Here is a 71,391-nt window from a genome sequence, read left to right on the forward strand (position 1 = left end):
ATAGGACATAAATTTCGCATCGAAATGGATATGTCTTCTTTTCCGAAGATGTTACAATTCAAGCAGAAGATGGTCCCACATCAACCATTATTGCGCTGGAGCGAATGGTTTCCAAAGTACGACTTCGAATCTTTCTATTTAAAGGGTGCGAAGAACACTCTTGCTGACATGCTCAGTAGAAACCCTCCTAAAGAAGTTCATATGATGACAAACGCCTCAGCTTCCTCGAGTTTGGAAAATCAATACTATGACTTCGACTTAAACATGCCTCTCGACGCTCACCAGCTCGTCGACAAAAGGACTCTGCATGAGCATCTTCAACACAGGATTTTCAAATACCAGTCCATCATCCTGTCCAAATACGGAATCTACGGCCACTTCATTGCACCAATGGGTATTCACCCTGATCACCCGTTCGCACATCTCTATAGAATCGAGAATACAGCAATGCCGGAAGAAGTTCTGTGTTTCCTCTGGTACCTCTGCTCAGTCTACACCATCGGAATCACCTTTGATATCCAATGGCTTTACCAGTACGTCAACGCTGGACAAAACCGAAGAGATTGCTTCTCCACATTCTTGGCATGGTTCGCACCACTGATTGTTTGGAGCGGAAAACTAAGAAAATTGACAAAAGCAACAGGCCTACCATTCAAGAAACTAAAGAGACAAGGAGGTCTCAATCCGTTCTTCAATCCTCACACGATCTACTTCTTCCATCGTCCTGTTCAGATCAACCCCAAATCCAGCAAAATTCATACATTACCCACTCTTATCCATCACAATGACTATCAGAGAGGAGTTCGTCCAGATTTCAACCTCAGCGACGTTGAAGCCTACGAAGACTTTCAAACACATGCATTCCGCCTCAACAATGCCAGACAGACCTTCCCAGTTCCTTTCATTCCAAATTGGTCGTACTATCCGATCGATTACCAGATGAGTCTAGACGAAGACGTTATGTTTTCCATGTCTAAACGAAACATAGAAGACATACCAGTTACTAAGGAGATCAAGAAAGAAAAGGAACCGCTGTCCCAAGACTGTCCACCAGAATATTTCCAGGACGCTCAGCTACCGGATGACGCGATGAATATCGATGAAATTGGAAAAATGTTCAACATTGAAATCAATGAAGAGTCACAGACTGACTACGAAGAGCCTACACCAGGTTATAAGTACCCAGGAGAATAATATGGATGCTGCGACAAACATATCATCGAGTTCGAGATCGACCACTAAAGTACTTATCTTAAAGGTACTTAATTATGTTTAATTATGAGTGTGCTTAAAACCATGTAAAATAAATAATGATGTAAGTGTGATGTAAGCGATGATGTAATCGCAAGGGAATGATGTAAGCGCTTATGTCAGCGCGCACTATCTCCCACCTATAAATATGTGTGCACCCCCTAGTAAAAAATCACCTCAGAATTTCTAATAAAACCTCTCTCTAGAATTCTCTCTCTAGAATGAGTTTCTAAATACTCTCTAGTTTTCCAGACTTCTAGACATCTTCATAAGCCTTGGTTTCTTTCTTTCATTCATGAGTTGCGATCTGCTCCTCTTCTCTAGTTGAGTGTAGTGGTCTGTCAATACGACGGACAAGTCTTGTGGTCTGTCAATACGACGGTCAAAAGACAGTCGTGGGTTGAGAATTCCTAATAGAGGTTGAGCACTCAGAGGCCGGAAGTGCCCGTTAAGCTCCCTTTACTTGGAACTGACCCTCGTCTGTTAAACCGACTTAGTCAATACGACATTCCCCGAGCCTTAGCTTAGTCAATACGACATTCCGCGAACCTCGTCTAGTGTATTATGGTATCAGAGCCTCAACTCATGTTATGATTGAATGAATCATTGTTTATGAATGATTGTTGTGAATGTTCTGGAAAACGATCCCTTACTCATGTCAATTTCAAATCCAGCCATGGATCTCTGTTATTGAGCTCTGAAGGCTAGTTTGCCTTTTGATGTAATTTTCCGTCAGCTGATCAACCTTGTAATTTATTGTTTTGAGGAGTTGATTTTGAGCGATGGCATTCCGCGAGCCTTAGCTTAGTCAATACGACATTCCGCGAACCTCGTCTAGTGTATTATGGTATCAGAGCCTTGACTCATGTTATGATTGAATGAATCATTGTTTATGAATGATTGTTGTGAATGTTCTGGAAAACGATCCCTTACTCATGTCAATTTCAAATCCAAATCCTCCAACCATCAATTCTCCGTTTGCAATTTCCACTTTACCAAAATCAAAAAGCCATTCTTCCTCATCTAGTATTAATTCTCTCTACGAAATAGAATACGTCCCTGGAGATCAGCTACCCGAAACCACACTCCCTCTTGTTAATCCATATGAATACTTTGCCAAAAAGCCTAGTGCTTTCTCGGTTAAAGGTGTTCGAGAACTCATCAAGCCATCTTCCAATCGAAAAGTCATGGAATATGTCCAGTCCAGCAAAGCCCAGCAAAACATCGACTCCAAAACGAGAACCTGATATTCATGAAATCTATTCAATCTCGAAGATCGCACCAGACCTCGATTTCGACAACCACGATCTAGAATCAGTACTATCCTATGATAGTGATGAACAAGATGCCATATGTGGCTACTCGGATTATGACTACTCATCCGACTCCTCCTCCTCAGAAGAAGAAGTCAATAACGACTGCTGTTTTAAAATCATTAGATCTTTTAGCTGGGCTTTGAGACTGGCTGTCTCTGCTTCTTTATGACGGAATTGTGCTGTATTGACCATCATGTTTTGTGCCATAGCTCTCTAGAATTCTCTCTAGAATGAGTTTCTAAATACTCTCTAGTTTTCCAGACTTCTTGACATCTTCATAAGCCTTGGTTTCTTTCTTTCATTCCTGAGTTGCGACTTTATTCCGTAACTTTCGCAAATGACTAGACCACTCCAGAAGATGCTGACAAAGAATTCACCCACGTGGGCTACCAAACAAACCGAAGCAATCAAAAGCCTAAAAAAGGAGATACAGAAGTTACCACCTTTAAAGATTCCCTCTACAGGCCTACGAATACTGCAGAGGGAGCCATTTTATTCGAAGAAATAAATGGTAAACGTCAAATCTGTGGATACAAAAGCGGACGCTTTAAAGATTCCGAGATGCATTATCACTCTACATTCAAAGAAATCCTAGCGGTCAAGAAGGCTATCGAGAAGTTCGAGTTTCATCTGATAGGACATAAATTTCGCATCGAAATGGATATGTCTTCTTTTCCGAAGATGTTACAATTCAAGCAGAAGATGGTCCCACATCAACAATTATTGCGCTGGAGCGAATGGTTTTCGAAGTAAGACTTCGAATCTAGAGCGAATGGTTTTCCAGAACATACATAACAATCATTTAAAAACAATGATTCATTCAATCATAACATGAGTCGAGGCTCTGATACCATAATACACTAGACGAGGTTCGCGGAATGTCGTATTGACTAAGCTAAGGCTCGGGGAATGTCGTATTGACTAAGTCGGTTTAACAGACGAGGGTCAGTTCCAAGTAAAGGGAGCTTAACGGGCACTTCCGGCCTCTGAGTGCTCAACCACTGTTAGGAATTCTCAACCCACGACTGTCTTTTGACCGTCGTATTGACAGACCACAAGAGTTGACCGTCGTATTGACAGACCACTAGACTCAACTAGAGAAGAGGAGCAGATCGCAACTCATGAATGAAAGAAAGAAACCAAGGCTTATGAAGATGTCAAGAAGTCTGGAAAACTAGAGAGTATTTAGAAACTCATTCTAGAGAGAGAATTCTAGAGAGAGGTTTTATTATAAATTCTGAGATAATTTTTTACAAGGGGGTGCACACATATTTATAGGTGGGAGATAGTGCGCGCTGACATAAGCGCTTACATCATTCCCTTGCGATTACATCATCGCTTACATCACACTTATATCATTATTACATCATTGCTTACATCACACTCACATCATTATTTATTTTACATGGTTTTAAGCACACTCATAATTAAACATAATTAAGTACCTTTAAGATAAGTACTTTAGTGGTCGATCTCGAACTCGATGATATGTTTGTCGCAGCATCCATAGTATTCTCCTGGGCACTCATATCATGGTGTAGGCTCTTCGTAGTCAGTCTGTGACTCTTCATTGATTTCAATGTTGAACATTTTTCCAATTTCATCGATATTCATCGCGTCATCTGGTAGCTGAGCGTCCTGGAAATATTCTGGTGGACAGTCTTGGGACAGAGGTTCCTTCTCCTTCTTGATCTCCTTAGTAACTGGTATGTCTTCTATGTTTTGTTTAGACATGGAAAACATAACGTCTTCGTCTAGACTCATCTGGTAATCGATCGGATAGTACGACCAATTTGGAATGAAAGGAATTGGGAAGGTCTGTCTGGCATTGTTGAGACGGAATGCATGTGTTTGAAAGTCTTCGTAGGCTCTAACGTCGCTGAGGTTGAAATCTGGACGAACTCCTCTCTGATAGTCATTGTGATGGATAAGTGTGGGTAATGCATGAATTTTGCTGGATTTGGGGTTGATCTGAACAGGACGATGGAAGAAGTAGATCGTGTGAGGATTGAAGAACGGATTGAGACCTCCTTGTCTCTTTAGTTTCTTGAATGGTAGGCCTGTTGCTTTTGTCGATTTTCTTAGTTTTCCGCTCCAAACAATCAGTGGTGCGAACCATGCCAAGAATGTGGAGAAGCAATCTCTTCGGTTTTGTACAGCGTTGACGTACTGGTAAAGCCATTGGACATCAAAGGTGATTCCGATGGTGTAGACTGAGCAGAGGTACCAGAGGAAACACAGAACTTCTTCCGGCATTGCTGTATTCTCGATTCTATAGAGATGTGCGAACGGGTGATCAGGGTGAATACCCATTGGTGCAATGAAGTGGCCGTAGATTCCGTATTTGGACAGGATGATGGACTGGTATTTGAAAATTCTGTGTTGAAGATGCTCATGCAGAGTCCTTTTGTCGACGAGCTGGTGAGCGTCGAGAGGCATGTTTGCGTCGAAGTCATAGTATTGATTTTCCGAACTCGAGGAAGCTGAGGCGTTTGTCATCATATGAACTTCTTTAGGAGGGTTTCTACTGAGCATGTCAGCAAGAGTGTTCTTCGCACCCTTTAAATAGAAAGATTCGAAGTCGTACTTCGAAAACCATTCGCTCCAGCGCAATAATTGTTGATGTGGGACCATCTTCTGCTTGAATTGTAACATCTTCGGAAAAGAAGACATATCCATTTCGATGCGAAATTTATGTCCTATCAGATGAAACTCGAACTTCCCAATAGCCTTCTTGACCGCTAGGATTTCTTTGAATGTAGAGTGATAATGCATCTCGGAATCTTTAAAGCGTCCGCTTTTGTATCCACAGATTTGACGTTTACCATTTATTTCTTCGAATAAAATGGCTCCCCAATATTTGTCACTTGCGTTAGTCTGCAGTATTCGTAGGCCTGTAGAGGGAATCTTTAAAGGTGGTAGCTTCTGTATCTCTTTTTTTAGGCTTTTGATTGCTTCGGTTTGTTTGGTAGCCCACGTGGGTGGATTCTTTGTCAGCATCTTCTGGAGTGGTCTAGTCCTTTGCGAAATTTGCGGAATAAAGTCGCTGATATAATTAATTACCCCAAGGAATTGTTGGACTTGTCTCCGCGTGAGATTTTCGTCGGGAAAATCGAGGAGTGCTGTAGCTAAATGGGCTTGCGGTGTGAATTTTCCTTCTGTGATTTGCATTCCAAGGAAGTCGATGTTGGGCTGGGCTACTATCATCTTTCGGGCCGAGAGCATGATTCCATATTCTTCAACTATGCCTTGAAATTGTCGGAGAGACCGAATATGATCTTCTTCGCTTGTTGAGAATAACAGAATATCGTCGATGTATATTAAAGCCGTGTGGAGAAGAGGCTTAAATATACGAAGCATCGCTTGCTGAAATAGCGATGGTGCTGTCTTTAATCCGAAAGGTAGAACATTCCATTGGAGATGTCTGTTGGGTAGGCAGAAAGCTGTTTTGTATCTTTCATCAGGATGAACACCAAGTTGCCAGAAACCAGACTTTAAATCAAACTTGAAGAATATGGTGGCTCCTTGTAGGTGTTGAAGGAGTGCCTTCTTGTTAGGTAGAGGAAACTTGACGTCTTGTAGATATTGGTTCAGTGGTTTGTAATCAATTACCAGTCTGAGTTTTCCTCTTGCTTGTTCTGCCCGGTTGTTCACATAGAATGCTTTACATGCCCAAGGTGAATTTGTTGATGAGACAACTCCTTGTTTTACTAGTTGGTCACATTCTTCATTTGCTTGTGTCAATAATGTTGGTGGCATGCCTGCGTGACTTGCTTTTGTCGGAGTGGTATGGACATTCTCCTTGAAAGGTAGAGAGACGAAGAATTCTGAATTCAGCCATAACGATTTGTCACATTTTTGAAGGAAGTCTGTGTGAGAGTCTGGACATGAGACTATTGCGATCTCTTCTTTGATTTTCTCGAAATCTTGAGTTATGACTCCTTCGACCGTGAATAGACGTGGGATTGTTGTGAAAGCTTTGTAGAAAGCCTTCCATCTCATTCCTCGTGTCTCAATAGATATGTCAAAATTCTTCTTGAAGGTGTGATAGGAATCCCATCCTAATATCAAATCTTTTCCTGGTGCTGAGGATCCAAGCACTTCTGTTGTAATTTGACAGCCTGGGAAAAGTTCGATCGTCACCGGTTTGGACTTGAGTTTGACCGTCAATGAACCCGAATTTGCCACTCGAAATTCTTGTTGATGTGGTAGCCACATAGAAGTCGGGAGAATTTTAGGGTTCATTATCGTCGTATATGCTCCTGTGTCGATAAACGCAATTGCATGAACTGGCTTCTCCTTTTGTGATGGATCAAAGATCGTAACTGGCAGATGTGGTGTTTGAATTTCTTCTTTTTGCAGCATACGAGTGATTTTAAAACAGCAGTCGTTATTGACTTCTTCTTCCTCTGAGGAGTCGGATGAGTAGTCATAATCCGAGTAGCCACATATGGCATCTTGTTCATCACTATCATAGGATAGTACTGATTCTAGATCGTGGTTGTCGAAATCGAGGTCTGGTGCGATCTTCGAGATTGAGCTGATTAAGTACTGCTTCTTTTTCTTCGACTTGTTTGGGCAGTTTTTTGCGAAGTGGCCTTCTTTGCGACATAGGAAACACTTCGTTGTTTTCTTGAAGCTTCGTTTCTTTCTGCAAAATCGCTTGCGTCTGAATTTGTTGAAACGCTTGTGAGACGTTTTTCTGAATCTCCATGATTTGCTACGATCTTCACACGAACATGTCTTCTTGGATTTTGAACATTTGATGGATAGGTTTGGTCTTGCACAGATCCTGGATAGTTGCTTTGATTTATCCATGAATTCCATCCAAAACTCTTTTTGCTTGCAGAGTTTGTCTAGTGTTCGGAAGACATATTGCTGTATTGGGCCAATGGAATTATCTTCCACTGTCTGGCCTTGGTCTCTGATGTATAGCTTTGTTTGTTGACTGAGGTAGTCATCAATCGAAGAGAGATGCACTTGCTTAAGGCTTGGATTGTTGAGACCATTAAGAGCGTAATAACGTCGCGTCTGTCGCTCAAAATGCTTAGCTAGGTCTCTTTTCTTCAATGAGCAGCATTTCGCAGTAAAGAATTCTTCTTGAAGCTGTTCTTTCAAATGTGTGGGTGTACCGATAAATTCTCTATGAATTTCTCCGAGAAGTACCGGTATTGTCGTTTGATAGACTTGCTGCTGTCTGTATTCATCAAGTGAATTCCACCATTCTTTGAGTGCTCCAGATAGTCGGGCCGTAAACTGCTGAATCACAAGCTCTAAGGGAGACGTGATTGCTTCAGAATTCATCCATGCATGAAATTCATCGAGACGATCATTCCATTTTTCGAAAGGAATGTCATCAAACGTGAAGACCATGACTTTAGAGGCAAATGGTCTTGTTGGTATTTCTTGCTGCCTGGGAGGCCTGTACTCCATATCTTCATCGCTTGAATAGATTTCATGAATATCAGGTTCTCGTTTTGGAGTCGATGTTTCGCCTCTTTCGTCGCCTATGGCAAATTGGTTTGGGAGAGATTCTTCATCCGAAGGTATTCGGAACTGTTAGAATTAGTCTCCGAATGATGACCGATATTTGCAATTGGAGTTGTAATTTGTTGAGAAGGCTGTGTATGCGGCATCTCCGTGGCTGTTTGAGCAGTAGAAGTCTGTCCAATAGTATCTAACAGACTAGCCATAGAGAATTCAATTATACCAATTTCTTTTCCTTCTCTTTTTGAATCTTCCACTGATTCATGGCTTGACGAAGAAGTAAGTGTTGGTCGTTTGGTAGGATTGACCATAAACTCGGAATCCTTCTGTCGTCTTGGTTTTGATTTTGACACCTTTGGCTTGCTAGCTGAGGTCATGCCATATCTTGACGTAAAGGCTTCGTCAGATGATAGGAATCCGGGGGCCGGTGTTCTTGGTCTTTGATTTGTATAGCCGGAGAGAAATCATGGGGAGTAGGTGCCTTGGTACATAGGCATTCCACCGAAAGGATTGGAATAAGAACTCGTAGGATTCTGATTGTAAATCATACTCTCGAGGCTTCTTTGAAGATCTTTTAGCTGGGCTTTGAGACTGGCTGTCTCTGCTTCTTTATGACGGAATTGTGCTGTATTGACCATCATGTTTTGTGCCATAGCCATCCTTTCGTGATGAAGATTGTTAAGCCGGCCATGGATCTCTGTTATTGAGCTCTGAAGGCTAGTTTGCCTTTTGATGTAATTTTCCGTCAGCTGATCAACCTTGTAATTTATTGTTTTGAGGAGTTGATTTTGAGCGATGGCATTCTCAGTTTGCCAGTTGAGGACTTTTTCTCCTTGGCTTAGTTGATCTGGTCCAGAAGAGTTGATTGCTCGAGTGAGTATCTTTGGGCTATGTGCGATGTTGTCCTTGGTAAAGTTGCTTGAAGGAGGGAAGTCTTCGTTGTTGATCATCATGATTTGATTTTCATCTTTGTTTTCCGAATATTGGACTATAAAGTCGTATCGCCCGTTTCCTTCACCGAGAGGACCGACGGTGGGATCTCCTTCTAGATATCTTTTGTAGAGCGGATCCTTCTTCTTTCTTCTCCTTGTGCGAATCTCGTCATCAGATTCGTACATGGCTTCTTCACATGCTGAGCAGGAACAGATATCGAAATATTGATGTCCATCTTCATCTTTGAAAGGATATAGTACCGATCCGTTTTGTCCAAAAGAGATTGGTTTAGGATTTTGTTCTTTTGCTGGACTATAGAATTCGCGTTCGTCAATTTGAATAGCAAATTGAGTGAACAGTTGTTTGCGGAAGACGATGATCTTGGTTTTTCGAACTTGATTTCGGTTGTACCATCATTTCGTGAGTGAAAGCTGACTTTGGAGGATTGAATCGGTGTTTGAACCGCTTGGTGCAGCTTCTCGTAGCTGGTGATCCATGATTCTGGTAGTCGGCAGAGCAGCTCTTCGCGAGATATTTGACGAGGGATCTGGATGGAGTTTGGTGCTTGAGATGCTGAAGTGACTTCTAGATAAAGTGCTTCATCAGAAGAGGGTAGTACAAGATCTAAGGCATGATCTTGGATTCGATAGACTATCTGATGATGAAGGGTCGCCACGACACTTTTCTCTTGCATAGGAGCTCCGGTGAGCTGAAGTTGGACTTTGAGTGTCTTCAGAAGATTTGGATCTTGTAGCGAGACATTAAAGTTTGGAAACAGTGTCACAAATACTGTTCCGGCGTTTAATGTTGTTTGGACTGTTCCGATGCAAGCTTGTTGGTAGGATTTCAGTCTTGAATCGACCAAGGCGATTCTTGCTACAACAGGTAGACCTTTTCGAGCATGTAGGGTCAAACCGATCCGGACTACACCAAAGTGGAGGTGAGTATACCCTTGTTGTTGCCATAACCTAGGAAGGTTCTCCGGTATGTTGAGCGAGATGAATTGTTCTTCTTCGGTTGCTGGGATTTGACAGGATGAGAATTTGCTGGACTGGACATATTCCATGACTTTTCGATTGGAAGATGGCTTGATGAGTTCTCGAACACCTTTAACCGAGAAAGCACTAGGCTTTTTGGCAAAGTATTCACATGGATTAACAAGAGGGAGTGTGGTTTCGGGTAGCTGATCTTTAGGGACGTATTCAATTTCGTAGAGAGAATTGATACTAGATGAGGAAGAACGGCTTTTTGATTTTGGTAAAGTGGAAATTGAAAACAGAGAATCGATGGTTGAAGATTTGGATTTGAAATTGACATGAGTAAGGGATCGTTTTCCAGAACATTCACAACAATCATTCATAAACAATGATTCATTCAATCATAACATGAGTCGAGGCTCTGATACCATAATACACTAGACGAGGTTCGCGGAATGTCGTATTGACTAAGCTAAGGCTCGGGGAATGTCGTATTGACTAAGTCGGTTTAACAGACGAGGGTCAGTTCCAAGTAAAGGGAGCTTAACGGGCAATTCCGGCCTCTGAGTGCTCAACCACTGTTAGGAATTCTCAACCCACGACTGTCTTTTGACCGTCGTATTGACAGAGCACTAGACTCAACTAGAGAAGAGGAGCAGATCGCAACTCATGAATGAAAGAAAGAAACCAAGGCTTATGAAGATGTCAAGAAGTCTGGAAAACTAGAGAGTATTTAGAAACTCATTCTAGAGAGAATTCTAGAGAGAGGTTTTATTAGAAATTCTGATATAATTTTTTACAAGGGGGTGCACACATATTTATAGGTGAGAGATAGTGCGCGCTGACATAAGCGCTTACATCATTCCCTTGTGATTACATCATCGCTTACATCACACTTACATCATTATTTCTTTTACATGGTTTTAAGCACATTCATAATTAAACATAATTAAGTACCTTTAAGATAAGTACTTTAGTGGTCGATCTCGAACTCGATGATATGTTTGTCGCAGCATCCATAGTATTCTCCTGGGCACTCATAACCTGGTGTAGGCTCTTCGTAGTCAGTCTGTGACTCTTCATTGATTTCAATGTTGAACATTTTTCCAATTTCATCGATATTCATCGCGTCATCCGGTAGCTGAGCGTCCTGGAAATATTCTGGTGGACAGTCTTGGGACAGCGGTTCCTTTTCTTTCTTGATCTCCTTAGTAACTGGTATGTCTTCTATGTTTCGTTTAGACATGGAAAACATAACGTCTTCGTCTAGACTCATCTGGTAATCGATCGGATAGTACGACCAATTTGGAATGAAAGGAACTGGGAAGGTCTGTCTGGCATTGTTGAGGCGGAATGCATGTGTTTGAAAGTCTTCGTAGGCTTTAACGTCGCTGAGGTTGAAATCTGGACGAACTCCTCTCTGATAGTCATTGTGATGGATAAGAGTGGGTAATGTATGAATTTTGCTGGATTTGGGGTTGATCTGAACAGGACGATGGAAGAAGTAGATCGTGTGAGGATTGAAGAACGGATTGAGACCTCCTTGTCTCTTTAGTTTCTTGAATGGTAGGCCTGTTGCTTTTGCCGATTTTCTTAGTTTTCCGCTCCAAACAATCAGTGGTGCGAACCATGCCAAGAATGTGGAGAAACAATCTCTTCGGTTTTGTACAGCGTTGACGTACTGGTAAAGCCATTTGATATCAAAGGTGATTCCGATGGTGTAGACTGAGCAGAGGTACCAGAGGAAACACAGAACTTCTTCCGGCATTGTTGTATTCTCGATTCTATAGAGATGTGCGAACGGGTGATCAGGGTGAATACCCATTGGTGCAATGAAGTGGCCGTAGATTCCGTATTTGGACAGGATGATGGACTGGTATTTGAAAATCATGTGTTGAAGATGCTCATGCAGAGTCCTTTTGTCGACGAGCTGGTGAGCGTCGAGAGGCATGTTGCGTCGAAGTCATAGTATTGATTTTCCGAACTCGAGGAAGCTGAGGCGTTTGTCATCATATGAACTTCTTTAGGAGGGTTTCTACTGAGCATGTCAGCAAGAGTGTTCTTCGCACCCTTTAAATAGAAAGATTCGAAGTCGTACTTCGAAAACCATTCGCTCCAGCGCAATAATTGTTGATGTGGGACCATCTTCTGCTTGAATTGTAACATCTTCGGAAAAGAAGACATATCCATTTCGATGCGAAATTTATGTCCTATCAGATGAAACTCGAACTTCTCGATAGCCTTCTTGACCGCTAGGATTTCTTTGAATGTAGAGTGATAATGCATCTCGGAATCTTTAAATCGTCCGCTTTTGTATCCACAGATTTGACGTTTACCATTTATTTCTTCGAATAAAATGGCTCCCGAATATTTGTCACTTGCGTCAGTCTGCAGTATTCGTAGGCCTGTAGAGGGAATCTTTAAAGGTGGTAGCTTCTGTATCTCCTTTTTTAGGCTTTTGATTGCTTCGGTTTGTTTGGTAGCCCACGTGGGTGGATTCTTTGTCAGCATCTTCTGGAGTGGTTTAGTCATTTGCGAAAGTTGCGGAATAAAGTCGCTGATGTAATTAATTACCCCAAGGAATTGTTGGACTTGTCTCCACGTGAGATTTTCGTCGGGAAAATCGAGGAGTGCTGTAGCTAAATGGGCTTGCGGTGTGAATTTTCCTTCTGTGATTTGCATTCCAAGGAAGTCGATGTTGGGCTGGGCTACTATCATCTTTCGGGCCGAGAGCATGATTCCATATTCTTCAACTATGCCTTGAAATTGTCGAAGAGACCGAATATGATCTTCTTCGCTTGTTGAGAATAACAGAATATCGTCGATGTATATTAAAGCCGTGTGGAGAAGAGGCTTAAATATACGAAGCATCGCTTGCTGAAATAGCGATGGCGCTGTCTTTAATCCGAAAGGTAGAACATTCCATTGGAGATGTCTGTTGGGTAGGCAGAAAGCTGTTTTGTATCTTTCATCAGGATGAACACCAAGTTGCCAGAAACCAGACTTTAAATCAAACTTGGAGAATATGGTGGCTCCTTGTAGGTGTTGAAGGAGTGCCTTCTTGTTTGGTAGAGGAAACTTGACGTCTTGTAGATATTGGTTCAGTGGTTTGTAATCAATTACCAGTCTGAGTTTTCCTCTTGCTTGTTCTGCCCGGTTGTTCACATAGAATGCTTTACATGCCCAAGGTGAATTTGTTGATGAGACAACTCCTTGTTTTACTAGTTGGTGACATTCTTCATTTGCTTGTGTCAATAATGTTGGTGGCATGCCTGCGTGACTTGCTTTTGTCGGAGTGGTATGGACATTCTCCTTGAAAGGTAGAGAGACGAAGAATTCTGAATTCAGCCATAACGGTTTGTCACATTTTTGAAGGAAGTCTGTGTGAGAGTCTGCACATGAGACTATTGCGATCTTTTCTTTGATTTTCTCGAAATCTTGAGATATGACTCCTTCGACCGTGAATAGATGTGGGATTGTTGTGAAAGCTTTGTAGAAAGCCTTCCATCTCATTCCTCGTGTCTCAATAGATATATCAAAATTCTTCTTGAAGGTGTGATAGGAATCCCATCCTAATATCAAATCTTTTCCTGGTGCTGAGGATCCAAGCACTTCTGTTGTAATTTGACAGCCTGGGAAAAGTTCGATCGTCACCGGTTTGGACTTGAGTTTGACCGTCAATGAACCCGAGTTTGCTACTCGAAATTCTTGTTGATGTGGTAGCCACATAGAACTCGGGAGAATTTTAGGGTTCATTATCGTCGTATATGCTCCTGTGTCGATAAACGCAATTGCATGAACTGGCTTCTCCTTTTGTGATGGATCAAAGATCGTAACTGGCAGATGTGGTGTTTGAATTTCTTTTTTTTGCGGCATACGAGTGATTTTAAAACAGCAGTCGTTATTGACTTCTTCTTCTTCTGAGGAGGAGTCGGATGAGTAGTCATAATCCGAGTATCCACATATGGCATCTTGTTCATCACTATCATAGGATAGTACTGATTCTAGATCGTGGTTGTCGAAATCGAGGTCTGGTGCGATCTTCGAGATTGAGCTGATTAAGTACTGCTTCTTTTTCTTCGACTTGTTTGGGCAGTTTTTTGCGAAGTGGCCTTCTTTGCGACATAGGAAACACTTCGTTGTTTTCTTGAAGCTTCGTTTCTTTCTGAAAATTTGTTGAAACGCTTGTGAGACGTTTTTCTGAATCTCCGTGATTTGCTACGATCTTCACACGAACATGTCTTCTTGGATTTTGAACATTTGATGGATAGGTCTGGTCTTGTACAGATCCTGGATAGTTGCTTTGATTTATCCATGAATTCCATCCAAAACACTTTTTGCTTGCAGAGTTTGTCTAGTGCTCGGAAGACATATTGCTGTATTTGGCCAATGGAAATATCTTCCACTGTCTGGCCTTGATCTCTGATGTATAGCTTTGTTTGTTGACTGAGGTAGTCATCAATCGAAGAGAGATGCACTTGCTTAAGGCTTGGATTGTTGAGACCATTAAGAGCGTAATAACGTCGCGTCTATTGCTCAAAATACTTAGCTAGGTCTCTTTTCTTCAATGAGCAGCATTTCGCAGTAAAGAATTCTTCTTGAAGCTGTTCTTTCAAATGTGTGGGTGTACCGATATATTCTCTATGAATTTCTCCGAGAAGTAGCGGTATTGTCATTTGATAGACTTGCTGTTGTCTGTATTCACCAAGTGAATTCCACCATTCTTTGAGTGCTCCAGATAGTCGGGCCGTAAACTGCTGAATCACAAGCTCTAAGGGAGACGTGATTGCTTCAGAATTCATCCATGCATGAAATTCATCGAGACGATCATTTCATTTTTCGAAAGGAATGTCATCAAATGTGAAGACCATGACTTTAGAGGCAAATGGTCTTGTTGGTATTTCTTGCTGCCTGGGAGGTCTGTACTCCATATCTTCATCGCTTGAATAGATTTCATGAATATCAGGTTCTCGTTTTGGAGTCGATGTTTCGCCTCTTTCGTTGCCTATGGCAAATTGGTTTGGGAGAGATTCTTCATCCGAAGCTGATTCGGAACTGTTAGAATTAGTCTCCGAATGATGACCGATATTTGCAATTGGAGTTGCAATTTGTTGAGAAGGCTGTGTATGCGGCATCTCCGTGGCTGTTTGAGCAGTAGAAGTCTGTCCAATAGTATCCAACAGACTAGCCATAGAGAATTCAATTATACCAATTTCTTTTCCTTCTCTTTTTGAATCTTCCACTGATTCATGGCTTGACGAAAAAGTAAGTGTTGGTCGTTTGGTAGGATTGTCCATAAACTCGGAATCCTTCTGTCGTCTTGGTTTTGATTTTGACACCTTTGGCTTGCTAGCTGAGGTCATGCCATATCTTGACGTAAAGGCTTCGTCAGATGATAGGAATCCGGGGGCCGGTGTTCTTGGTCTTTGATTTGTATAGCCGGAGAGAAATCATGGGGAGTAGGTGCCTTGGTACATAGGCATTCCACCGAAAGGATTGGAATAAGAACTCGTAGGATTCTGATTGTAAATCATACTCTCGAGGCTTCTTTGAAGATCTTTTAGCTGGGCTTTGAGACTGGCTGTCTCTGCTTCTTTATGACGGAATTGTGCTGTATTGACCATCATGTTTTGTGCCATAGCCATCCTTTCGTGATGAAGATTGTTAAGCCGGCCATGGATCTCTGTTATTGAGCTCTGAAGGCTAGTTTGCCTTTTGATGTAATTTTCCGTCAGCTGATCAACCTTGTAATTTATTGTTTTGAGGAGTTGATTTTGAGCGATGGCATTCTCAGTTTGCCAGTTGAGGACTTTTTCTCCTTGGCTTAGTTGATCTGGTCCAGAAGAGTTGATTGCTCGAGTGAGTATCTTTGGGCTATGTGCGATGTTGTCCTTGGTAAAGTTGCTTGAAGGAGGGAAGTCTTCGTTGTTGATCATCATGATTTGATTTTCATCTTTCTTTTCTGAATATTGGACTATAAAGTCGTATCGCCCGTTTCCTTCACCGAGAGGACCGACGGTGGGATCTCCTTCTAGATATCTTTTGTAGAGCGGATCCTTCTTCTTTCTTCTCCTTGTGCGAATCTCGTCATCAGATTCGTACATGGCTTCTTCACATGCTGAGCAGGAACAGATATCGAAATATTGATGTCCATCTTCATCTTTGAAGGGATATAGTACCGATCCGTTTTGTCCAAAAGAGATTGGTTTAGGATTTTGTTCTTTTGCTGGACTATAGAATTCGCGTTCGTCAATTTGGATAGCAAATTGAGTGAACAGTTGTTTGCGGAATGACGATGATCTTGGTTTTTCGAACTTGATTTCGGTTGTACCATCATTTCGTGAATGAAAGCTGACTTCGGAGGATTGAATCGGTGTTTGAACCGCTTGGTGCAGCTTCTCGTAGCTGGTGATCCATGATTCTGGTAGTCGGCGGAGCAGCTCTTCGCGAGATATTTGACGAGGGATCTGGATGGAGTTTGGTGCTTGAGATGCTGAAGTGACTTCTAGGTAAAGTGCTTCATCAGAAGAGGGTAGTACAAGATCTAAGGCATGATCTTGGATTCGATAGACTATCTGATGATGAAGGGTCGCCACGACACTTTTCTCTTGCATAGGAGCTCCGGTGAGCTGAAGTTGGACCTTGAGTGTCTTCAGAAGATTTGGATCTTGTAGCGAGACATTAAAGTTTGGAAACAGTGTCACGAATACTGTTCTGGCGTTTAATGTTGTTTGGACTGTTCCGATGCAAGCTTGTTGGTAGGATTTCAGTCTTGAATCGACCAAGGCGATTCTTGCTACAACAGGTAGACCTTTTCGAGCATGTAGGGTCAAACCGATCCGGACTACACCAAAGTGGAGGTGAGTATACCCTTGTTGTTGCCATAACCTAGGAAGGATCTCCGGTATGTTGAGCGAGATGAATTGTTCTTCTTCGGTTGCTAGGATTTGACAGGATGAGAATTTGCTGGACTGGACATATTCCATGACTTTTCGATTGGAGGATGGCCTGATGAGTTCTCGAACACCTTTAACCGAGAAAGCACTGGGCTTTTTGGCAAAGTATTCATATGGATTAACAAGAGGGAGTGTGGTTTCAGGTAGCTGATCTCCAGGGACGTATTCAATTTCGTAGAGAGAATTGATACTAGATGAGGAAGAACAGCTTTTTGATTTTGGTAAAGTGGAAATTGAAAACGGAGAATCGATGGTTGGAGGATTTGGATTTGAAATTGACATGATTAAGGGATCGTTTTCCAGAACATTCACAACAATCATTCATAAACAATGATTCATTCAATCATAACATGAGTCGAGACTTTGATACCATAATACACTAAAGTGCTTGGATCCTCAGCACCAGGAAAAGATTTGATATTAGGATGGGTAAGGGATCGTTTTCCAAAACATTCACAACAATCATTCATAAACAATGATTCATTATTACTCAATAATATATAATGATGAAATCTCCTTCGACCCAAAAAAGAAGACGTTAATTAGTCCAAAACGTAAATGGGCCCCCTATATGGTGGCAACTACGAAGAAGTTTGGATAATGGGAACCATGTAAGGATGTCACCAAACCCATTGACTTTGCCGTCTATCTCAATCATTTGCTTTATCCACCACGAGTTCCCTTATATCAACCATCAAACCAAAGAAAACCAGGAAAATTAGATCAAAAATTATAATTGTATCTAATAACTAGTAGATCATATGAAATTGAGTTACAAAGAACAACCATGATTTAATTGTGCGAAGCCGATGAGAATGAAAACATATAAAACAACATCTGATTCGATTGAAAATTCTGATGTTTCTTTTTTGCTAATTTTATCGTGAGTTTTTCTTGAATAAACAATGTGAAAAAAAAAATTAAAGAAAAGCACACAAAATTTACAAAAAGAGAAACTCTTACATTGTATGATTGTACAACAGAAAATACTGATAGTTTTGCCTATGTTCTAAAATTTCGTAGGTGCTAATCAGGCAGTGGAGAGGGATCTAACACCTAACAAAAAATTAGAAATTAATCAAAGATTAATCGGAAATTTGTTTTAGAATTTTTAAAATAATACAATAAAAATAATAATAAAAATAAAAAATACGCGAAAGCCCTTCGATCCAATAGTCGATCAAAGATTTATTAATATTTATATAGCAGAAGATATGAAAATCGAATCTCTGAGAATACAAATTAAATGAGACCAATTTAGGAGATTTCCAGCATGGTACAAGGAAAGCCATCATCACGCAGGTAGAGTTGTTTGCAAAAACAAATTGTCCAAATAATTGTTCTCGTAATTTATAATAGATATCATTCTAGATGTTTTGGTAAAAAGCTATTATTTGATGGGCTAATGGTTCAACATATTTCATTCTCCTTTCAATTACCAAGTTTGAACTCACTCACATATTGTCATTTTGTCATTTTTTCTCAGTTATTTTAAATGAAGAATAAAATAGTAATTATCTGATTATTTTTTTACTGGGTGCTTCACGAGTTCAGAAACCTTAAAATTGAGGCCACTCATTTTTCAGATAACAAATCTCTGTTTTAATTCTATTTTTTTTCTGGTTTATACATGAATATGATAAATCTAACATGTATTACCTAATTTTAACCTTGAAACACAAAAAAAAAACATCTTATTTTCCCCCAATTTTAATTTGTAACTTATTTTTCCAATTTGCGCTGACGGCCGAGCATTTAATCTGTTGAGGCAACTGCGTTTTGAAACATGAATTTTTGCAATAAACTGTTCCGAGCAGGTGAATATGGTGTCTACATAGAAGTGATCTGTTGTATATATAGGAATTCATGAATTCATGAAGAACAAAAAACGTTATTTTTGTCTGTCTCATTGATTCCACACGCAAAAAAACACAAGGGTAAATAAGTTAGCTTCGAGTACTCATCTTTGTCTTTTTAAACACAAAGACAGAACCCTTCTCACTATTTATGTTGGTGATAAAAACAGAATAAAAAAACACACAGAATCTTACAAGTTTATAATTTGACATGATTCCATAAATTTGGCAGAAAAATACAAATTTATAATATTGACGTTCACACCACAACTCCACGATTTTGACTAGAATAGGATTCAACTATTGTGGTGCCGAAATATGATTTAAGCTTAAAAAATAATTGATTTCAAAACTCCAACGTTAAAACAATGAGTTTTTTTTTATTGGTGATTTAGCGTAAAACCGCGATTCCACAAACTTAGAACTACACAGGATTTTGTAATTTTGGTGGTAAATTGCTATTCTGCATTTCCCAACATAGAAATCATGTGATTCTAAATTCATAATACCCATTCATCAGCAAAATAACGATATTATGATTTTAAAACTACAATATTTTTAAGGAATTAGAAAAAAGAGTAAAAAAATTTGAAATGAAGTCTTTTTTTTTTAAATTATCATTTCGACGTAAAAATATGAATATAAATATGAATTGCACATAATTTCATAATAGATTTTTAGTTTTTTTTTTATGTAATGTTTTCACGGTACAGTAAAAACTCTATAAATTAATAATGTTGGGACTTTGATATTTTATTAATTTATAGAGTTATTAATTTATAGATTTTAAATTAAAATATTCTTTATTAATTTTAAATTCTGAAAAAGATTTTCTTTGAAGTTTATAATATTTAAAAAATTCTTTCAAAAATTAAAAAAGAGTTCTAAGAAGACTTCAATTTAAAATAATTAAAAAAATCACTAAACTCATATTTTGGTAGATTATCTCACTTATATGTTTATATCAAATTTTATTTATGGTAATTATTAATTTATGATAATAATGGGACCATATATTTACATAGAAGTTTTGTTAAAAGTTATTATCTTATTATCTTATTGAATTATGTCATATTTTGATTTGGCCCAACTTGGGACAATGAAAAATTATTAATTTATAGTGTTTATTAATTTATCGAGTATTAATTTATAGAGTTTCTACTGTATTTTGCTGTTTTGTATTCAAACGTAACATCTTAACGCATATAGTACTTCGGCCAAAACAACTTATGATGGAGTTACATTTAAATGTTGCATCCAAACGCAGAACGAATAGCACCAAGTCTATTGGCCTACCATTTGTCTACTAGTCATGGGTGCAGTTGAAGGTACCAAATAGGGATTGAAAATAGTCACTTGAACCAATGATGAAAAAAAAAAAAAACTAAGAGTGTATTAAGCCGGACAGAAAAAAATGATTTCTGAACAACCACCAGCTTAACAACCATATATATGTTAATTTAAACAACTATTGAAATGCTTGACTTCATGCGAGAGTATATTAAAACCTTACAATAAAATAGAATAAACAAGGAAGAAAGTGTTGAGAATGTTATGCAAACATGGCCAGCTCAACGTTTATTTGTTGTAAAAAGTTGTCTTCTTCTCAAACCATTTTCGTATTTATAATAAAGGATGAAACAAAGATTGATCTTTGGTCAGAAACAAAAGTAATTAATTGTTATTGAGAAATGAAAGGAAGGGCCTATGTAATGATCTTCTTCTTCTGGGCTCTTCTCACCATTATCACCCCAATGCTAGTTAGCTGGTCTCAGGCTCTCAAAGGTATACTCTTAACATTAAACTCCATTTATTAGTCAAAGAAAGTGAGCGCTTTTTGTTTCTTGTGTTTCCAAAGAGAAAATATTGAAAATTGCATTTTCATATTCAATAATTCTATATGGATTTTCAGAACATAAAACCAAGGACTCTGGTCCAAGACGAATGATGGGATATTCAGCAGAAATGTACTCGACAATAGAGTTTGTTGACCGGTTAGAAGAAGAAGAGATGACGATGGAGCCGTCGATGGCGCCTACGCCTGAAGATAGCCGTGTTTTGCCTTCGACAAATCAAACTTTAAAGCTGATAAAACAACAACAAGGATCAAAACATAAACATCCTATGAGTTTGCGATAAATTTTCTTTTGTTTGTTTCTGCGATTATCTACAGTAACCTGTTCATAAGCACTTGGTTTGTTTTTGGATACACGAAAGCTAATGCTGGCGAGAGCAGTTCTTGTACATACGTTAAATTTGCATCCCTTTGGCAAAAGCCAATGGTAAGAACATCTTTTATTCTTATTTCTATGTTTTTGGTAAGAAGGATAGAGAAAATAGTTATTGTGTAATTAGTTTGATATTAACAAAACAATCAAGAATTGGTGATGAAAGACAAAAAATGTCAGTAGATGAAGTCTACCAAACGTTAAGGATGTCTTTATGGTATCCGATGTACATTCAACTTTTTTGATCTCATTGTCAGGAATATAAATAGGTGGATTCAATTAGATAAGGCAAGTCCTTGACTTGATGAGGTTAACTAGGTTTATATATGGGTGCTGAAATATGGTCTAATACAAATTCAGGAAGCTCTGTGAAGACTTAGCCATTGAGCTGTTCAAATTGACTGACCGGTTTAGTCCAATTTCAGTGCTTTCATGCTGGCTGGTTAAGTCTGATTCTTGTAAAACCCTTCAATATAAAATAGGTATTAAAGAGAATTTGTTAGAACATTGTAACAAACACTTTGTGCGCATCTTCTTCCACAAGTATCTCGGTTTGTGAGAACTCGTCTCTTTGTTCTAGTGGACCTTGCTGGACTAAGATCTAGCCCAGAGACGTAGCCATCCCAGATCAGAGGTGAACTTTAGGTGAACAATTTTTTGAGTGTTGTTCTTTGTTTCCTTTTGTAACTCTGTTGTTTGTTCTTTCGTTCAAACAAGTCAACTGAGAGAGATAGAGAGATCAAGAGTCATTTAGAGAACCATCGTGAGTCGTGATCAAATACAAGTTGAAATTGATCTTTCGATCAAAGAAGTGGTATCAAAATGAAGGTTGGTGTCGATTTCAATGATGACAATGGTGAATCGAGCCGAGTTGGAGCGATTAGACGGAACTGGCGATTTTTCGCTATGGACGATTTGGAGGATGGCTCACTTAGGTGTTTCAGGATTACATGAGGTGGTTCTAAACTATAACTTCGAGAATGAGGTTCCCGTAACCAAAAAGGAGGGAAAAAAGCAGTCGACAAAGAAGACGAACCAAAGCGAACCAAGGTAATTATTGATTACGTAAAGCTAGGAAAGGATGAACGAGTCATGGATTTGATCATTGTGAAGATTGGAGACCATGTCACTAGAAAAATCAAACGTTGTACCTGTATATGTCTAAGTCTCTTTCAAATAGGATTTTTGTTCAATCAAAGTTCTACACATTCAAATGTGATGATACTATAAGAGTTCTATGAGATGATCTACATTACTAAGAAGAAACAAACTAAGCTGGCACAGAGAAGGTGATGTGGGTGCACTGGGCAACTACAAATTTTATCTTGAACAAGCTGTAAATGCATAGCAAACATATATAATAGTATTTAGGAATTGAATCTACATGGATTTGTGTGTTGAAGACTTGTAATTGATACTAAAGACGATTGTAGACTTAATAGATTAAAAAGAAGTTTTGTTTGTCACTAATTCTAATAAATTAAGCAAGAAAATAAAACTTTGAAAGAAATAGGTTGAAAAACATTGAAAATGGTGCTGGATTTAGGTTTTATCTCTAGGGTTCATGATCTATAATATAAGAAATCTAGATAAGGATTTTCTATGAATCTGGAACTAGAATAGACACTTATAAGATTAGCTAACTCTCATTACCCTAATCATCTAATCACTTTAACTCGACAAGTAGCTTTCGTCTCTTGCCACGAAAGAGATCATGCAATCTTGATTGGAATTCATTTCGGCTCACGCCCCCTCCGTAGGTAGCTTTCATCTCCTACGACGGTTACATCCATAAGATCCAGTTCAGGCAATCTGATACATCACTCTCATGGCTCTGATTAAACTTTAGATCGAACACTGAGTGATCAATCCAACATACAACATTAATAACAAGATGAATGAGAGAGTTATGTAAAATAAGAAATCTTGAGTCTAAAAAAACCTAGATGTTATTGATCATGGGGTCCCTTTCGAGGGCCCCTTTAACCAACAAGGTAATTACTCAGACGTAGCTGAGCTTCACTTCATCATTGGTTTTGAAATAAAAAACAGTAAAGTAATAAAGAGATAAAAGATGAAGAAAAGCTTCTCTTATTGAAAACAAGTTTGGTAAGAAAGCCTTCTACAAAAACATAAAAGTAAAACCTAAAACTAAAATGAAGACAATGTACATAAAAGAAGCTTAGTTACAAAAGACCTAAAGACAATGTATTTATAGTCTTCCATCTCTTCTAGGCGTCTAGGTTGTAGAATAATTGCAGTTTATGACTTGGGCCTTGGTTGGGCTTTTGAGGTTCGGAATTGAGTCCACCACGGGTGAGAGAGGCTGGGCTGCAGTGCAAGGTGCTTTGGTTACAAAAGACCTAAAGACAATGTATTTATAGTCTCCCATCTCTTCTAGGCGTCTAGGTTGTAGAATAATTGCAGTTTATGAATTAGGCCTTGGTTAGGCTTTTGAGGTTCGGAACTGAGTCCACCGCGGGTGAGAGAGGCTGGGCTGCAGTGCAAGGTGCTTTGGCCGAGGGTGAGAGCTACTTTGTCTTTCTGGATTGTGTTGATCTGCCTTAAGTGCATTGATGGTATATGGAGATCTAACAGTTAGATTGCATTGATTCTAAGTTCATTGGAAAGCTAGGTGTCTCCTCTACAATGTCTCCAAATTTGGGAATGTTTAGACGGTTAGAAAGTCTTCATTGGTTGCCAAACTTCTGACAGTCTAAAGTTATCCAAAAATGTACTTTTGCTCTAAAATACACTCCAAAATGCCAAGTTTCTGAGAAATTTTTTAAAATTCTGAAACATAGAAATAACTTATAAAACATTGAAAACTGAGTGAAAACACCTGCATAAGGCATTAAAAGTGATCCATAAAAATGGTAAATATCCGATGTTATCAACTCCCTTAGACTTAAACTTTTGTTTGTCCTCAAACAAAACAAAGATCTAGCTAGTCCTAGAAAAGATGTTTGAAAATCGCAGGATCTAACAAAATCGTAGTGACCATACTTCAAGACTAAAATCAATCATCATTCTCCAATCGGGTATAACCTAGAAAATTCTCACCAAAATACAAGCATAACTAGTCTGTTGACTCGTCATGCAAAAATCTATACAGTTAGACTTAACTTCCAGTTAACTAGCTCTTAACATTCATTAAAAGTTCCAGTGGTTCTTATCAAAAGAATAATAAACAAGGCATTCAAGGCTAGGTATTCAAAGGGCTGTTAAAGGGTGAGGTTTTATGTGTTTAGGGTTACATTGATCTCTGAAGAAGCAATATATTATGCAAAACAGCAAGAAAGAATGAAGCTATTGATATCCACAGTTTCCAGTCACATTCTTCTTACCATAAGATATTTGATCTTCCTTTTCAAATTTCTCCTCATAATTCCCCCATACTTAGATTTTTTTCTAGGTTGTAAAACCATAACTCCATAGATGAATACTTGTCGCTTTTACTCCAAATAATTTCGGCAATCGAAGACTCTTTAGGCTTTTGTGTCATTTCCTTTCATTTTTTTTTATCTTTTTCTCTTTTTTTTTTTCTTGTTGAAAGGGAAAACATCTTTAGATATTTACCATTAAGAATGAGCTTTCTGAAGCACCATTAAGCTTGATAAGATAGCTGATACTCTTCCTTCCCAATTCCATTCAATCTTTCTCTTAAGTGACTGAAAACTGTGTTGTTCCTCCCTATCTGGCGTTTTTGCACATATCTGCCGATAAAAACTAAAGAGAAAATGCATGAGGGTCGAACAAAAACGGTTTGGGTTAAGGGTATGATACCAGCTAAAGATGAACTAGCCATCTAGGACAACAAAGAGTAGTGAAAATGATGGAAATATGTCCTAGATGTATATCTTGATACCTGCCTAAAATCAATAATGAGAAAATTAAATGTCAATATTAAGTTCAAGTAAAAAATGAGCTAGTATATCCTGTTAGAAAAAATCTCCATGAATAGAAGTCATCTGGTGGGAGTTTGTAGTGCAAGTACTCTAGCTACTGCCTAGTCTAGTACTAATCATAAAAGAGCTATCATGTATAACCTAGAAGCATATATGTCAAAATCATCATAGTTTTGTGTCAAACATTCCTGAAAAATACTAAGGGTCTGATTGGCAAATTAACTTTAAAAGCTTTTAGGGCTTTGAAACAAAAATAAAAGAACTCAGATGTGCTAGTGCAGAATTTGTAAGCGAATCCAATGGGGTCAATCTGCGTTCGGGATATGGTTCTGTCTCTGGAGAACTGTGTGAGCCAAAACTCGCACAACCAAATCTTGTAAAAAAATTCAGAGGGATCTGAATTCTCTAGGGTTTTATCGCAAGAACACAAAGATCAAAAGAGGTTTTTATTGCTGTGAAATTGTTTGAGTCTTATTGCTATTGGGTTGCAAAAAGTTACATAATGAATTCTCTACATCAACTATTTATACGAGTCCTACAAACCCCCCTAGCCGAGAATCTCGAAAAGATTCTCGGAAAGTTTTCTTATCCTTTTATGTGGCCGCCGCCTCAGACTTTCACCTAGGGTTAAATGATGTGCTATCTTTAATGGGCTTCACAGTGTCACGGCCTGACCTACTCAACCTTCGGCTCAGTCACAAAATTTCATTGGACCTGGGCTTTGACTCGGTCCAAAGTAGCATGGCTCGGTCCAAATCTTTTCTTGTTGCGGCTCAGTCCAATCATCCAGTTGTACGGCTTGATTCTTTTCTTGCCTGACATAGCTCATCCCGATCTCCTGCTCTACATGGCTCGGCCCATTTCTCGCCTGACATGGCTTAGCCCAATCTCCTGCTCGACATGACTCGGTTTACTAAGATGAACTCGGTGAAGCCCATGCTGATACTTAGTCGATTTTTTGGGAGCTAAGCTCAAAGGAGTAAAATCCAACCCCAACAGGTAGCCTCCCAGCTCGTCAGTTCCAATGGTGGAAATGTTGAGGTGAGGGTCTCGAATCTAAGGTTAACTGTCGAGTTGAAATCAGACTTAGGAAAATATCTGTCGTGACGACCGAGGCGAGGCGTGACGGGACTGAGATATGTCTTTGTCGAGCCGTGTTAGGCTAGGTTAATCTGGAATCCGCCGAGGTGAAGCGTGGTGGAGCCTAGGTGAGTTATTGCCGAGACCATCATAGTTTAAAATGTTACCGAGGCGTAGCGTTCGAAGTTTCCAAATTTTTTGCTTAATGCCGAGGCGTTCCCGACAGTATTATACCAAGGCGTGAAAGAAGGTTAACGCTTAATGTTTGTTAAACTAATTAACGCCGAAGCCTTCTTTCGAGAGTCATATCGCCGCGGTGTGCTTCTGAGATAACTGATGCCAAGGCACACATATTTTTAAGAGACAATGCCGAGGTGTGTATGAGACGAGTAGCGCCGAAGAGTTTCTCACAAGAGATAACGTCGTGGTGTGTTTAAGGTGAATAACGTCAAAGCGTGTGCAAGATGGATTACGCCGAAGCATTTTTGCATAAAAAATAAAGCCGAGGCGTGCTTAAGATAAATTACGCCGAGGCGTGTGTGGGATGAATGACGCCGAAGCGTTTTCCATAGGAGGTAACACCGAGGCGTGTGCAAGAAGACTCCAAAACGTGTGCACGAAGACTCCGAAGCGTGTATAAGACAATAAATGCTGAAATGTTCCGTTCTCATTCGAGAAAGCGTTAAGGCTGAGGAGCGTGGCTTAGACGAAACTCATCATTGGTTCTCTCTGGTCAAATAGCTGTTACAGACCTTACGCGTTGTAATTAAGATTTTTGCTATTTCCCGAGGTTACTGCAGACCCCACATGCCTCGAAATCTCTATATAAGGGGCGCTTACCCTCTGATTCTCCTCATAACTTCAGATTTCCAAATTCACAAAAGGTAGCTCTCCCTTCTCTTTTCTTTCTCTCTCTAGTTCAGTTATTTTTGGGCTAGGATTTATCGTCGTCGACACCGCGTCTCCGCTGCGCCGTTGTATGCTGCCGATCCTCCTTCCGAGGAACTCTGATCTAAGAGTTTCCTGTACCAGCGTGTAGTGTTATGACGAGTCGTTCGAGCAATTCATTGAATAGTTTATTTAATTACGAAGCGCGCCCTCTCAATGACGAGGGATCAAGACGAGCCCCTAAACTAGTTCTGTTAACAGCGAGGCATCGGCTTCGACGAGCCCTTCTGTCGACGACGAGGCATCTGCTTTGACGAGCTTCTCTCGGGGTCCTCTTCTCATCCAGACGAGGTCGTAGATTACAGGAAACTTTCCTGTTTGATCTAGTCGAGGCGAGAATTGAACTGGAATGTCTGATGGCGAGCCGAAGTGCTTCCACATCAGGACAGAAAACGGAATACAGAGGAAAAAGACAAAAGCCCGATCGGCCCGGCTCGACTCTTTCGTCCCGGAATCCCTCGAGGCGTTACGATCCCGCATTGGAATTTCTGAGGCGGTGGAGTTTGTTCTGCCTATTAAAGCTGACCGAGCCGACAAACCTCCTATAAATCATTTTACCGTGTATGAGCCTTTCTTCGAGTTATGCTTTCAATGGTTTCCAATCCCCAAGGTGATCCTTCAATATCTATGAAAACACGAGATTTTGATTGGACAGATTATTCCAATGGGATTGCGGCATATGATAGGCATCCTGGTTTGGAGCTTTGAATGCCGAGTTGACGTCAAGCTCAATCATCTGATGATTTTTTTGGAGATCCGGAAGGCTCCGGGAGGGCAGAGGTTCTATATCTCTAATAAAGCGAAGCGTCAGATTATTGGTGGCTTCCCGAGCAAGGATAGTTTCTGGACCGAACGCTTCTTCTATATTATGGTGAACGAGGAGAATTCAAGCAATGATTTCGTTCATATGACCAAGTCCGAGTGGGGACCATTTTGTAGCCGACCTGATATAAGATTGGAGTCACACCAAATCTTATAATTCACAAGGTTGTCAAAGACAACAAGTTTTATGCGGAAGTGGACGATGATAGAGATGAAGGATGGTGGTTTTGATTGACTCCCTCAATCGGTGGTGATTGACTCTCTGAATCTGTGAACAAAATAGATTGTTTGAATCTCACAAACAAGCTAAGTCGCAGCCTCTTAAGAGTTAAGTGAATCTCACACTTAAATCTAAAGAACAACAATAACCTTTGCAAAGAACAAATTTGAAAGAAAACAAAATACTCTGTATCAATTTGATTGAAAGGTAATTTTTTACAATGGACTATAAGGAACTTATATAATGCTCTTACACGTTCTAAAAATCTAAAGACAAAGAAACAAATCAAAGCTAATCAAAAACTAGCCGTTAGGCTCTAAATGAGAGAATCTCGGCCAAATATGAAAATGTGATGACACCTTTGTATCTGGAGGGTTTTAGGGGATAAGTGAGCTTCTCTGGAACATTCTGATCTTCATACAACACGTCCAAGTCGTAGCATACAAAGGAAAAGAACCGTTGGTGATTAATGGCACCAAGTGTGAATGCGACCACATAAGGAAAGTAAGCTTGCAAGAGGATCCGCTTGATCCTGTGGGTGCTGGTGCATGGGAAGGTGTTTCTAAGCTTCTTTAGTTTTCTTAGAGTCTCTCCTGGGCGCCAAACTCTTGTAGATAGCAAATTAAACCAATCAGAGCTCGGACCTGCCATAAATGGAACCAAGTCAACCCGTTTTGGGAAATTGGGTGTAACTTGAGGATCTAATGGGCAATTCTTCGGATCTTGAGCTTGTTGGATCCAGGAAAGAGCTAACAATATTATCCAAGTACTTTTGGGCTGAGAACATGGATGAGTTGGGCTGTAGAGTACGATCTTCAGCCTAGGTGTGCAATTGGGTCTGAAACAAATCTTCCAACTTGTAAAGTGAATAACTTCCCAACCATAACCGGTATTGGTTTGATTCTAATTGTCTCTGAATCTATGATGAATCAAAATCGGGAACAAGTCGGTTCACAGCTTAAATCCTCTTGGTTCAGTCGGAAACCTCCAAATAAGGCACGTATGTCCAAATCATAGAAGTTGTGCATTACCTGATTTGTAAACTGAATAACTCCTTTCCAATAGCTCCAATTGGACTGATTTCACTTTGAGGAGTTCACTGGGTGAGATAGAAATGTAATACAAGTGTTAGCCGAGCTATACCAGTTTATCTCGGACTTCCTCAGTGCTGAATAAGGTGTATGGGTATTCTTGGGTGGCTTGAACATGCTTTGGCCAAGAGTTTGAGTTGATTCTTGGGTAACTTCACTTCTGGATCGACCCAAAAGTGTTTTGGCTAGATCATATCCTGATGACATTTGGTTGGTGAAACTCCAAGTTTTCACCTCTGCTTCTGTTGGGCTCGCCTTTATGCTCCATTGTTTTCTTGGTTCAACTTCTATAAGGCATTTCTCTGCTTCGGATGGGCCGTCTGGTTCGTCTAAGGTCACTGGGGTCTCTTTGTGATGGTTTGCTGGGTCGATGACCACATCATACCATCCCCTTGGAAAATTTTCGTCCTTTAAACTCCTTGACCTGCACCAAGAGAGAGCAAGTTAGTATCATGCTTTTCCTGAGGGTTTAGAGAGTTACCTTGGGTCATGGTTTTCTTGTGGCTTGGGTTTGGTTTATGTTGGGTTTCTGGTGGTTCTTCTTTGATCAGTAAAGAAGCAATGACGACTCTCTTATGTCTGTTGCTGACTTCTTTGGGCAGCAAGTTGTTTGTCTTTGTAAAATACTCATTTTCACAAATGGCATTTATACGGATTTCTTGCTGTAGGATTTCTTGTGGCTCCTCGTCAATTCCTGCAAGTACCATTTCTTTTTGGGCAAAATAAGTGTGTTATAGCGATCAAAAGATTTTTACGAGCAATGGAACATGTTTGTTTTTGGAACACTTGTTCTAATCTCTTTTTCATGTCTGGTTCCATATATGAAATGCATTCTACCAAGACTTCTTTTAATTCAATTTCTTCTGGATTTAATGAGTGTAGTAGCACAGAACTCAAAGTGTTGGAATTAAATGGTGCTAAGGAACTACTTACCTGATCAGAACTGTCGTTAAGTTCTGTTTCCTTCGTTGCCATGGATTTTGAGTTCAGCTTGTAATCTGGTGGCTCTTCTTGGATAGTAATGAAGCTGGTGGCAACTTCATCTTTCTTATTCAATGCCTTGTGGTCTACTGCCTTCACAGTGAGCTCCAATTCATGTTCTAGACCTGAAATATCAACCTTTGGCAAATGCAAGTGCTTTATACTAGAATTGGAAATTTCAGAATACAATTCAACTACTTCTCTAGTTTCTTCTATATCTGGTTCAGTTGGTGAAGTTGTTTCTGAGTTTCTAGCTGGGCAAGTCTTAGCAAAACGTCCTCTTTGATGACATCTATAACAGATTGTTTTAGAGAGTTTAGATGGCTTACATTGTTCTGTGTTGACTTGTGGCTGACACTTTGGTTTTGTGCCCTGCGTTTGAGCTGCATCAGGTTTTTTGGTGTCTGGTTTAATTTCTGTTTCCCCCACTGGAATCTTAACCTCTGTCTTCTTTTCTAAAGTTCCTTGAGACACTTTCTTTGGCTCAGAAAAGCAGGATTTCTTTGACTTAGGAACAGGCTGCGGTTTTGGTGTAGACATGCACCTCTTTGTAGCTGTCTGGAACATTAGCCTCTTGGGAATGTAGCTGCGGTTGTGGGACTTCTGTGCAAACTCTCTGTACTTACGCTGCTTGAGATTATCCCAAGTGATGGTAGAATTATTATAATTGGCAACAACTTCTTCTTGTTCCCACCATGTAGTAGCTTCTCCAACAAGTGAGTCAAGTGCATATGAAAGTCTCTGATTCTTAGGAATGTTTTGTGACCTCATCCTGTACTCCGCTCTCCCACTGTAGGTAAGCTTCTGGACCTTGTTCATGACGTGAAAAGTAGATGTGGCGTGGCTCATCATCTATCGCATCATCTGTTGTTACATCATCTGGCTGGTCTTGTTCGATGTAGTTGATGTTGGCTTCGTTTGGCTCTTAATCCTCCTCTTCAAGATCTGGTTCATCAACCATACTATCTTCTGGCTCTATTTCGTCTACCTCATGCTCTGCCTCATCTCCAATGTCAGTTTCAGATTCGATCTTGTTGTACCAAGGCTCACCTTCATATGAATCAGTTTCTCCTAAACTGATTTGAGGGTCGGTTTCTTCACACCATGGTTTTTGGTGTTTTATCATGAACTGGTCCTGGTTAGAGTCTGGTGGTTCTGGTTCAGGGTTGTCTTCATCAGAATCTTCTCCATAGTAAGAGCTTAAGTTATCATCTCCTGGCCATGGGGGAGACTCATAATCAGCCTCCTCATCAGACAAGGCTAAACTCTCTTCTTCTTGACTCCATTGGTCTCCATCAAATTGGTACTGATCTTCTTCTTTTGATTCAGCCATGGCTGCTCTTTTTAGGGTTGGTACCTCGCAAAAAAACAGAGAAAATATTAATCAAATTCGTTTTTACACAAGAAAGGAAAGAATACAAAACAGAAAAAAGGGTAAAATGATTTCTTTTCTTTGTTCTTTTTTAATTTATTTTTTTAACTAAACAATTTCGAAAATTCAAATAACAAAATGGAAATTTTTATTTTGCTTTTCTTGTGTAATAAGAAAAAGAATTCAACAAACGATATTTTTTTAATGGTTTTTAAAAAAAAATAAAAAATAAAAAATAAAAAATAAAATTCAAATAACAATGAGTAAACCAAAACAATTGAAAAGTCGCTGAATTAAAAAAAAAAACTTTTTATAGGGTTTTCTGAGATTGAAATAAACAAAGAACTTTTTATGGCTTTTAAGATTTATCAACACAGAAGCAAAACAAAACGAACTTTTTTTTTAATAATGAAGCAAAATAATGGAAACAGAATTGAAAACAGAATTGAGAACAAAAACAATTTTTGTGGATTTTCAATTTATGGTAAAACAAAGACTGAAATGAAATAACAGAAAGCAAAAGACAAAGAACAAAAGCACCTTATAGGAACTTGTGCTCTGATACCAAATGATATAAGATTGGAGTCACACCAAATCTTATAATTCAAAAGGTTGTTAAAACCAACAAGTTTTATGCGGAAGTGGGCGATGATAGAAATGAAGGATGGTGGTTTTGATTGACTCTCTCAATCGGTGGTGATTGAATCTCTCAATCTGTGAACGAAATAAATTTTTTGAATCTCACAAACAAGCTAAGTCGCAGCCTCTTAAGAGTTAAGTGAATCTCACACTTAAATCTAGAAAACAAGAATAATCTTTGCAAAGAACAACTTTGAAAGACAAAAAACTACTCTGTATTAATTTGATTGAAAGGTGAGTTTTTACAATGGACTATGAGGAACTTATATAATGCTCTTACACGTTCTAAAATCCTAAAGACAAAGAAACAAATCAAAGCTGATCAAAAACTAGCTGTTAGGCTCTAAATGAGAGAATCTCGGCCAAATATGAAAATGTGATGATGCCTTTGTATCTGGAGGGTTTTAGGGGATAAGTGAGCTCAGGGCCGGCCCAATAGGTTTGGACGCCTAAAGCCCAAAAAAAAAATTTAGCCTATAAAAAAAAACTTCACAAAATGCTGCCTTAGGGCTTGAACCCTGTATCAGTAGCCGCATGATTAGAGTATTAACCACTGCACTACAACACATTTTCAATTATTTAGGCCCTTAACAAATATATATATTTTTGGCGCCTGAATCAAAAGCTTTACCAGCTTTAACCCAGGACCGGCCCTGAGTGAGCTTCTCTGGAACATTCTGATCTTCATACAACACGTCCAAGTCGTAGCATTCAAAGGAAAAGAGTTGTTGGTGATTAATGGCACCAAGTGTGAATAAGGCGACATAAGGAAAGTAAGCTTGCAAGAGGATCCGCCTGATCCTGTGGGTGCTGGTGCATGGGAAGGTATTTCTAAGCTTCCTTAGTTGCCTTAGAGTCTCTCCTGGTTGTCAAACTCTTGTAGATAGCTAACTAAACCAATCAGAGCTCGGACCTGCCATAAATGGAACCAAGTCAACCCGTTTTGGGAAATTGGGTGTAATTTGAGGATCCAATGGGCAATTCTTCGGATCTTGAGCTTGTTGGATCCAGAAAAGAGCTAAAATTATTCTCCAAGTAATTTTGGGCTGATAACATGGATGAGTTGGGCTGTAGAGTACGATCTTTAGCCTAGGTGCGCAATTGGATCTGAAACAGATCTTCCAACTTGTAAAGTGAATAACTTCCCAACCATAACCGGTATTGGTTTGATTCCAATTGTCTCTGAATCTATGATGAATCACGAATCGGGAACAAGTCGGTTTACAACTTAAATCCTCTTGGTTCAGTTGGAAACCTCCAAATAAGGCACGTATGTCTAAATCGTAGATGTTGTGCATCACCTGATTTGTAAACTGAATAAGTCCTTTCCCTGAGCTCCAATTGGACTGATTCCACTTCGAGGAGTTCACTGGGTGAGATATAAATGTAAAACAAGTGTTGGTCGAGCTAGACCAGTTGATCTCGGACTTCATCAGTGCTGAATAAGGTGTATGGGTCTTCTTGGGTGGCTTGAACATGCTTTGGCCAAGAGTTTGAGTTGATTCTTGGATAACTTCATTTCTGGATCGACCCAAAAGTGTTTTGGCTAGATCATATCCTCCATTGATGACCTTTGGTTGGTGAAACTCCAAGTTTTCACCTCTGCTTATATTGGGCTCGCCTTTATGCTCCATTGTTTTCTCCGGTTCAGCTTCTATAAGGCATCTCTCTGCTCCGGATGGGCCGTCTGGTTTGTCTAAGGTCACTGGGGTCTCTTTGTGATGGTTTTCTGGGTCGATGACCACATCATTTTTTGGTGAACGAGGTGAATTTGGGCAATGATTTCGTCCATATGACCAAGACCGAGTAGGGACCATTTTGTAGCCTACCCGATGCCTTGCCTCGACTCAGAATCTACATATGGTTCGTTGTGGTTTTTTTACTTATGTTTTTGTTTCTTCTTTTGCAGTTTGGAATATTCTCCCTCCAGTTCCTGACGATCTGTTTGCTGTTCGAGATACTTTAGCCTCTAGATTGATTAATTGGAAACGTCACTTTTCACTTGAGAGGCTAGAAGGCCCGATCCATACTAGTCGGGGTTCCACCTAGCTTAGGATCGTCCAATTCTTCAGGAGATACTCGGGACAAAATGGTTATTGTGACTCTCAGAGACATGAAGAGGCGGGAGGCCGAGGAGGCTGCCAGACGAGCTGCTGAGGCCGCCAAGCAAGGCGAAGAAGCAACTGTTCAGGAGGATTCGCCAAACCTTGAAAAGACAAATGACAAGATCCCAGATATTTGTACGAGCAGTGCCGAGGAAAAAACTGCAGAGGAGAAAGCTGCTGAGGAGAAAGCTGCCAAGGTGGAGCAAGGAGAAATTCTTCCCGAGGCGTCAAAGGAAAATAGCAAAACGTATGACCTTCCTACGCCGACCGCCTCGGCGATTCTTGCACTCCCTCAATCGACGAGACCTCCTGCTTCTACTCTGATGAAGGACAAGTCCAGCCGCAAGCGTCCCACCGTGGATAAAGGAAAAGGGATCAGCACCCGGAAAGACGAGCCATCGAAGAAAAGATGCAAGGGGCCAGTGGACGAGTCAGCTCCGCAAAAGCCGTTGGTTGACGATGCGACCACTTATGCGATGTTCTTTTCGAGAGTCAAATACGCTAACGTCTGATTCCCGTCTCCTAAGAAGTTGAGGAGAGCAAAGTCCTATGCTGCAATGGCACAATGTGGCACTAAGGTAAAACCTTGCTATTTTCTTTTGCGCTTGTTTTTAGCTAAGTATTAACTCGAGCTTTAATACTTTCCTTATAGTTTGTTGCGGTTATCAACGAGCTGATGGTCGGTTATGAGTCGGATGTATGCAAGGATGAGCACCGTTTTGACGAAGGAAAAAGGCGTCTATGGCTAAGGCTAAGCTTTACGAGGCGATGTCTTGGATCAACACGCTGGAAGAGGAGAAGAGGGTTCTCCAAGTTAACTTTGAAAAGGCCGCGACTACGGCTGCTCGTCTCGAGGAGGTTCAGAGAAAGAGGGGGTGCTGAAATTGCTTCACTGAAGATGCGCATCTAGGCTAAGGATGCCTTGCTTGAGGCTCAAGTGAGATGAGCTCGTAAAGAGGCGAGGCATGAAGCAATTTTTAAGTACGATAAACGCTTCTCCATGGTGGAAAAGGCTATCGAAGAACTCTAGAAGGCCAAGAACGACGAGAATGAGAGCGGCCAGATCAAGAGTAACCTTGCCATGATCGATGAACTCCAAAAGCCCGATGCTCCGACTCTTGATGCTGAGGAGGAAAAGTTGAAAGGCTTGGAAGCCGATTATGCTGGAGCTGATGTGGCTTACGAACGCATCGCAACTGAGCTCAGGGGCAAATTGGTTTTTACCCCAGTTTTGCCGGAGTCCGTGGACTCCTGCTTCGGAAATGAGTCGCTTAAGGATGCCGTGGCTAACGTCGGGGTCTCAGATCCCACCGGATCGAATGTCGGCACTCCGGGTATCACGAACCTCCTCGCCGAGAAAGAGCCACGGACCAAAAATTGATCCTCGCTTGATCCCTCGGTTTTATCCGTTTTACTCTTGTCTTTTGAACCTTTGTGTGCCTGGATGGCTTTAACCAAATCTGTTTTCGAATGATGATTTTGTTGACTTTAAAGAAATTTTTTGCCTTAGTCGTTATTTGCATGTATTCGTACGACGCGTTTTTATGAAATGGAGTCTTACTACGACAAACCGTTTTAGATTTGAATTCTTGAACGACGAGATGAGGATAAAACAGATATTTTCTGAGTTGTAATGTGTTAAAGACCAGCTTTTCTGAGCTGGTAGATATGTTTCTGAGTTACCTTGACAGTTAACCATGACGAGGCTGGAAATGTGTTTTTAGCTAGGTTTCTAGAATTCAATTCGGTCTTCAGGGAATGCGATGTAGTCTCAACTTATGTTCCCATATACAGTAGTGAATCGGTGTGACCGATGTGCTTGGTCTAGGATTTATATAGCGCTCTTCATTCTTATCCGTAGAGGATATCTCTTGCACCCTCGTCCTAGGAAAGGTGGTAAAAAATCGATTTAAAGGATTTTGTTTATGTAGTATCATTGTGGCCAGCAATGAGATGATGTGTTTAATCTGTAAGTGTTTAGACGTCGAAGAGTAAGATACAAGTGTTTTTTGTCGAAGCAAAGTTTTTGCTCGAAGCATGGAAATTTTAGCTGAAGCGAAACAGTAGTGAGATTTTGTCGAACAAGTGAAAAGTTTGCCGAAGCAAAACGATAACGAAATTTTGGTTAAAGTAAAATGATGGATAAGCTAGTAATGGCTAGGTACGAGCCGAAATCTAACAAAAAGATGTAAGTATATGTATACGTACCCACTCCCCACTCCCTCTTTTTAGGAGGGGGGACAGGTGAACCCATCCCGAGGATGGACTGCCTACATATCCTTAGTGATAATACTTTTTCAAGTGCATTGATATGTTCATAATTTGCATCATTTAGGTTGTCTAATTCATTCCAAATCATGTTTTATTTCATGCATTTTAGGCCTTAAGGTGTTGTTTTAGGGCTTAGGGGTTGCATTAGGTCTCAATGAGTCTTTGCATGGTTTGGAGTGTTTATCAGGTGTATTTGGAGCTAAAAAGGTGAAACCAGGAAAAGAAATGGTGATCAGAGCTTTAAAAATGGTGAAAACAACCTTTCGGAGGTTCTCGGCGATAGCCTGTACCGCAGGAAGCTTTTTCTCGGCGATTTTCATGTACCGCAGGTGGATTTCTTGGCCAAAACGCGTACCGGCTGTTCAAGGTTCTCGACCAAAATTCCCGGGTGCGGATACATCTTCGAAATCACGTTACCGGAAGTTCTTGCCGGCCGATTCAGCCTCCAAAGTCTTCAGAAAAGATAAATATAATTGAGTCTAGATCTCAGAACAGTTGGAATCGATGAGTTTGGAGAAGCGAGCTGAAAGATACGGCCACCGGAAGACAGACCTCTCTCGAGTCCATTCCGGAGCAATCCGATACATCTGGAAAGTTTGCCTGTCCGGGGAGTTTTAACGTCCGATTCAGATCACAGGGTCTTCAGCAAAGTTGGAGATACACAGAGCACGGATCCATAACAGGTAAAATCATTGGATTTGGAATCGTGAGCTGAGAGTTAAGCTCACCGGAAGACACAGCTATCTCGCGACAGTTTCAAGACCGATCCGATGAGTCATAAAGATGGCGTGGGACGATGCCTTTCCAGTCTGATTCAGCTTCCGGAGCCTTCATAAATATTCAAGGTATTTGCGTTCTCTTTCCATAACGTCTTATATCATCCATTTTGGAGCTGTGTGCGGAAAGATACCGTCTCCGGAGTGAACACTGGTTCAAGAGCTTCTTTTCGATCGTTTCAATGCGCTTCAGAGATGAACCGTCCCGGGAACCTTCCACTTCCCAAACTCTGAAGGTTTCTTCATCAAAGTTTTAGATATTTGAGTGCTCTTTCCACTGAAGTTTTAATCATGCCATTTGGATCTATATCCTGGAAGTTACGCTCCCCTGATTGCGAAGTGATCCGAGTGCGACTTAGGCATGCGAGTTGGCCGAGCAGAGAACTGAACCGCAGAAAGACTCGCGGTTAACACCGACTTGAGCCTGCGACTTGGGACTAAATATGACCAACTCTCACACATATTCTCTCCAGAATGCGTCCTGGTTGTGCGAGTTGAAGAGAAGAAAGCCTGAACAGCACAAATACTCGCGGTTTACACCTAGATAGGCATGCGGTTGAGGCTGAGGGATTTATGGTGCACAAGGCTGTTTCTATGGCTGTGCGACTTGGGCCTGCGACTTGGGACTAAAGATGACCAGCTCACACACATATTCTCTCCAGAATGCGTCTTTTTTGTGCGAGTTGAAGAGAAGAAAGCCTGAACAGCAGAAATACTCGCGGTTTACACCTAGATGGGCATGCGGCTGAGGCTGAGAGATTTATGGCGCACAAGGCTGTTTCTATGGCTGTGCGACTTGGGCCTGCGACTTGGGAAGCACCTGACCATGTCGCACACTTGAGACATGACCCATTTGAAGCCAGGTCAGTACCCAGTTTGTCATGGGTTGACCCGGTCCGCAAGAGACACTATATATGCTTTCTAGGGTTTTTTCCAAGACTTAAGCTTTATTCTCTCTTGTTTTCTTTGCCTCTTTAGTGTAAAAACGAGTATCATGATCAACATCACCTATTGCAAAGGAAATGGTGTGTTAAGCATGATTAGTGAGTAGTCTTCTTTTAAGCTTTTAGGTGTGTAGATTAGGGTGCTTAGATGTTTGATTTATGATGCTTAGGTTCTAGATTCTCATTTCCTTTCCTTAGTTAGCTGATCCTAATGCTAGATCTCTCATTATAAGCTTGATCTAGAACTTAGGCATTTCTCCACCCACAAGGTGTTTGATGAAATGCATGAATGAGCTAACTTAAGGGTTTATGCCTTTTTCATCATGGGAATGATTGTTAAATGCATGAATGACATATTATAACTGTTTCTTAATGCTCATTGATTCATATTTCAAAAATGATGATTTGGTTTGAAAATGGATTAGTGTAGAGGTTAATGCCTTCATGAGAGGATTAATCTAGTTTAGAGTTCTAAGTTAATTGGAATTTGAGATCATGTGATGCTTGCTTTATCTTTCTGTATAAGATTTAGTCATTCTTAGCTCTTATTTTGATGCACAAAGAGGATGTCTGGTCATTTTAGACTTAAAACCTTATGCTTGTTGATTGCTTATTCATCTAATGGGAATTAGTCTTGATTTGGTAATTAACAAAGGGATTTTTGTCATGAAAATGAATTAATCTGATTTGGAAGTCTAGACTAAAGAATTGCAAGTGTTGCATTGTTTGCTTAGTATCATGAATTCACATTTAAGCACCCTAATCAATGATCACATCTAGAGGTTTAGATTTCTCTTATTTTTGAATTTGAATCTTTTCTTGTTTGTCTTGCTTGTTTAGTTCTCAATTGTTACTTGCTTCTTGTATGTTTTTTTTAGATCACTTAATCACCAACCTGTTTCTTTATACTTGGATTAAGAATTGATCCATATAGTCTTAGTGCCTAGATAATCTCCATTTGGATTGACCCTCAAGTGCTACAACACAAGAGGTTAGTTGATCTTAGTAGGCTAAAAATCCTACTATCATGCATGGCGTTCCACGATATTGGAATTGAACAGTCCGTCATTGTTGCAAGTTCGTAGACCCCTGGGCGAACCACCTTAGTAACCTTGTAAGGTCCTTCCCAGTTTACTCCGAGCTTCCCTACATTCCTCTCGGCAGTGTTCTGGAATACGTTTTGAGAACTAGCTCTCCTTCCTGGAATCTTCGATTTTGGACGTTCTTGTTGTAATATCTTGCCGTTTCTTACTGATAATTCTGAATCCGTATCAGGGCTTGGTTGCGCTTCTCGTTGATTAAGACAAGCTCATCCAGCATCATCAAGTGGTTCAATCCTTCCTGTCTGGGTAAAACTTTTTGTTGTATTCCGAGAAAGTCCAACTTGGGAGAAATTACGTATTCAGTCACATAAACAAGGGCGAACGGTGTTTTTCCGGTGGCTCGGCGTGGAGTTGTTCGGTGAGACCAGAGGACTCCTTCTAACTCGCATGTCCATCGTCCCTTCTTGGCGTCGTGCCGTTTCTTTAATCCATCTAAGAATATCTTGTTGGCCGCCTTGGCTTGTCTTTTCCCATTTGGTATATTGACGTTGATTTGCTTAGGCGGATTTTCCATTTTTCGCAGAAAGTTTCGAATCGGGTGGAGATGAATTGCAACCCGTTGTTGGTGACTATCTCATAGGAAATCTTATATGCTCGGGTAAGAATCTGTGTCAACCCACTTCGAGAAATAGTCAGTGAGAACCAGTAGGAATCGCTTTTGTTTCGACCTGTGCAGAGGTCCGACAATGTCCGTTGACCATCTTATGAATGGGGAAGGTGATGAGATTGATGATATCAGCTCGGCCGGTTGATGCATGGTTGGAGCGTGTAGCTGACACTTTTTGCACTTCATGGTGAATTTCTTGCAATCTTTCACAATTGTTGGCCAATAGTAGCTGTGTCGTTTTATCTTGATCACTAAAGACCTTCCGCTGGAGTGATTGCCGTTGTGTACTTCATGCATTATTTTTCTCACCTCGGCTCCTTCTACACATGTCATCAGTGGTTCTGAGAACCTCCATTTGAAGATTTCGCCCCGGATGAGGATGTATCTTGCGGTCTGGGCTTTTAGCTTCCAAGCTTCCCATTTATTAGATGGGACATCCCCGTCGGCGATGTAAACACCAATCGCTCCGAGCCGTTTTTTTTTTTGCAACCATACTCCGGATCTGCTGACGAAGTGTCCTCTTCCATTGCTGTTACTTCGTCGTTGTTCTTGGGATCGGGCTCTTCTTTCGGGGGATTGATTAACTGAAATACTTTTACTGTTTCTATGCTTGGTCATTCGATAAATTCGAGGGGATCGTTTTCCTCAGTTCGGGATCTGATGTCAAGGTAAGAGCTTGATAACACCGTATTTGTACCCATTTTCACCATTGGTTTCAAATGCTTTTTCAAAGGTTTTAATCATTTTTAGGAAATTTTATTATAATTTCTCTATATTTGTAGTTTCGGGCTCTTTTCAGGAAATTTTGGGAAAAAGATGGCAAAATGGATGAAATCCACATTTTTAGCTCATAGTGAGACTGTCAGAAATTTAACCTCAAATGAAGACTTTCTCATCGTCTGATTCAGCTCAAATTTGGCGACAGTCAAGAGGAGACAACCAGATTTCCATAGCACTTTACATCACAAAGATCCAACGGTGCAATCAAAAGATACATGGAGAACAAGTTAGCCGAATTTACCAGTCCCGGAGGACTCTCACCCACGGCAAAATAGCATTTTACCTGCCCTAGAAGACTTTCACCCCCGTTGGACCAAATCCGAGCCACAAGGCCCAACATCAAAGCCCATTTCGCCATTCCTCTTCAGAGAAGCCCTAAATGAGACCTAAAAGACCCTAGGACCTATAAATACATTTCTTAGCAGTCTTAAACGAGTGTGTGCTCCTGTAATAAGATTTTGAGCCACCAAAACTTTGTTTTCCTAGGGTTAGGTAATGGAAAAAGGGATTCTTCCCTGGATCCATTGTTCTTTCTCCTTTCTATCCAATTAACTTTTCTGTTTCATCTTTTGCACTTTTTCATGTCTTTTCTTATTCCTTGCAGATCTATCCTAGAGAGTCAAGTTGTTTGAAGCTCAATCTCTGATTTGAAAATTTTGAAGAATATATAAAACATAAAAGTAAATATCACAAGACTTTGCAAAAGAATACCAAGTTATTATTGGTCTAACAATCTAGAGTGTTTTAATTGATTCAAAAACTAGTTATTTGTTTCATTTAGTTATATTACTCCTATAATTTATGGTAAATCTTATTTATATGTATTTTTTTCATCATTGTTAGAATTACTTTAATTATTCTAATAATGAAATGCACTATATATAACATTATATATATTACATTATATATTACATTATATGGTACAATTCTATTTCTGCACTGTTTTTAAAAGGGGTTTTTTTCCTCGGTTTTATTTATATATAACAATATAATTTACACCAATATAATATATTTATTTCAAAATTATAAGTTCTTATTGTTCATATTTTTATTTCAAACTTAGATTATAAAAAATTATAAATATTTCACTCCGCGCAAGGCGCAGATGTCTACATAATAGAGTAGTATAATATTCTATTTAGTATTTACTATACATCCTTCGATATATACATCTTATAATATTAAAGGAAAAATACATTTAGAAAATTGACTTCAGTGTTACGTAGTATATTACAATGAATGCCATTGTATAAAAATGTATTCCACAAAAAAAAAAACTCAAACCAAAGAAGATCCGCGTCCTTTTAAAATGACCCGTTTAAAAGGACGTGAATCCTTAAATTTGACCCAGTTTTAAAACACACGGATCCTTTTTAAAAATCTGTGCATGACCGATTTTCAAAATCACACGCAAGATCCCTTAAAATCTGTGACCCATTTTTAACATAATACTATATTTTACCCCGTGCATCCGCACGGATTTTTTTTTAAATTCAAATTTATAATATAATTTATATTTTTTTTATAGATATAATATATCTAGTGAGTGATAAATTTTTTTTGTTTTTATATAATGTATTGAAATTCTTGTTTTTTTGTTCTAACCTCATGTTTTAAATTTTTTTTAATATTATTATAATAATGATCATAAAAACATAATTCTAACACAGTCATTCTATTAATAAAAAATGACTATTATTATAAAAACATATTTCTAACTCGCACATTCTATTAATCTGAAAATAATCGTGGTTATGAAATAATAATTCTAACCCGCCTGTTCATATTACCATATAATATAAATATTTAGTAATTTTGAAATAATTTTGTTTTTTAATATCTTGCATGTTTTGATAACCTATCCCGTATAAGATTATAATTATAAAAAAAAAATCGCTCCATCAAATAATCATATAATATTAATATTTATCAGTTTTTAATATGTGAAATTTTAATCTGATTGAATATGATTAAAAAATATAATAAGATATTTGTTAATCATATATGTTATTCTCAAAATAGTATTTAATTTTAAATGTTAAATCAAATCTAACCTATATTTAAAGAAATTTAAAGTAATTTAAATTAATATCTATTTTAAAAATTAAATTAATTACAAAAAATAAATAGTTTGAATTTTAAATTAAATATAAGCTATATTTAAGGAATCTGTAGTTATCTAAATTAATATTAAATTTTCGAAATTAAATTTATATATAAAAAAAATATTTAAAAAAAATTTGGAAGTGTTTGGAAGCAAGCACTAAAAGTGTTTCTGTTTTAATATAATAGATAATTCCTTTATGAGATAAAATCTTAAGTAAACGATTTTATTTAAACATGGTAGCAACTATGGAAACAATCTTCCGAAATATATGAACTACCATAACAACTAAAAATATTGAACAAAAGTTTAAGTAATTAATAATATATTTCTTGATTATCTCTGAGATCTTTTCTTTATCCTTTTTATCAGATAGGCAATTAATAGGATTTCTTTAAATGCATTTGATAGTTATTAATATTCCCAAAATTTTCGTAAGAAGTTTAATAGTAAAGAGAATATTTTTTAAAATATCTTGCCAATATATTTACGTAGTTATGAATACATTCAATATATATATATATAAAAATACACTCAACATAATATAATCACTTAAGTTACAATCTTCAGTTTATTCATAAAGAAAATTTTTAAATCATATTTTCCCTTCAATCGAATATTGTTTTTTTTCTGCAAATCATTTCTTTATTAATTTCAATCGAATATCACTTTAAATCACAATTTCTATAATATTTTACTAAATTTTTGCATCTATTAATTTTGAATATGTCAAAATATCTAAACAATATCTAAACAATTATTTCCATATCGTCTCTGTGTAATTGTTTTTTAATGCTTTCTATTTGTAACTAACTTTATATTTAAATTTGAAAGATACAAAAAGATATTGTAATTAATTTTAGATTTTTTAAAAGAAAGAAGTCATTCACGTCGGCTCATATAAAGTCTTATATATACCTTCTCATAAACTAAATCCAACTATTGAAATCTTTAGATCATTTTTTCCGCTCTTATTCTTTTGCTCTCAAGACTAATCACGTTCAAGGGACTTCATAAACACATAAACACATAAACACATCGTAGAAGACGAAATATAAAATTCTGTTTTTACATGTCGTTGTCATTGTTGTTAGGCTATATATACTGATCATTCGGGTTTTGTAATTATACTGATGGTCTGTTTACTGATTTTACTTCTCTGGGTAATTTTGATTGGTCACTGCACTGCTACCCTGGAGAAAGCATATAAGGCTGAGGAGCAATTTTGGAAACAAAGGAGTCGTATCTTATGGCTGCAGAGTGGCGATCGCAATACCGGTTACGTTCATGCTGTTACACGGAATCGGAGGACGTGCAATAGATTCACGGTTCTGGAGGACAGTTCGGGAACAGCCTTCCATGAGGAGCAGGACTTCGCTCGTATTATCTCGGAGTACTTCCAGGAGATATTCTCCTCGCAGAATAACTCCGGCTTCGATCTAGTACATGACGTCTTAGAGCCACAAATCGACGAGGAGACTAATGCCCGACTTATTAGGATCCCTGACCCCGCTGAAATCCACTCAGCAGTCAAATCCATTCATCCTAGCAAGGCCCCGGGGCCAGACGGATTCTCCGCTGGTTTTTTCACACATACTGGCCCATCATTGGCCCAGATGTTGTTAAAGAAATCCAAGAGTTTTTTCTGTCTGGATCTTTCCCGACTCGACAAAATGAGACTCACATTCGTCTAATCCCAAAGATATTGGGCCCCAGGAGAGTCGCTGATTATCGACCCATAGCTCTCTGCAACGTCTACTACAAGATCATTGCCAAGATCCTTACGAAACGGCTTCAAACAATCCTCCCACATCTCATCTCTGAGACTCAATCTGCCTTTGTTCCAAATAGAGCGATATCCGATAATGTCTTAATAACTCATGAAACCCTTCATTATCTCCGTACCTCGGAGGCAAAGAAGAGGTGTTTCATGGCTGTTAAAACGGATATGAGCAAGGCATACGACATGATAGAGTGGGGTTTCCTTAGAGCCGTTCTGGATCGTCTGGGCTTTCACCATAAATGGATCAAATGGATAATGGAGTGTGTGATGACGGTATCCTACTCTTTCCTCATCAATGGAGGTCCGCAGGGAAGAGTTCTGCCATCCAGAGGACTTAGACAAGGCGACCCCCTCTCCCCCTACCTCTTCATTCTCTGCACGGAGGTGCTAGCCGGCCTCTGCCGGAAAGCCCAGGATAATGGTTCGCTGGTTGGCATTCGGGTGTCCCGCAATAGCCCCCAAGTTAACCATCTCCTATTTGCAGATGATACCATGTTCTTCTGCAAATCTGATCCCACCTCATGTGCAGTACTCTCATCTATTCTAAGGCGCTATGGAGAAGCCTCGGGACAAAGCATAAATCTTGCCAAATCCTCCATCACGTTCTCGGCAAAGACCCACCACAACCAGAGAGCAGTGGCGAAACGTATCCTCCACATTCACAATGAAGGAGGAGCAGGAAAATATTTAGGGCTACCGGAGGACTTTGGACGGAAGAAGAGGGACATCTTCGCGAGCCAAGTGGACCGTATTCGACAACACTCACACAGCTGGGCGTCTCATTTCCTTTCGGCTGCTGGGAAACAAGTGCTGCTTAAATCGGTACTTGCGTCGATGCCCTCATATGCAATGTCTTGTTTTAAACTCCCTAAGTCTCTCTGCAAACAAATCCAATCGGTTCTTACAAGATTCTGGTGGGACGACAAACCGGACCAGAGGAAAATGAGCTGAGTTTCTTGGAATAGACTTACGACTCCTTTGAATACGGGCGGACTAGGCTTTCGAGACATCAAACGCTTTAATGATGCTCTGCTGGCTAAGATTGGAGCGCGCCTTATTTCTCACCCCCATGCTTTGGTATCGAGAGTGTTGCTGGGCAAATACTGCCACTATGCACCCTTTATGGACTGTGTCCCCCCTTCTAACCCGTCTCATGGTTGGAGGAGTATTATTGCTGGCAGAGAAATTCTTAGGCATGGCATGGGATGGCTAGTCGGCAATGGAGAATCGATACGAGTTTGGGAGGACCCATGGCTTAGCGTAACTCTGCCCCTTCACCCAATTGGACCACCTACGCTGGAAACTAAAGATCTACTTGTATCAGATCTTATAGACCAAGTTGGGAACACCTGGAACTTGAGGCGAATCCAGGATGTCATCCCTGAATGCGAGCATCTGATCCGACTCCTCCCCCTCAGCGCCTCCCGTCCGCCAGACAGATTGGTTTGGTTACCCTCGAAGAATGGCAAATATGCTGTCCGTTCGGGCTATGGTATCACCTCTTCGGACCATATTCCCGACCTCCAAAGAACTTTCAACTGGCAAAAGAACATATGGCGTCTTCGCACCGCACCTAAGATTAAACATTTCTTGTGGAAAGCTGCCGCTGAGGCCCTCCCGGTTGGTGTCCAACTCGTTAATCGTGGAATTCAAGTCGATTTCGCCTGTAAGATCTGTGGAGCACCAGAGACAGTTACACATGTTATTCGAGACTGTCAGTTCGCTCGAGGTGTTTGGGAATTAGCGCCGCTGCGTGAACAACACCATCTCGCCACTGTCCATGTCCTTGAGTTCTTGGCTAGCATACCTACCCTAACTAGCCTCCCACCATCAGGACTACCTGCGACTTCACTCCCAGCTTGGATCTGTTGGAATCTCTGGACAGCTCGTAACCGACGGATTTTTTCCGATACGGTCTTCTCCGAGCAAGAAGTTCTCACGAAAGCGATTTCGGATGCGCGCATTTGGCAAGCAGCTCAGGAAACTACACACCTCTCGACGCATACCCCCTCTAGAGAGCCACCCACTCGCTAATATCAGCTGCAGCGTTGATGCAGCTTGGGATGCTATATCTCAGTCGTGTGGATTGGGCATCGTTTTCAACCTCAGAGAAGAAAACCAAACACTCACTTTCTCGAGCTCTCGACGCCATGTCGCCTCAGCTCTCGCTGCTGAAGCCTGGGCTATTCGTGAGGCTCTTCTCCTGGCGACTGAACGAGGATGTGAAGAGATTCAAGTGCTATCGGACTGTCTGTCCATCGTGAATTCTCTTCAATCTCAGGACTCCCTTAATGAGATCTATGCTATTGTTTCCGATATTCGTCTGTTGACGATATCCTTTTCTTCTTTCTCTATTGCTCATATCCCCCGGACCCTTAATACCGTGGCGGATTCTGTAGCCAAGGGAGCTCTCCGAGCTCTCTTAAACGATGCTTTTTGAGTTAATGAAGTTTAAAGTTTGACCAAAAAAAAAAAAAAAAAAGTTGGACTGGAAAACTTTGGCGGAGCTGGAAGCTCAGGAGATTGATTTCGAGATCGCTAGGCTTCGAGGAAGGTACGTGAATAAATTGTTGCATCGTATTTTCCGATTTGTGTGCATACCACCTATTCGATGACCTGTGAAGATCTTTTTCTGTTTACCTTATCAAAAAAATTCATTTTATCAAGGTAAATGTCTTAAAACAAAATTAATCTATTTAATGATTTAGGTTTTACAGCGCGTATGATATGTTGCTATTTGTTACGGTTATACGGAAGCACGAGTTGTGTTTAATTGTTCACTTTTTGATTTCTGGTATTTAATTTGAAAACTGTATTTAAATTTAATGTATACTGATTTATTGTTGTCTTTGTTTTGATTTGAACCAATGAAAAGATAGCAATGGCTGACAAGATCGAAGCCAAAGAAGACAGAGGAAACAAGGGCTGAATAATGTCTTCCTATCATGTCCTAACAAGTATTTTTGGGGGATAATTAGAAGAAAACTTTACAACCGTAGTTGAAATCAGGTTTGAGTGGCATTTTTATAATATTCTCTACATATTTGAGTAATAATCCAAGTTAATACATTATTATGTTCAAAACGTTTTGACAGCAATATCCTCTACATAATTCACGGTCTACACATTTTTATCAGAGTTTAATGGTTTACTTAACAATTATGTTTGTTTGAATTAAAAGTAAATGTGTAATGCAGGGAGCTAATCATATTGAAACTTGTGCAAGCTGATAAAATTTGATATTTATCAGGTTAGTTATCTTCACAATCTGTTTTCGTATTTTAGGTTCATTATTTTCTAATGACCTTAATTTTATGCAGTGTGATAAGATTGTGAAGATTATCTAGACATCTTTTTTCGCCATTCACCAAATCCAAAATATATATTGAATACTCTATCAGAACTGCACAAAGTAAGTTTTAGATATTAAATATGACTGTATATTTTATTGATTTCTAGAAAACGTTTGGAATCTGATATTGGTAACTTTTATGATTTCTAATTCAGTAAATAATTTGCTAACTCCCTTATTTAGTTTCAATTGCATATCATATTTGCCATTGCAAAATCCATCAAACTCTGTTCTGATGTGAATCAAGTATTTACAGAATTTCATCTATTTAGTTGTTTTGTTTGATCTTTTTTCCTCTTCTTTATATGTTCTGTTTAATCTTTCTTTTTTTCCTTATAGTTGTTTGTCTAAATGTCTCCAAAAATTTTAAATACAGGTGAATATTTTAAAGCTTGATCTTAATATGAAACTCAACAGATTCAATATTAAAAGTGTTAGAAAAATCAAAAGCTCATTAACATATTAACATTTGTATGATTTTGCCGATAATTTTTTTTTACCTTATTAATAGCTTATTAACACTTGTGTTTCTGTCTGTTTTTAACTTGTGTTTTCTTTCTGTTTCGACTTAAGTTAAAAAAATATATTTATTTGTTTCATTTAATTTCTTCCAAACAGATTAAAAATGTGGAAGAAGTCTCTTATTCACTTGATTCCATCTTCTAAAGCTTGAACGAGAACAACACAATTGTGAAGGTTTGGAGAAAGATTAGTACACGTGCCAAGCATGTGACAAGTTAATAATAGCCATTCTTTGTGTAAATTGTTTCTATAACGAATTATGTTGTTATTGTGAAATATGTATCAATTCCATTCATATCAATAATAATAATTGTTAGCCAAAACGTTACCTACAATTTTTATATTGTCCAGTTTTTTTTGAAAAAAATATCGTATTCTTTTTCTCTACAGAATAATTATTTACAGAAACTTTGTATTTTTGTATTAAAAATGTTTGCATCTTCTAAATTTACATGGATTTAAATAAATTTGATTTACAGATTTTTGCAGATATTTTGAATTTAAAGTTAAAGTGAATCTAAATTCAAAGTAAATCGAAAGATGACGTTATTGTTTTTTGGTGGATGTACACTATATGTGACATTCTAAAAATCGAGAGAAGCAAAGGGTAAATTCACCTGATCTAGGGTGGAGATGCAGAAGACACAGCGGTAGAGACTTTTCCCTGATGGGCTATGATCTCTTTCAACCCAATATTTCTCTAATTAAGCATACTATGTGAATAACGAAATGGGTCGATGGCTGCAATAATCAAAAACTAATACAAGAAGCCATTAAATTCAGAAACAAGTAAGTTGTTATTGATTTTATAATATTTTATGATATTTTATGGTTTATTATAATACTAATTAAAGTGTATTCACATTAATATTTTAGTTAGGTATTTATTGGAGATAGATTTTGGATCAATTTTTGATAAGTAATAACATCTTTCAGTGAATAAACTTTACTTTTATCAGTGAATGTTAAGGGTTTTTGTAATTTTTTATGCTCTGTACTGGTATTAATTGACTTAATACTAAAAGTTTTCTATTTGTTAAGTAATCTCCATTTTTCTTAATCAATGTGTACAAAATATATGTGTTTAGTATTTTTGGAATCCAATTTATTATAATTAGTATACAGTTTACTTATATAAGTTATGTAACTCTGTTACTTATAAATTTATAAAATTATCGATATTGGCTACTTCCTGAGGGATAGATTTCAAACCAAATCCCCCTCAAAAGTATTATATAATAACAGATCCATATATATATATATATATAATATATACGTAATATTATATATATATATATATATATATATACGTAAAATTAATGGTAAGAACAGATCTCCATTGTGCCCGGACTCTGTCGCACCACGAGGCGCTGTCTACGAGTCAGGATGAGTCAGTGTCGAAATTTGAAACCAAACAATGTAAAAAATTCACATGTTTTTTATACTAACAACCAAAGTCATCAAACATACTTTTATTCAACATCATTCAACTTTAAAACTAAATAATTTTTTTTAGTACCCTAAATATACATTTTTTTAAATCTCTTTAAAAGACACATTACTCTCTCCATCCATGGGCGTGTCAGATCAAATCTTTCACGACCTTTGTAATGTAAATATTATTTTATTTTAATTTTTAACCAATAAAAATTACGTCCGCTCACCTATGGGCGGGTCAAAATCTAGTTCTTCGTTATCGAGCTTCCTCTCAGATCTATTTTGTCTAAAATCATCATCTGGTGATTGAATGTCATTAGATTAGCACAGGTGTTGGAATTTTTTTTTCACATTCATTCTTCTTTATCTACAACTTTTTCGGGCTAAAACTATAGCATTTGTCCTCTCTCTATCACCAGCACTACCTCTTTTCTTTATGAGTTAATGCATGAAACTATCCTCCTAAGCATGGTTTATTGCCAGTGTATCCTTGGATAAGTCTACCTTGCTAGACTATCCTTAATAAGTTTGTCAATGTCCATTTTACCCCGAGGATACACAGTATTACAGAATTGCCATTTTCAATTATATTATTTTATTTTTAAATAGATATTAATAAAAATAGAAATAAGTTAAAGTTAAGATTGAGGAGTTGTTGGTTTCTGAAAAAAAAGAACGATAGCGGCGACGGCGAAGGCGAAAAGGAACGAACGAACTTTGTCGACCAGATTCCGGCGGAGATAGAAGGTTTTCCGGTAAGATCTTCTTCCTGACACTTCTAAATTCTTTCCTCTTTGTTTACAGAAGTTTCTGCACCGTTCAAAGCATCTGCAGAGTTGTTCGACGATTTTTAGGGTTTGAGTCGCCGCAGATTTTCGAGGAGTTGCCGGAATTTCTTTGCGAAAACTTTGCGGCGCCGTTTTAGTTTTCGACAGCAAGGATTAGACAGCGAAAATTACCTTGCGGCGCCGTTTTTGTTGGGTAAAATCTAACCCTAATTTTTTGTTTGCAGGTGTTAGAGAAATTCCCGGTGGGTTAGAGGAAATCCGGTGAGGGTGAAGATCTGCGGTGAGTTAGGGTGATATTATGGTCGATTTATTGTTAAGTAAGCTAAGTTTTTGTTATTGGTATATAAAATGAGTAGTAGACTTGTTTCCATAAAGACTAGTATACTTGTTCATAAATGAGAAAGAGTAGTAGACTTGTCGGAAAAGCAGAAAGAGTAGTAGACTTGTTCAGTAAAGATAGAGTTTAGTTTAGTAGACTTGTTCATAAATGATTGAGAGTGGTAGACATGTTCAGTAAAGATAGAGTTTAGTTTAGTAGACTTGTTCATAAATGATTGATAGTGGTAGACATATTCGTATAGTGAGTGGTAGACTTGTTCGTAAATGATTGAGGAGTGGTAAACATATTTGTATAGAGAGTGGTAGACTTGTTTGTAACTGATTAAGAATGGTAGACTAATTCTTATTACATATATCCAGAGATCGCCTCTTCTAGCAAGACAAAGGAGTACCCATCCACACTATTTTCGCCTGGGAGATCACCTCTGCAGAAGAAGAGTTTCCATAAATGATTGAGAGTGATAAACTTATTTTGTATGTCAAACAGTTATGACGGTAGACTTGTTATGTCTAACCCTGACGAAGGTAGACTTTTATTGTTTTGTATGTCGAACCCTAACGACGGAAGACTTCTATGGCGGATTCTTTTAGGACATATTGATGAACTAGACTTAAAAAGGACCATGATGTTTTTTGGCATGATGTTGGTTCTTTGAAAATTTGGTATATTTAATGTTAAAACGGTTAATTATTGGAATATTTTGCATCAATTAGGTCGACAATAATTTTTTAAAAAAAGTACGACAATACAAGTACTAGAAGAGAGTACAAAAATGAAGCAAGTGTTACAAGTCTAACAAACCGATTATTACAAGAAAGTAGAAAATTTAGGCTTTACATGTGATGCGATTATGTCCACTTTTACCACAAGTAGAGCATTTAGGCATCTGTCTTGGACGTTTGTTCGCTGTCGCGATCTCGAATGCACTCTTAATGCATGTCTTCTTTGGTCTGCCTGGAGGATTGCGAACGAAAACAGTATGAAAAATTTTGTTAGCCATTTCTTCTGGCACTGGTAGTGCTATATCTCTTGGCATTACACTTCCTACGTAAGCATGTTGCAAGTAATTTGTTTGATAGTAGGGATGGTATAGGGAGATTCGTGAAGTTTTTCTTGCTTCCTCAGCGGCTATGGCATGTACACAAGGGATTTTATCAAGATCAAACCGACGGCAGGTACATGTTTTTTCTTTCAAATTGACAACATGGGCAGAATTTGTGCCAATAACCTCTGACTGATCTGCATCAATAACTTGCACAGCCAAAAGTTTGGCATCTTCAACCCTGATCTGCTTATAAAACATGTGAATAAGTCTACTACAAATGCTACTTCAAATAATATGTTCACTATAAAATATAAATAAGTATACTACAAGTGGTTATTTAAATAACATGTCTACCATAAAATATAAATTTTCAAGTATCATACTTCGACGGCTGCAACCCTAATCGAAGAAGATGACACAATCAGTTTTTTTTTTGTAATATCTACGAACAAATTTGGGCAAAAATGTCTTTTCAAATTTTTAAAAAGTCAAATGTCTACTATAAACCAGCTTCATAAGTCTACCATCACCCAAATAGTTATAAGTCTACTAAACTGAAGATTATTTTTCAAAGTGCAGGTTAATTGAGTAAGAACAAAATACAAACATAAGTCTACCAGTATTGTAAATTACAAATATTAAATCTACCAAAATTTAATAAACCTACCATACTTATAATTAAATCTACCACATTATTTTCTAAAATACGATTGTTTTAAGTCTACCATATATACGAATAAGTCTACTAACTCCTGATAAAGCTACTATTAATAGCAATAAGTCTACCAAGCAAAATAAGTCTACTGTACATCAAACTAAATAAATTTGTCACCATTACAAATAAATCTGTCGCCATTACTATTTAAATCTACCAAAAAAATCAAACACTTACGATAAGTCAACGATATTTTCATAAATCTATTATTAAAGATAATGAATCTACCAACAATAAATATGTCTACCAACACAAAATAAGTCTACTATGCTATAAAAATATGTCTACTAAAACAAGTCTACTAAGGTTCAACAAATCTACCAACTCTCAAATAAATCTACCATCAAAAAATTGCGTTGACCAAATTCAAACAAGTCTACTATAAATAGTGGTAGACTTATGCATAATGTCGCGATACTTTTTGCTTACGTGGCATATAAAAAATAATAGCATTTTCGTAATAATGTTTTTTTCAACAAAGCCCAAAAGGGCAAGATCGGTATACGAGGTTAATTTAGCATAAACAATAAAAGTGTGTCAAACTATTAATAAACATTGGTTTGCAGGATACATGAGTAATCCACCCTTTCTTTATTACAGTCTGAGGAAGACGATGCGATATGCCTGATCAGTTACTTCACTAATTTTCTTTGCTGTATAAAGAACGGTAGCAAAATTATCAAAAGTTGATCTATGTCAATTTCATTAGAATGTCTTCACAATCTACAATAGAGGACATACAACTATTGTGATTACAAGTAATTTTTAGCTTTTTTATTTATTTTTTGTTTACATTTATTGATGCAAAGTATAACTACGGATCCAACTGGTGACAATATCAAGAATAAGAAGAATGATAAGAAGAAAAAAAAATAAAAGGAATCATATGGAAAAAAATAAAAATAAATCAATACAGAGAAGAAATATAACAAATTGTCACAATAAATAGTAACCAGAAACATGAATGAATATTTTAAAATAATAAATAGAGAGGAATATACAACTATTTCCTATCAAATTTGATAAAAAATATATTTGTTTTATAATTCTTCATATAAGAAGAAATAGAAATGAATTATGTGTAACAAATATTCCATTGAAATGGTAAAAAAGTTAAGAATTGAGAGAAATACCATATTCCCTATCATTCTTTTTCTCAATTATGGTCATCAGTTGGACCCTATGTGTTATTAGTGTCTTAATTTGTGAAAATTCTAGAAACTAAATTATTTGAAAACGAAGAGAATATATATTTAAAGTTTAATTACCGTAGTTTCAAATATTATTATCTATTATATTAAAACAGAAGCATATTTAGTACTTGCTTCCAAACACTTTTAATTTTTTTAAGTGTTTAAAAATAATTTTAATAATTATTTCTATTTAATTTTGAAAATTAGTTATTAATTTAAATATTTTTAGAGTTCCTTAAATATAAGTAATTTAGATTTGATTTGATTTGATTAAAAATAATAAATCAGATATTAATTTAGATTTGATTTAAAGATTCTAATTTAAATAATTTCTATACTATTAAACATTTTTTATCAAAAATGTGTAGAATTTTTGAAAAAAAAATAATTCACATATGAGAAATACTGGTCATATTTGAAATATTAAATATTTACAATGATGTAAATGATATGATATTTATGTTGCTTATATAATATATTTACGATTATGATTTATTTACAAATTAATAATAAAATAATAGATAAAATTCAAATGTATAATTTAAATATTAAATATATATTTTTTATAATTCATAAAACTAAAAATATATATAAAAACCTGGTTAAAAATATTTTGGTAACTAAAATCATTAACTTTGAATTATACATGTATATCGAAAATATATTTTTCATATAAAATAAAAACATAAAAATTAAAAATTATTGCATACACTAAAATGTGGTTTGAAAAACTAGTTGTACACTTCTTTCATTGATTAAATTTTAGAAAACTATAATGCTAAATAATACTGTTAATACATTTCAAACTTTTAACAAATATTATATTATACGGTAATATGAACGAAAAAGTTAGAATTATGTTTTTATAATAGTTTATTTTGAATTAATATTAGCGGACGGGTTAAAATTATATTTTTATAATCATAATTAATTTTAATATTATAAAAATATATCTAAACACAAAATTAATATTTTCACTTATTAAAAAATATATTTATAAAAATAATATATCTAAACTCAAAAACATAAATTATATTACAAAATTCGTTAAACAATAAAAAATATTCTCGTGCATCTTGGTTAGAATCTAGTTTGCATTTGAAATTGAAAGATAACGATTTTGATTGGTAACCTTTAATCATCGCGGCATAGAGTGTACTGCTTAATCGTTACTAATCAGTGAAGCAAAAGACGAGAGAAAGCAGTACCGAATGTACTAAATATCCCGCAAAATGTGGACAAGAGAAAAACGATAAACTCTATTGTTTAGTGTTTTTGTTTTTGTTGGTTTAATAAAAATATCACTGCAACAGAAAACCAAAAACACTAGCAATCCTAATCTAAAGGTTTTAGAAAAAACGAGGAAGCAAAACAACTGAATACTCACGAGTTGAAGATGACGAATACAGCATTTAGAGACCAAACAGGCACCAATTCAAGGCACCTATGTGCTTGCCAATACTTCCTTGAGAAGTTTCTCAGTCAATTCTTTGGGCAGACCCATCACACTATCCGTTGTCCCAACCTGATAAAACAATACACCCTGAATTAACCATTCATTGTCCACAACTGACAAGAAAACGAAACCATAAGATTAACTTGTTGCACGGTTTATTTGTTTATCCTCTACGATGATGAAGAAATACGACTTTACGCTCAAATCCAAGTAAAGTCATAGTATGATGGTCAAAATGCAGAAGGCAAAGAAATCCAACCACTTCTTTAACGCATGGCAATATTAGAGGATGCTCGATTACAAGTGCACCAGCCACCTTAAGCACCATGCCGTCCTCAATCTGCTCATCAAGAGGCAATATTTATATGGTGAAAAAAATATACATATTAAAACCTGCATCAGACCACCTCTCACCAATTTATCGATAATCTCCTCCGGTATTTCATTGAAATAGATCTGTTAAGAAGTCAAATCATCAGCTAGTGATATATATATATATATATATATTGCACAATTTTTTGTATAATCGCAACTCGAATGAAGTAAACTGTTACCTCCACTCTATCGACGCCTCCTTTTCGGAATCCTGTCTTGAGATTTGTCACAACCACAGAACTCACTGTTGCTGTGTGTCCCTTTGAATAGCCTGTGTTTTGAATTTAGATATTTTAACCGTAGCCTCGAGTTGTAGTTAACAAGGAAGGTCATGCGAGCTTACCTCTAATGTATTCCCTTGCTTCTTCCACACTCGAGGGTTTCTCTCTGATAGTGTCTTCATAGACAACCACCTTCATAACGATTCAAAACATTAAATCCAAGTCTCTGGTAGAGCATCCAATATCAGCAAATACCATTTATGTCCTTAGGATGGCCCACCTTCTCATTTGTCAACTCCTATTAACTACTGAACCAACTAACAATTTATACAATCTTAGCTCTTTTAGACTCCTATTGATACTAACCTAACCTAAAAAATGGCTGTCCATGACGGCTAGCTAGCTGAGAATATAAATGGTAAGTTTAAGAAAGCTCAGAAAATTCAAATATAGATCAGTACTTGGTCGCAAGTAACAAGTAATGTCGACTTATCCTCCTGTATGCTGTCATCATCAGGGATCCTCTGCATGATTGCTTCAGCCTGGGAAAAGATTTCGCCGGCATATTAAAGTTTGTGATGAAGAAGAAATGTTATTTGATGGGCGAAACAGAACGTAAGGAAAAAAACAGATATGGAAAATCCTTGGTGATATAGATGTACGCATAAACTCTGTCGAAACTAATAATATGCCAAGATAAACCAGATTATATTGCTCTAACATATGAATTAAAAATAGGAGCTACAAAACAAGTTAGATCATGTAAGCAGAGTATATAAATCTAAAGTGCATATCCGAAGAAAATGCTATACAGAAGATAAACAAGGAGCACCAACAAAATCAATCAAAACTAGAGAATGACACATAATAGACTCAGAAGAAGATATACAGGACTTTCAAGAGATAAAATCAATTAGGGTACTTCTAATGCCGGACTACGTAGAGCTAATTACGAGTGTGTTTTGCCAAGAAGATGATGCATCCCCGGAAGCAGAAAATGGTACTTGGTGATAGTTGGAGACTATCTAGAACTTAGCCAAGCCAAAAAAAAATACATACTGTATCCGCTGCAATCAAGACAGTGGGTTGTTCCTCAACTTCACATTCAGTAGTTTGTAGTTTTAACTCAATAGCATCAGCCTGAGATGTAGTTCATAGATAAATCACGAGAAACAAGAAACGAATATAATGTTTTCCTCGTTTGAGGAAAGAATATCAACAAAGCAAACTACATACAAATTGAAGAAATATGAATCGTACAAATAACCATTATATCTACTTATTAGAAGAAAGCAGAAGATGACATAGGTAAGAATTATCAGCATAGTCACATATAATATATTGCATACAGGCAGAGATTACAAATATTTGTGCTTCTACATGACTAATGAAAGTACCTTTGCCTCGGCTAAAGCCAATACCAAATCTTCAGGCTTCTCCATGCGGATGCTTTTCTCATCAATATCAGCACTCTACATAAAACAATTACTTGAATTATATCACCCCAAATACAAAAGTGAATTTTTTTTTTGTTAAATGTTCCAAAGGAAGAAGAAAGAGGACTAAACTATATAAATTACCATTAGAGTGAATTGGTATCCCATGTCGCTTAATACCTTACGTCGAGCAATCGAAGCAGATCCCAAAATTAGCTACAAAACAAGAAATGAGAACGAAGAATAAAACATACAAAGCACAAGCAAAACCACAAATTCTGACATTCTGGAGGTTCGTAAGAAATCTCGCTCAAAAAATTGAATTGCGGAAACAGTTCAAGATTTAAATTCAGGAAGAGTTCGATGCATTTTTTACAATTTCAGGGATTGAGCAAACTAGAAACCTAAAATCGAACCTTAAAGTGGGGAAGGAGATTTGATTCCATTTTCTTCGGCAACTTGAATATCGCTATCGATCAGAAATAATATGAACTTTCCGGAGTTTTAGAATCTGAACTGTTGCAAGCAATAAAGAAATGTTTTTCTGGTTTCCAAGTTCATTGAGGATATTGTTTAGATACCCATTAACTTCTACTATATTGCATAACAAACCCTTTTATATTTTATTGCATAACTCCTACTACTAGTAGAACGTACACAACATTTAATTGTAAGGTCTGTAAAACCCCAGACTATTCTAGACATAACCAGCCCGGAACCATCACATTGTCTGGGTCTCGTAGACGGTTTGTCCACAGTCGCACACACAACAGTTGCTGCAGTCAGTCCAGCTGCAAAATTTGACCCTAGTAGTAGTATTATTGTGCCAGAGACTGGACATGTTCCCATGGTGAAAATACACATGATCGAGTTAGTTTTTAACAAAATTACTTTACGTTTAGGGTCTAAATAAAATAGAGTATAAATATTTTTAAATATATAAAATACATATAAAATCAGGGTTGTTTAGAAAAGTTGTCTAAGATTCATTGTAAGTTTGAGTTGGGCCTGGTTACAGCTTAAGGTTTAAAAACTTGTACCACGGTTGAGAGTTGTGTTAAATGATCCGAACAAAACAAATATCATCATAATAAAATATTTTGACTCGATAAAACAAACGCCATAAGCTTGTAAAATCTGGTTCACATTACTACATAATAACAGTTCCCTATTACACGCCTGTGTGGAATTCTGCTCAGGTGCATCTACGTCTCGTTTAAGGCTTCTTGTAAGCAACCCTGACACAACAGTTTTTCAGACCCTAAGGCAAAAACAAATTTTGGACCCCTAATAAATTTACACAAAAAACTAATATTTTAATTCTCATTTATATTAAAACTTAATTATTTAGACTTTTATTTAAATATTTTTTTTACAAAGAAACCTTAAATTCTACTAAATATTATATTGTTTGGACTGAATCTATTTTATTTTTCTTTGAAAATAAGCCTTTTTAAATAAAAATAAATAAATAAATAATATTGGATATTTGGACTGTCGTACTTCTGCCCTACCCAAAGACTTACTTGTAAGACAAAAATTACCATGAGTAACAAAACTTAAGTATCCTTTACTCAATGGTCTAAAATGAATTTTATTATGCTATTAAACTAAATCAGAAAAGAAATAGAGAATAAAATTTGAGAATTGTTACTTAGTTTCACATATATTACTATTAAAAATCTCATCAAATTAGTTTGTACTTTTCTAAAATAAAATGATTGTTTACTACATATCATGGTGAAAGTAAGGTAACGCTGTGATTCTTGCTCAAAAAATAGACCGAACGTGTTCGAGAACATTCCCATAGAATCACAGCAAGGGGAGCTACCCATACTAGCTGCAACCTCATGCCATCACAATATCATATACATCCCCAACGATTATATGATCTACATGATTCGGACATATATCAATTAACAGTAAATTATGTAATATAATTAACATCATAATCATCCTAGGAGGAGACAAAATAGTGTAGAATCTGGCACTTTATAATACACGATATATAAAATATATCAACAACTATACAATAGGTAGCTAAATGCAACACCAAAACAGATTACAACATAACAATCCAAAAGAGTATACATGTTTCTTCCAAAAGCATAAAACATCAAATAATTTTTCATTAAACATCCTCCAAAAGAACTACTTACCTGAAAAAAACTCGTTAAATCACATATGTATTCCCTAAAATTCATCACACACTTTTCCCGAAGACATAGACATGAACAATATTGTTTTCCCTAAGATCTTGTTTGCTGTGCGAAAGAGTTAGAGGCGGATCTTTTCTTCAACGTTGCTTACCATGAACGGTATTGTTTCAAGGCATATCGTGATGATTGATCTGAAAGTAGAGTTGAGAGCAAAAAAAAAACTTTACACTTGTGTTTGTTTTTAGCCTGATGGATCATTTTAATATAATATAAAAAACATATTCTCTTCTTTTCAGAATTTGTAATACTCAGGGGGTGTTTGGTGTTTAGACTTTTAGGCTTTAGAGACTTAAAAAAAAAAAGTTTTTAAAGTTTAAATTTTGGCAAGCACTTTTTAAGTGTCCTAAATCACTCAAAGTCCCTAAAAAAACTCACAGCCGATTTTTAGTTTTTGTTCTACGTTTCACTTTTTTTCCAAAAGCCAACAATTCATGACTTTTATTTTTTAAAAGTTACAATTTTTTATTTTAAAGGGGCTACTTGCATTAGGCTTTTAAGATTTTATTTTGTTTTAAAGTTTTAAAAGTCAAAAAATTGCCAATCACACTTTTACCTCCTTTTTTTCTCTACAGCCTTAACTGCCCACTTCTTTTTTTTTACTCTCTAAACTTCATTTATTTTAAAAGCTACATTCGTGGAATTTTTAATTTTCTAAAATCACAGTTTTTATTTTAAAAGTAAAATTTTTTACAATTTATTTTTTAAGTAAAAGCCAAAAGTAAAAGTTTACACCAAGCAACCCCAAAGTAAAATTCTCTACAGTTTTTCTTAAATTTAAGAGTCTAAAATCAAAATTTTTTAAAGTTTCTACCAAGCACCACCTTACTTAAGTAAATGAAAAAGTTTCAAGCATCTTTGAGAAAAGAATGAAGGAAAGATAAAAAGTAATTTTAAATGAATTAAAAAAACTTTTTAAAAAAGAACAATAATGAGAAATTAATTTCAAACTAAGAATTTTTTTTTTGTTTTTATGTGGGTTATCCATATTTGATTAGCCTTATAAATCAGATTTGACCAAACTACCATTGTTAGGAACATTTTTAAATATTGGAAACACTAGTGTGTTTACTGCTCAATAATCCTGAATCCTATTCGTTCTCATTAAGCAACAACTTGCTGTTTATTGCTCAATAATATCTTGGTTCTTCTTTTCGTAAAGATAAGCCAAAGATGCCATATTTTTTTATATTTACAAATTTTAACTATGTATTTCTTAGCTTCAATAATTCGGCGCTAGGAGGATCCATCATAAGAAGATTCGAGATAGTCGAATGAACTTTTGACTACTCTAAGGGGGACTTTACCAATCCCCAAGAGATTGGAAAGAAGAGCGAGCCAAAATTAGAAAGCTTTTTGTGAGGCCCAAAAACTAGGAGTCACAACACTAAAGATTGTTGGAAGTTGAAACAATCTTGCTCGAAAAATATTAGTTGGCAAAGTTTTTTGGTTTAATACTTTTATCATGATCAAGCAAGAATAAAGATGATACCCATGAGGGTGGTAAATTTCATCTAGCTGAGATCATTTCACAAAAGAAGTTAATTCTTTGATTAGACAGACCAGACAACCTTTATCAAGGATTGTCTTCAATAAAAAATGTGTTTTTGTTAAAAAACCACACACGAGGATAATGCTAACTTTAGAAATCAGAAACTACAATGTAATGAGAATCATAGTTGATACTACAAACTTGGTAAACATAGTTTTTTGCAAAGCCTTCAGACAGAAGAATGCATATGACACATACTGTCGACTAGAAACATTGGTTGGTTTTACTGGAAAGGCAATCACTACTCTTGGTATGGTAGATCTGCTTATCCGAATTAGTGGAAATTTTCTTACTACTAAATTCTGGTTATGAAATGACCATCAATTTACAACGTTATTTTAGACACCTCATGGATAAACCTTGTAAAAGCGAGTCCGTAGGTTTTTCATCAATGCTTTAAAACTCTGACTTCAGATGATCATCATAACTTCAAATGGAAATCAGAAAATTGCAAGTTCTGCATTGTTATCTGCAAACTAGTTGAAATTTATCAGTATGGTCAGCTCCACCAAAGGCTTAGTTCAGTAGTTCTGATGAAGTCGATCCGGTCATAATGAATGATTCTGATCCCAAAAAATTTGTCAACATTGGGGCAATCTTAAAAGAACCCATACAGGACGAATTGATAAAATTCCTATTGGAGAATAAGGCAAAATTCGCTTTGTCAGCCTAGGATATGCCTATCTCGCATGAGTTGAATATGGACGAATCCTTTAAGCCAATTAAGAAAAAAAAAGGAGAAAACATGGACCAGAAGGATTAACCGCTGTCAAATAAAGGTTGAAAGACTGCTAAAAACGGTTAAATTTGTGAGATTAAATATCCCAAGTGGTTAGCAAACTTGGTGGTAGTAAAAAAAAAAAAAGGAAATAGAGACTGTGTTGATTCGAGAAACTTAAACAAAACTTGTTCCAAAGAAACCTTCTCATTATCACACATTGATCGACTAGTAGAAGCAAATAGTGGACACGACCTGCTATCTTTGATTGATGTATTTTCAAGATATAATCAAATACTAATGAGCCCTGAAGATCAAGATTAAACTTCATTTATAGTTGATAGGGGAACTTATTGATAGGAGAACTTATTGAATGTGCGTATAACGTACCAATGATTGCACGATAAATTGACAAAACCTTGGAAATCTGTCTCAATGATAACGGAGTGTTTCGTAAGTGTTGGGGATAAATTCGATCTTTCTTACGTGGACAAATCATGTGATTGCAGGTATGGTCCCCTGATGTGTGTCTGCGTGAGGGTTGTCAAGTTTTACCCTAAATGAAATCAATAGCCGCAAGTGCACAGCTGATCGATTGTAGTACTTAGAGATCAAATCCACAGGGAAGGAGGATCTTTCCTGCAAAAGCTTTCGAAAGAAATATAAAGTAAGAAAGTCTAGATACAGGCGATTTTTGTAAGGGTTTTGGTGGTGTCTTTAAAACGTAAAAACTAATCTTAACGAAAAAATACAAGAATTAAAATGACCTAATAACTAAACTTAATGAAACCGACTAAAAAAGAGAAAAACAGCTAAACCTAATTGCTTAAATAAAAATCAATTAAGAGAATGAAAATGATGAACTAAAGCTTGAAATAAAATCTGGGAAAATCAATAGAAAAGAGGCGCTGGGTTTCAGAGAAATTCTCTCCGGGGAATGAACGATTCAAAACATTGCTAAATAGTAAATTTAATAAGATCCTAGCTAAAACTTTTCAAACTCGAGTCACGGACGTATGAATACGCCACTGTCGTGATCATAGACAACTATCTCTCTCAACCCTGACTAGTAGGTTTCCACTGTGGCCCTGGAAGAGAAAATATGCAATATGATTAAGACTCGTCAGCATTCACAAATCTCCCATAGGTAGGTTTCCCCTCCTATGTTTGTTTTACTCTCCCAAAATAGATCTGACACCGGATGAATACTTTCGTATCACCAAGGATCTGAATCAGATTGTAGTTCATGACGCTACTCCCATGCATTAAAAGTAAATTCAGAAGAAAAAATTATAGGATTCGGCTTCAATAGCTCATGGAATCCTCATCGTACATATATAACGCCATTGACAATTAGTTTGACCCAACAATAAAACTACTCAGGCATGATGAGCGAAATCAAAAACATAGTATTAAAAAGCTGAGCAATAATCGAAATTGAAGAAGAAAGAAAAATGGTTCAAGAGATAGATCTCTATCTCCCTAAAAGCTAAAGTATTGAAAAACCTAAAAAGAATTCTAAAACAATAAGAGCATAATATGGCATACGAATTAGGGTTCCTAAAACATGTATTTATAGTGCTCAAGACATTTTTGTGCGTCACTTAGGGTTTTTCCAAATGAGGGAATCATTTTGGGCTTCAGAAATGGGCCTTTTAACTCGGAGATGGCTGGCCGCGGTCGGAAGGTACGTGGCCATGGCGAATGGATGCTTGGCCGCGGTCGGGTAGCCTCTGACCGTGGTGAAATGGCTGTTGGCCGCGGGTGAAAATGCTTGCCGGCTGGTTTACGAGACATCTTGCTCTTCGCGCAACTTTTGATTGAACCGTTGGATTGCCAAGCTGTAAAGTGTGCTGGAAATCTGATAGTTCCATCTTTGAGATCACCAAATTTGAGCTGGATCAGACGGTGAGAAGGTCTTCAATTGGGAGTGAACTTCTGACGGTTTGACTCTGAGCTGAAAATCTGGTCTTCTATCCATTTTGTTAAGCTTTTCCCTAAGTTTCCTGAAAAGAGTCCTGGAACTACAAATATTAGAAAAACATAATAAAAGTACTTGAAAGCAATAAAAAACATACAAAAAGTATTTCAAAACGATCCACAAAAGTGGTTAAAATACGGTGTTATCACCCCCCATGCCAAATTAGCTTTCGTTTTGGACTGTTGGCCCACTATAACCTAAACACATAGCATCAGGCCTCGAATCCATTTATCCAGCATGAGAGCCACCTATTCCTGGGTTCCTCGTGCCTGATAGCGAAGACCACACTGTCAGGAACAAAGAGGTCAAAAAATGAGTGTTCAAAAGGAGAAGAGGTTGTCTTCTTTATGTCTTAGACCTAAGCTGAGTGATCTGGAAGGATCAGGATCTAAAGAAATGTAATCCACACAAATATCCGGAGAAAAACGATAGTCAGTAAAACAATCTCAACAGCCCGTTCCTATTATCAAAGGATCCGGGCCTGGTATGCATATCTTCTTAAGTAGGAAACACTATTTAAATTTCTTCCACTCGATAATTGGAATATGCGCTTGACTAAATCGATTGCCCATACCTTTGTAAACCCACGAGATCAACATTCAATGCTCAACGTTTACACGTGTCAGGTGATAGTGATCACACACGGGATATAAAAGAAGACAGAGGCTTAGCAAAGACCATACCACATCTAAACAGCTGAATCTAGATCGTATACTGAATGGACACACCAAAGGCTGGTCTTTTTTCTACCTCAAAAAATTCACTAAACTTAAGCCCAAATAGACTCACTCCTCCCGAAGAGCTCTCGGCCTGCCTTCTTTTCTATTTTCCAGTATTCTCTACATCTCTTTGATTTATCACTTAGTAATTTTTTCTTTTACTGTTTTATGACTTGAGCGTCAGAAAGCCATCAGAAAACATTCCACTATTGTGTTTTTCAGGCCTACCCGTTTTTTCTTGTTTTGTAGGAGATATGCCTTCAACAAAAGCATTCAAGTAGCATTCAAATAGCACAAAGTTTAAAAATTTACATAGCAAAAGAGAAAATAGTAACAGAGAAGTTAATTTATCTTCATATCTATGTGTTATCTATTTTCATGTTCTTCTCTCACAATCTGAAATAGAAAAGCAATATGAATTTCAATAAATATTATTAAAATAAATAAATATTTAATAAACGAATAAATGATAACGGATATCCGATTTCAAAATTTTCTATTATCCAAATCCGTATCTAAAATAACCGAATACTTAATTTCACTATCCGGATTCAGATCCGAATTCTACAAATATTTGGTTTTTACGGATCAGATAAAACCGGATACTAAATTAAAAATCAGATATCAGATAATAATTTCAGCCAGGCCATATATTCAAGAGATTACCAATAGCCAGTGTTTGAGACGTGTCGACTCAATCCTCACAATAAAACTACTCTCACACATTTCGGCAAAACCGATCTCAACCCAATCAATATAACCAACCCAATATCTTAAACTTTTGTTTAGCCATGGCTGCTCTTATCCCCATTCTCCAACCCTTCTTCTCTTCAACCACTGAACCTCAAACACCAATCTCCGCTCAAACCTCCGACAACCTCCCTCGCACTCTCTCTCGTCGCGGCGCCGTTTCTCTCTCCTCCGTCACTCTCCTCCTCTCTCTCTCTCCGATTGATCCCGCTTTTGCCTTCGGAATCTGTACACACACAATTTTGCTGTAATTATAATCATCCTTTTAAATTTGAGAGAAAACCCTAATCCCTTGTGGGTTTCACGCAGCAGGACCTAAAGAATGGTTGAAAGATCAGAAGAAGAAGTCATCGAGGTTCTTGTTAGCTCCCATTGATGCATCTCGTGAAAGCCTCCGCTCTGTTTATCTTTCGCTCAGTACGATTTCTGTCTTCTTTCTCTGTTTTAGATTTTGTTTGTTCTGTTTCATTCAAAATTTTTAATTTTTGTTTTTGTAACATAAGCAACTAGAGAAACTGATTACACGGATAAAGATTTGGAGAGCCTTCAGAATCTGTTAAGGTCTTCTGCTAGAGACTGTGTACCTAAAGAGAGAAGTTCTCTGGTGGATTTTCAGTCTAAAACCGGAGTTGAGGTCTTAATTTTTAAACCCTTTTCTTGATAATTTCAAATGATCTGAATGATTTGGTCATCTTATGAAAGTGAATGATGTTTCAGGTTTGCACATTCAAGCTTGTTGTGAAGAATGCTGCTTCATTACTAGATGATAAAGATCCACTCAAAGTGGAAGCAGAGGATATACTAAATGATCTCATTAGGTAACTGTTGAATACAATTGGTTAATTTGTATGAAGAATGCTGTTTATATGGTTCTTGCTTGTTGCATAGTTTTGTTAATTCCGCAGTTTTATATCGCAGGTCCTTTGGTTCCCTCATCGTGCTCACGAATGGGATTGATATGAATCTTCCTTCTGATAGGTTATTGTTTCCTCAACGAGTTCTTTATAAACATGGAGATTGAGAGATCCTATTTTTTCAAGATAGTTCTGGTCTCATGTCACTAAAGCAGTGCAATATTTAACTTGTTTTTCAGAAAAAATATTTCGGATGCAGTTATGGAGTCGATCTCTTTTCTTGACAAATTTGAAAAGAGTGTCAAGGACTGCCTTGAGATCTGAGATGAAGTCTGTTCTTTTCTTCTCGAAGGTTGAATCGAAGAAGTGTAAACTCCTCGTGGCTGTTTAGTGGTAGCAACATACAATTGTCCAAAATGAAAACATGTTGTTTTATATTAATTTAATCATATGTTTGATGCTGAGCTTCATTCGTTACTTAAAAGTCGTTTTGAGTTACAGTAAGGAAGAAAGATTACCCCATGAAAGGCCTTCTTTCTTCCTTTCAGTTTATAAGGAGATGAGAAATTTAACTTTTGAGTTTAGAGTTTACGATATATCAATGGTTTATACATCAAATGACCAACAATCTCCTACACAGTTTCTATGGTGTGAAAGACTCAGCATATACATGTTCTGCAAAAGTGTGCAGTGCCACATGCATTTGTTGAATGAGCTTTTACATGCTTACATGTTCTCTATGGGATTATCTGGAGGCGGTGAACCAGAAGCTTCGACCAAGTATAAGCGGCAGCACGGTGTTCCATCGTCTGGGTGGATCTGTGCAGACCTTGGCAGGCGAAGAAGTTTGTTGAAGAGATTCCGTGGGTCGTGCAGCAGACCGAAATTCGCATCTGGATCACCAATCTGTGAGAGGCTGACATGAGAGAACCCCAAAGATGGTAAGAGCTGATCAGGCCAGTCACTGTAGAAGTGGAACACAGAGTTTGGCAGCGTAGCAGACGGTTTGTTCATGAAATCCGCCAAGAGAACTGTGCTGGTGAGTGCACACTTCTCAGCTATGAGGTTTAGTACTTGCATTGCCTCTGTGTGAGATAGGTAATAGAGAATGCCTTCGAGAACCCATACCGTGTTTACCTCTGGCATGAAACCCGATTTCTTAAGTTTTTCAAACCAATGATTGTCTCTGATATCGATTGCTACTCTGACTAGTGACTTCGCCGTCATCTTAAGCTCCTCTCTGGCTTTTACTGCAGCTTGAACTAGGCTCGTTTTCGTTTCTAAGACATCAGGAAAATCCACTTCGAATACGTCAGTTTTGTTCAAGCAGCTTAGTCTGTATGATCTCGCATCCATCCCTGAGTTTTAATCACACCATTCTATGTTATTGGCTACTTATCTTCAATTCTTGCTTCACATATATCAATGTTATCTCACAACAACATATTTAAAATGTCTAAACCAGGGAAGCCATACCTGCACCGAGTAGAACGACCTGCGCTGCATCATTGTCGAAAGAATCCAGAGCAGCCTGAATCCTTGTGTCAAACCAGAGAGTTCGAACTGCTAGAATCACACCGGACACCTCTCGAGCATTGTTGAGCCTATCAGTCTGAATCTTTGTGTGTAGGTTTCTCAAATGTGTCTCTCCAGCAAACAAATGAGCAAGTGGATCATGAATGACATGTTTCCACAATGCTCTTCCTGCAGCGGTTTGGCAAGCAGACTTCTGAAGGTAATCCCACTCGGTTTGAATGCTCATGTGAAGTTTCTTCACGCCTTCGCTATGTAAAACCTCGGGTATCACTAGTTCTTCTTCGATATCCGGCCATGTCGTAGTAGTAGTGGCTGATGATTCTTCTTCTTCTACTTCTGGCTTTTTGTTTTCTATTTCTGACATTCTTTTCTTCTTGTTCTCCCTGAGGCGAATAATGTTTTGTCTGATATATAATGAAGGAATGTGGGAAAAAAAAATTGCTCTGTTGGTATCGTAGGGATAAGAAAAGAGAACCACACAAAGAAACAAAGGCATACGTTCTTCTATGCTTAACCATTGGCTTTTGTTTTCTGTTAAAAGAGCAAACGAGTGGCTCCACACTCAAGTTGCCTCAATCAAGAGAATACTGCATTAATGTAATGATTTTGACCTACTAATTCTATTATTCTAGAGCTCGAGTGTCCACTAGTTTTTACTTCTTATTTTGAAAAAATGTTTCTATATTGATCCTGATTGCAAAAAAAAAAAAAAAAAAACAAATAGAAAACTCAACGCATTTATGGCAATCTGGATCTAATAATCGGATTATTTGGTCACTCGAAATGGTGGTGAGAAGAATTGATGTTGTTTGCTATTTGCCAATCTTATTTCTCAAGTACATGGTGTTTAATTTGTCGATTTCTTTCAACTTTTCTGCATAAGAAGCCGTGTGATTCACATGTTTTTAGTTTAAAAAGAAAAAAATAAAAACATGTGAGGTAGAAGTACAGAGGATAGAGAAGCGACTGCTTCATATGCATTGCAAATTACTCAATGATAACAAAATATTGGCCATGTTGTGAAAACTTAGAAACTTTATTAATCACTGGAATGTATATATAGAGTACATAGGAAATCTAGGTTAAGTACAATGTCCTGATGGGCCTAATGGGCCGGTATAAGAGTCCATATATGATATGTGTTATAACACTCCCCCTTGGACGAGTGAACCGGGTCAGCTACTCAATCGGGATCTCGATAATGCACTGGGGAATGTTGCCTCATTAAAACCTTACCAGGAAAAACCCAGTGGGACAAAACCATGGTGAAGGAAAAAGAGTACAACACGCATTACTCCCCCTGATTGTAGCATCACTGCAGATCTCTAAGTCTATACATTCCTATCTGTTTGACGAGCTTCCGGTGTGTTGAAGTAGGCAATGATTTGGTGAAGAGGTCAGCTGAATTCTCACTGGATCGGACCTGCTGAACGCTGAGAGTGCCGTCCTTCTGCCAGTCTGAGGTTGAGAAGAACTTCGGTAGAATGTGCTTCGTCCGATCTCCTTTGATATATCCTTCCTTGAGCTGAGCTATGCATGCCGCGTTGTCTTCATACATCACCGTGGGCTGTGTGTCTTCGTCCATACCACAATCTCTGCGGATGTGCTGAGTCATGGAGCGCAGCCAGACGCATTCCCTACTAGCCTCATGAATGGCTAGGATTTCAGCATGGTTTGATGAAGTGGCAATGAGTGTCTGCTTCATTGATCTCCAAGAGATGGCTGTTCCTCCATGCGTAAAAACGTAGCCAGTTTGAGACTTGGCAGTGTGCGGATCTGATAGATATCCTGCATCGGCGAAGCCGACTAACCCATCTTTATTTTGGTTAGTATAGAAGAGTCCTAAGTCTTGAGTACCTCGAAGGTATCTTAGGAGATGTTTTATACCGTTCCAGTGCCTCTGAGTTGGAGATGAACTATATCGAGCGAGGAGGTTCACGGCGAAACATATGTCTGGTCTAGTGTGACTAGCCAGGTACATTAACGCTCCTACAGCACTGAGGTATGGCTTTTCAGGACCAAGGATTTCTTCATCATCCTTTTTGGGACCAAGAGGGTCATCACTTAAGCTTCTAACTACCATTGGGCTGGTCAATGGGTGAGCTTGGTCCATATTAAATCGCTTGAGTACCTTTTCGATATAAGCCGATTGATGCACAAGGATTCCTCCTTTGATGTACTCAAGTTGTAATCCCAAACAGTACTTTGTTTTGCCTAGGTCTTTCATTTCGAATTCTGCTTTTAAGCAGTCGACTGTTTGGGAGATCTCACCAGATGTTCCGAGGATGTTTAGATCATCCACGTATACTGCTATGATTACAAATCCTTTGTTTGAGTACTTCTTGATGAAGATGCATGGACTGATGGGGTCATTTTTGTAGCCTTCTTTGATGAGGTAATCGCTGAGGCGGTTGTACCACATACGCCCACTTTGTTTCAGTCCATACAAGGATTTGTTCAGCCTGATGCAGTATTGATCTCGAGATGCATTTTTGTCTTTTAGTTCAATGCCATCTGGGAGTCTCATATATATTTCGTTGTCCAGGGGCCCATAGAGATATGCGGTTACAACATCCATTAACCGCAGATCAAGATTTTCTCTTATGGCCAGACTTATGAGGAATCGGAATGTTGTTGCATCCACCACTGGAGAATAAGTCTCCTCATAATCGATTCCGGGTCTCTGTGAGAATCCTTGTGCTACAAGCCGTGCTTTGTATCGAACGACTTCACCGAGTTCGTTCCTTTTGCGCACAAAGACCCATTTGTGGCCCACTGGCTTGATGTGTGATGGGGTCCGGATGATCGGACCGAACACGTTTCTGAGTTTGAGACTCTTTAACTCCACGTTTATGGCTTCTTTCCATTTTAGCCAATCTGTTCGATGTGTATACTGTGTTATTGACGTGGGTTCTAGATCCTCTTGCGTGAGCGCAACATCAAGTGCTACTTTGTATGCAAAGAGTGCATTTAAGTCGACTTCTTTTCGATTCCATTGTATTCCGGACATATTGTAATTGATGGAGATCTCATTGTTATCTTCTGAACCTGGAGATTCGGCGTCCCGAACTTCCATTGAGGGTTCATTAGATTGAGTCTCAGCCGCGGCTATGTCTGATATTGCAGGAATCCCGGTTTCGGTTATTGCACCTTTCTTTGATTTCCGGGGATTCTTATCTTTGGAACCGAGAGGTCTGCCCCGTTTGAGACGTGGTGCAGACTCTGTAGCAACTTGAGTCTGTCCCGTTGGGACAGCTATTCGTACTGGTGCATTACAAGCTGGGATGTACGATTTGGCTACTTTGGTCGGGTCAGCAAAGGAATCTGGCAATTGATTAGCTAGCTTTTGATAATGAATAATCTTTTGGATCTCTGAATCACATTCTAGAGTCCGAGGATCTTGCCAATTTAATGATGTTTGATTCCATGAAAGATCTTTGACCAGCTTGTTTGTCTCACCACCTAAAGAGGGATATACCGATTCATCGAATTGGCAATCCGCATATCTGGCCTTGAAGAGATCTCCAGTGGTTGGCTCGAGATATCTTATGATGGTGGGAGAGTCAAAACCAACATATATTCCCATCTTTCTTTGAGGTCCCATTTTGGTTCGATGTGGTGGAGCAATGGGTACATATACTGAACAC

The 71,391-nt window shown here is 37.9% G+C and overlaps 5 protein-coding genes across 9 annotated transcripts; 2 read left to right on the forward strand and 3 right to left on the reverse strand.

Moving 5' to 3' along the window:
• The first annotated feature begins 20,467 nt into the window (after nt 1-20,467).
• Nucleotides 20,468-20,915, forward strand: LOC18020612. The gene is made up of 2 exons (XM_006403287.1): nt 20,468-20,561; nt 20,689-20,915. Exons 1-2 carry the CDS (start codon nt 20,468-20,470, stop codon nt 20,913-20,915), a joined length of 321 nt encoding a protein of 106 aa, XP_006403350.1.
• A 7,447-nt stretch (nt 20,916-28,362) lies between these two features.
• On the reverse strand, nt 28,363-30,938 carry LOC112087567. 2 transcript variants are annotated; one of them, XM_024157502.1, is made up of 2 exons: nt 30,384-30,938; nt 28,363-30,179 (listed from the first exon to the last, which is right to left on the reverse strand). In XM_024157502.1, the coding sequence occupies exons 1-2, from the start codon at nt 30,904-30,906 to the stop codon at nt 29,761-29,763; spliced, it is 942 nt and encodes a 313-aa protein (XP_024013270.1). In that variant the 5' UTR covers nt 30,907-30,938; the 3' UTR covers nt 28,363-29,760. The 2 variants fall into 2 exon arrangements, with proteins under 2 accessions (XP_024013270.1, XP_024013269.1); XM_024157501.1 differs by having other exon boundaries at nt 28,363-29,767; nt 30,007-30,938.
• A 21,066-nt stretch (nt 30,939-52,004) lies between these two features.
• On the reverse strand, nt 52,005-57,967 carry LOC18020614 (maf-like protein DDB_G0281937). Of its 4 annotated transcripts, none has more exons than XR_002900165.1 (10): nt 57,835-57,967; nt 57,563-57,634; nt 57,380-57,454; nt 56,444-56,524; nt 56,105-56,174; nt 55,941-56,032; nt 55,801-55,842; nt 55,646-55,726; nt 55,318-55,455; nt 52,005-52,265 (listed from the first exon to the last, which is right to left on the reverse strand). XR_002900165.1 is itself a non-coding variant. In XM_024157567.1 (10 exons), exons 1-10 carry the CDS (start codon nt 57,862-57,864, stop codon nt 55,375-55,377), a joined length of 705 nt encoding a protein of 234 aa, XP_024013335.1. In that variant the 5' UTR covers nt 57,865-57,967; the 3' UTR covers nt 55,136-55,374. The 4 variants fall into 4 exon arrangements, 2 of the variants coding, with proteins under 2 accessions (XP_024013335.1, XP_006403352.1); XR_002900166.1 differs by lacking the exon at nt 52,005-52,265 and adding an exon at nt 53,292-53,390; XM_024157567.1 differs by lacking the exon at nt 52,005-52,265 and adding an exon at nt 57,042-57,122 and having other exon boundaries at nt 55,136-55,455.
• A 7,318-nt stretch (nt 57,968-65,285) lies between these two features.
• On the forward strand, nt 65,286-66,780 carry LOC18020615. Its single transcript, XM_006403290.2, has 6 exons — nt 65,286-65,582; nt 65,664-65,771; nt 65,858-65,988; nt 66,072-66,172; nt 66,273-66,332; nt 66,448-66,780. The coding sequence occupies exons 1-6, from the start codon at nt 65,396-65,398 to the stop codon at nt 66,530-66,532; spliced, it is 672 nt and encodes a 223-aa protein (XP_006403353.1). The 5' UTR covers nt 65,286-65,395; the 3' UTR covers nt 66,533-66,780.
• A 22-nt stretch (nt 66,781-66,802) lies between these two features.
• LOC18020616 (putative S-adenosyl-L-methionine-dependent methyltransferase MMAR_1068) lies at nt 66,803-68,147 on the reverse strand. Its single transcript, XM_006403291.2, has 2 exons — nt 67,685-68,147; nt 66,803-67,566 (listed from the first exon to the last, which is right to left on the reverse strand). The coding sequence occupies exons 1-2, from the start codon at nt 68,106-68,108 to the stop codon at nt 66,935-66,937; spliced, it is 1,056 nt and encodes a 351-aa protein (XP_006403354.1). The 5' UTR covers nt 68,109-68,147; the 3' UTR covers nt 66,803-66,934.
• Nucleotides 68,148-71,391: the final 3,244 nt, after the last annotated feature.

This window comes from Eutrema salsugineum, unplaced genomic scaffold, assembly GCF_000478725.1.
Source record: "Eutrema salsugineum unplaced genomic scaffold, Eutsalg1_0 scaffold_17, whole genome shotgun sequence".
Taxonomy (NCBI): domain Eukaryota; kingdom Viridiplantae; phylum Streptophyta; class Magnoliopsida; order Brassicales; family Brassicaceae; genus Eutrema; species Eutrema salsugineum.

Coding starts and splice junctions, on each gene's coding strand:
- LOC18020612 (XM_006403287.1), top strand. CDS start 20,468: ATGAAAGGAAGGGCCTATGTAATGATCTTCTTCTTCTGGGCTCTTCTC. Junction 20,562..20,688: donor CTGGTCTCAGGCTCTCAAAG/GTATACTCTTAA, acceptor ATGGATTTTCAG/AACATAAAACCAAGGACTCT.
- LOC112087567 (XM_024157501.1), bottom strand. CDS start 30,906: ATGATGAGCCACGCCACATCTACTTTTCACGTCATGAACAAGGTCCAG. Junction 29,768..30,006: donor TTAACGACAGTTCTGATCAG/GTAAGTAGTTCC, acceptor TGGTACTTGCAG/GAATTGACGAGGAGCCACAA.
- LOC18020614 (XM_024157567.1), bottom strand. CDS start 57,864: ATGGAATCAAATCTCCTTCCCCACTTTAAG. Junction 56,525..57,041: donor TCTTGATTGCAGCGGATACA/GTATGTATTTTT, acceptor ATCTTTTCCCAG/GCTGAAGCAATCATGCAGAG. Junction 56,033..56,104: donor AGCAAGGGAATACATTAGAG/GTAAGCTCGCAT, acceptor TTCAAAACACAG/GCTATTCAAAGGGACACACA.
- LOC18020615 (XM_006403290.2), top strand. CDS start 65,396: ATGGCTGCTCTTATCCCCATTCTCCAACCCTTCTTCTCTTCAACCACT. Junction 65,772..65,857: donor CTCTGTTTATCTTTCGCTCA/GTACGATTTCTG, acceptor TTGTAACATAAG/CAACTAGAGAAACTGATTAC. Junction 66,333..66,447: donor ATGAATCTTCCTTCTGATAG/GTTATTGTTTCC, acceptor CTTGTTTTTCAG/AAAAAATATTTCGGATGCAG.
- LOC18020616 (XM_006403291.2), bottom strand. CDS start 68,108: ATGTCAGAAATAGAAAACAAAAAGCCAGAAGTAGAAGAAGAAGAATCA. Junction 67,567..67,684: donor GGTCGTTCTACTCGGTGCAG/GTATGGCTTCCC, acceptor ATTAAAACTCAG/GGATGGATGCGAGATCATAC.